Genomic DNA, 71,678 nt, shown 5'->3' with positions numbered 1-71,678 from the left:
TATATACATTATTTACACAATGGGCCGCACATGATTGGCTAATTCCGGGATTCTCCTGTAGGCCAATCAGGTTGCAGGAGCTGGATTGGGTGGCTCCTGTGGACCAATCATACTGCTGTATTGTTCTAGGACCAATCAGACTGCTGAATTCTGAATCCTATTGTTCTAGGACCAATCAGACTGCTGCATTTGATCCTATTCAACTCAGTACATAACACAGGCTCTTTCTTTTCTTGGGGGATAGGACCATAGGTCAGAGGGTTGAGCACTTTCTTTGCATGCACAAAGTTCCAGATTCAACCCCTGGCATCTCTAGGTATGGCTGGGAGAGACTCCCGCCTGACACCCTAGAGAGCTGCTGTCAGTCGATGTCTACAGTACCAATCTAGATGGACCAGGGGTCTGTGTAAGGACACCTCTACGCTATACATTTACAGCAGTAGTATACCACTTCAAACAATCACAGTTTCCCGCAGAGAATCCTGGGAACTGTAGTTTGTTACGGGTGCTGACAGTTGCTAGGAGATTCCTATTCACGTCACAAATCTACAATTCCTAGAGTTATTGTTTTTATTTATTATATTTATTAGTCACTTTTCTCAAAATAAATAAAGTGAGTTCCCTGGGAAGAATAATTGATTGTTAAACCACACTGAGAATTGTATCTCTGTGATGGGAATAAATCTAACAACTTTCAACACCCTAAGAAACTGCAGTTCCCAGGATGCTTTGGGGGAACCCATGATTGTTTATAGTGGTATGATACTGATTTAAATATATAGTGCAAACAGAGCATACGACAGCTCCTTTTCTCCTTAACGTCCACTGTCCTTTTGGTTCATGCAGATAAAATGTGGGGCAGGGGGGCGGTATTATCTCCTCTTCCTTTGCAGCGGTAACTGTGATGGGCACTCTCTCTTAGGGTTTCTTCCTTGTCTGGACTTACATTAACGGAAGTCTTTTTGGAGTGCCTTGTAATCTAATTAGGGAGTGAAATATTTGATCAATTTGAAAGCTCTCTATTAACTTTCCAACCCATTTTTCCAGTCCCCATAACTGTAAGTGGTTCTCTGGTGTGTCGCTCTCTGAGAGAGCAGACCCTTTACTGCTACTGATTCCCAGCATGAAGTCCAGTCTGGTGACATAATTTGTGACACAGGAAGGTGGTGGTCAGCAGTGAATGCATGAAAGGAGCTGGAGACTTCACCCTTTGGCCTTATTGAGGTAAGTTCTATTATGTGCCAAGAGGTTTTGAATAAAAATAAATAAATATTGTTCCTGTGAAATTAATACTAAATGAGGCTGAGTACACGTCATACTTTTTTTAAAAAAAACAAAACATTAAAACTCCCCCCAAAAGAAACCTGGGAACTGTAGTTTGTTGTAGGTGCTTGAAATTGTAGCTCCTGGATTCTTTTTCTTTTTTCCCCAGAGAAGGGTGTGCTTTAAATGTATAATATGTACATAGCCTCAGTCAAAGGAACTTACTCTTTTTAAAGCAGAAAACACCTACCAACTGGTGAATGTCTCCAGCAGGAAAGGGGAGGAAGATCATATCTTGTTTAGTGTAATGTTCCTGCTGATCAGAACCTTAAATCTTTCCTTTTTCTCATTTTACTTAGTTGTACAAATTGAAACAAAGCTAAGAGCTAGTCAAGTTTGAAGGACCAGCTTTCATTCTGGTGAATAATTGGGATGGTGATTGCTGGCAAATAATTCTTCATATGTGTGTTTTGGGGATTGGGTTGGGGATAGTTTTTTTCAAGGTATTGTGCTTCCTCTACCCATTGGGGTAATAGTGCCTCTTTGTATTGGATGATGCTTTGGAGAAACGTTTTGCATTGGGTAACAGATTGTTGTGTATTGAGTCAAAGGATTTTATATCTGTATTATTATTGTCTGTATTTGCATTAGGGTAAAGTAACTGCCTTTTGGTTCCAGAGGGTACAGCTACTATTGGTTCATTTAAGCTGCTGTATTTGGATCCTCTGTCTTATTGGTTTCCTCCAAAAGGCAGGACTGTGCTTGCCTGATATTGTTCCCTCCAAAATGTATCCTTTCTAGCTAGTTCCCTGTCCCTATAAATGTAGCTCTCCCCTCCTCAGGTCCCAGTCTTGTTGCTTTAATAAAGAAGTGTTACTAGAGAACTGTCTCCAGCATATTATGTCAAGAGAGCTGAAATCACAAACCCCACGTCACAACACAGATAATCAAATAATATAGCTATCAGTGGGTACATCATAATTAGGAAACACTCCTTGATCGCCACAGCCAGGGTGTCTGCAGTGCTCAGTAGGATAGAATAGAAACTCCCCCCGTCCGTCGGAGATAAATTTGCTTAGGCCGCAAATATTATCTCCGCACTTAACTACAGTTCAGACATAGACATATTTCCCACCCCCCTTTGGTCCTGTATGTTATATAGATATGCACTAAATAATAACATGGTATCCACCCTTCCAGATGTGTGGGTTTATGTAAACCTGAAAGGGACTTGCAAGTCATGCCTCTTAAGGTCATTTGCAAGTATAGCAGTGCACATAGTTGGATATAGGATATCACATAAAAAGAACACATGTTGCATTTTGTTACTAAATTCCTTGCGGCATTCTAACACTTTGGGAGAAACATTTTCTCAATCGTGGTCTATGCTTTACACTTAGCATGAAGGTCCACTAATGACTGAAAAATGCAGTTTGTTTTGTTTCTTTTTTGTGTTCTCAGGTGTCAAAGTTAGTTCTCTGGTCTCACACCTCCAACATACGCACAGCAACACATCCTGGTGAATCCCCTCAGGGCTTTCATTTGACCATGTGGCCTTGCCCCTGGCATAGGTTTGGACATGTTGTGAGAGAGATATCTTTGCCTTTTGCCTTTCTATGGGATTGCATTATTATTATTGGCCTTGGTCTTGCACTCTAGGAAAGTTGCTCAGTTCTTCTAAGGGGACCAGAGAAAGTTCAGTGCACCTGGGATACATGCCCAATCAGAACTGAGCCCAATTAGAATTTATTTAGCCCCATGGTTAAAACATTCTAAACCAATCTGTTAAAACAAAACCATTCTTAAAAAGGGCACTTGTCCAAATTAGTTAATTTAACTCTATAAGGGATCATTCCTGCTAAATCAAGGCATATACACTTTTCCTGTTATCTGGGCTTTCATGGATCCTGAAGCTTCTCCTTGGTAAAATTAAAATTGGGTAGAGAAGAGTTAGGCACACAATTTGGTTGTCCAATTGAGATGGAAAAATGAGAGCAATTATGGGGAAAAACCTTAAGATTCATTGTGTGCCATCTGAGGGGGGGGAAACTATGAGAATGATATGCAGATGTTAGCAAATATATATATATATATATATATATATATATATATATATATATATATATAATATGTGTTGGACATGTAAACAAAGTGAAGGAACCTTATTCCACGTGTGGTGGATGTGCCCTCAAATAAATAAAATTTGGGACATGATCTACACACATTTCTCTTTGGCATTCTAACCAAAACATCCCAAACAATAAAAAAGAGTGTTGCTTCAAAACTACCTGATAAAATATGGTTCCAAAAATAATACTTGGTTGTGCTTAGATTAATTTAACAGCTGTACAAGAAAACTGAGATTAATAAATAAATACAGAACAATTGCTACTTAAGGACAGTATTGAAACTGGAAGAGATACAGAGAAGTCATAGAATGGATTTAAATAGTTTTCTGGAACAGAAAGAAAGTGACTGCAAAGAAAGAAATAGTACAAAAGTATTTTTTTCTGGGAACTTCATGTATAGAAAAAACAAATCACTGTTTGTGTACTTTGAATAATGTGTGTGTGTGACAAAATTAAATAAATAAATAAAATAAAATGGGTAGAGAAGGTTGGCACACTGCAGAGTGCCAGGTGGGACAAGCAAATATGATCATCTGTTGACTTAATCTAAATATAGCCTGCTCTATCGGAAAGCATGTAGTATATGAGAATCCTCCATGGAAAAACTTGGGGTGTAAGCCAAACCCTTCTGTTGTTCATAGTTATGCACCCTACATTATACATAGTTATGCACCCTACATTATACAGAAACAATTACACACAGAAATTGGGTCCCCCCTTTGTGGAAGTAACACACTATCAGACACATTTCAGCATTCCTACATAATAACACATAATACACAAAACATACAAATTTTTAATTCTACACCATATCTTGAGGCAATCATGTGATCTTGAGACAATTCTAGCTGCTTTTACATGTATCTCCAAAGTTGGGCACAAGGGCATTTCTTGCCTGCCTTTGAGTCACTGGGAGGAAGTTAACAGCCCTTCCAAATGTTGCTGAAATGTTATAGCTTTCTAGGTTCTTTCCTTCTTAGGTTGTGGTCAAAGAGATAAAATGTCATTCAAAATTCAATTAGTCAGTTTCTCAAGTCTTTTATGGGAAGAAATTGTTGTGGCCACCGTGATGCATTGGCAGGCTGCTTAGCTGGTGAGGAGATGGTCTTAATATTTGGTCTCCCGCAAAGCATCCTTTGAAAATAGGCCTGCAGGGGGGTTTGGGGTCTGAAGACATAATTAATTTTTTTGTTGTTTTTTTTAAGGAGGAAGATAATAGTCAAGAAAGGAGAGAATATTCTAAAAGTCTCTTCTTGGGAAGCTGTAAATAATACAAACTCATAGTTAAGCATTTTATTCATTTAAATATTATTATCATTTACATTTAATTTCCTTCACTTAGTTTGGCTGTGAAAGAAACCAAGGGACAAAACCTTTGTTAATTTGAACACAATTGGCAAGTTATTAAACATTTTGCCTATGTGGGTCTGAATTCTCTTAGAGGTTCACGTATCCTGTTTGAAAGGGAAAAAAAAGAAAAAAAAATTTATCCAGCGAATAAGGTACCACCCCCTGAAAAATAACCAGATTTATTCAGGATGTCTCTGCAACTTTTGAGTTGGAACATTAATGGTTGTAACATCCTGGAAAAAAGGAGGAAAATTTTTCATATATTAAAAAAAGAACAATTGGACATTATTTGCTTACAAGAAACACATGTGACTAGGCTCCACAGAAAGGTGTTAATAAATAAAAGACTTGGTCAAGAATTTATATCTTCGGACAGAGTAAAGAAGCGAGGGGTGGTGATATATGCAAAAGAGAGCCTGTCACCTAAATTTTTATTTAAAGATGAACATGGAAGAATTCTAGCAATTGAGATACAGCATCAAGGAGAAAAGATTTTGATACTAGGAATTTATGCACCAAATGACGGGAAATCAGAATTTTACAAGAAGTTGCATGAGATTATGCTGGATTATCTGGACTACAACAACATCATTATGATGGGAGATATGAATGGGGTCGTATCGACTAACATGGATAAGTCACAAAGCCAAAATGTTACAAAAGACGGCAGACTACCAAAGACTTTTTTTGAAATGACAGACAATATGGACTGGATTGGCATTTGGAGAACCAAGAACCCCCTAGGAAGAGAGGGAACATTCTTCTCTGAAGCCCAGCTGACTTGGACAAGAATCGACCAAATATGGATAACTAGAGGTCTGGCACCCAAGGTCAGAAAAGTGGAAATCTGCCCAAAGACCTGCTCCGACCATAATGCACTGAAGATGGACATGACACTACTGCCAACCGGTTCCTTTAGATGGAAGATGAATGACAACTTGTTTACAGATCAGGAGATTATTAAGAAGGCCCAAAAAGCTTTGAAGGATTACTTTGAGATAAATATGAACACTACGGTGGAAAAAAGAACTATCTGGGACGCAAGCAAAGCTGTGATGAGGGGGTTCTTGATACAACAGAACGCTGTAAAGAGAAGGACACAAAATGAAAGGAAAGACAAGATCCTGCAGAAAATTAAAGAATTGGAGAAGAAGTTAAGATCAAACCCGAAGTCACAGCCGATTCTGAGAGAAATTAAACTTTACCAAGCACAATATTCGAAACTGATAAATCAGGAAATAGAGTGGAAGATTAAATTAATGAAACAAAAAACTTTTGAATCGGCGAATAAATGTGGGAAACTGCTTGCGTGGCAGTTGAAGAAGAGACAAAAATTAAATACAGTTACAAATCTAGAAACTGAAGGAAGAAATATTCAGAACCCCATGGAAATCAGAAAGTGTTTCCAGAGATATTTCAAAAAATTATATACTCAAGGGCCGCAAGACGAGGTTGAGATTAAACAATTTTTGGAAAGAAATGGACTAACAAAGTTGTCACAAAAAAAACAGATCAATCCTGAATAACAAAATAACACGACAAGAGATTGAACAAGCCATTCAGAACATGCAACTGGGCAAATCTCCAGGGCCAGACGGCCTGACCTCCAAGTATTATAAGACATTAAAAGACTACTTGATCCAACCAATGATGGAGGTCTGCAACGAAATTATGGAGGGGAAGAGGGCGCCGGAATCGTGGAAGGAAGCTTTCATCACATTGATACCAAAATTGGAAACTGAAAAGACACAACTCAAGAACTATCGTCCCATTTCCCTTTTAAATGTGGATTACAAAATATTTGCAGACGTCTTGGCAAGCAGATTTAAAAGAGTTTTAAACGAGGTAATCCATAAAGACCAAGCAGGCTTTCTCCCAAGTAGACACATGTTTGCTAATACAAGGAACATTATTGACATTTTGGAACTTTTGCAAACAGACATAAATACAAAAGCAGTGTTAATTTTTACCTTCTGGGTATTGTCGGCCAGAAGGTGCTAAAGAAGGACCGAACATTTTTTATGTATGCAACAACGGCAGCAAGGATACTCATGGCTAAAAACTGGAAAACTCAAGATCTACCCACACTGGAAGAGTGGCAGATGCAGCTGATGGACTATATGCAACTGGCCGAGATGACTGGCAGAATCCGAGACCTGGGATTGAGGAAGACTGGAAGAAATTTAAGACGTATTTACAAAAACATTGTAATTTGGTTGAATGTTAAGAAGGATGCTAGATTATAAAAAATTGGCCACCACTAAATTAGATTTGAATTTGATGATAAGTGAGATTAAAGAAAACATAAACCTTTTGGAGAATTGCTAGATTATATTTAAATGAGTGGATATAAGATCGTAAACAAGTTGATAATTTGCTTGGAAAAACTTTTTAACGATGTAAATGGGAGCGGGAGACGTGAGGGAGTCCAAAGAAGTGATGAAACCATGATATGATATAAGTAAGGTTGTTTATTATTTGTGCATTTGTATCCAAAATTTTTAATAAATATTTATATAAAAAAAAAATGAAAGGAAAAAAAATTATTTCCTGTGAAAATCTCTGTCAGGGATGCTGTTCCTATAATGCATAGGTATATAGTGCTCACAAAACAAAACCAGATAAAAGACAAACTCAGTGGGAAAGCTGTGAAAAGAATTTTGCATGTGAGATTGGAACTTGGCAGCCTCTTAATAGTTGATGGTTCTTAATGGTTCTGTACTAGGGCAAGGATTTTGGGCAACATAAGGAGAAGGGGTAATTCTCATTGCGTTTCCCTTTTACAGAAAGAAATTTGAATTTAAGTTTCATATGCCGAGCATAACTTTTGTCACATCTTAGTTAAAACCTCCCTTTTCTTCTCTCTCCCTCACCCCCCCCCCCGCTTTTCTTTTCTTTCTTTCTTTCTTTTCTTTTCTTTTCTTTTTTTTTTTTTTTGGTGCTGTGGGAGAAAAGATGGGAAAAACACTTCTTTGTTAGTGGGGTTCATGTATCCTGTTGAAAGGGAAAACTATTTCATGTGAAAAATCTGTCAGGAAATGCTGTTCCTAAAATGCATAGGCATATACACACAAACAAAACCTGTTATAAAATTAATTTAAATCGCTTTGGGGAGGGGACTACTCAAGAGAGGAAATTACAGTGGGAGTGCTCTGATATTTACCTGTGAAAAGAATTTGGCATGTTAGATTTGGAACTTGGCAACCTATCGACTTTTAATGGTCCAGTACTTAGCCCTTTTGTCCTCCTTAAGTAGCCTCTGGAGCGAAGGACACATAAGGGTGATTTCCCTCAATGGTTGCAAGTTTTTTGCATAAAGAAATTTGAATTAATTTCTCCCTGCAGTCCGCTCTCTCTCCAAACCTCCTCTCCCCCACCTTTCTTCCCCACCTCTTTTTTTTTAGCTGATCTAGCCTCTGTGCATGTGCAGAGTTCATGTCTCAGCAAATCTTTTATACCATTAAAAGTGTTGCATCTTTTGGCTAAATTACCATTTGAATAAACAATAGACAAAATGGTAAAAACTGTTAGATAATCACTCAAATGCTTGTTATCACCAGTTCTGCTTCAAAAATATCATGGCTTTCACCTCTCATCTTTTAAAACCAAAGAGCAAAGCTGGGCTGAATTTCAACTCATCACCACACCAGAATTTAAAAATTACCCTCCAATGCTTTGCAGGCTCATTGCCTTCCACATAGCCATAAATTGGGAGAGTTGAAAGGGACCCTGGGATCATCTAGTCCAACCCCAAAATACAGGGATCATAGTAACAGTCATAGATTTGATTTAAAAGGAATACAAAAGTGAACAATTTTTCCTGAACTTGCATAGGAATAGTAAGCTTAATTTAGATTTTAAAATAACCACACATAGGAAAGTGAGATGCAGGGTACCTTTAGCAAAGATTGCCCCCCTCCTTTGTAGTTTCCTTGTTAAAGGAAGCTTACTCAGGAGTAAATTTACCTGGCACAGAAGTAAGAAGGGGGAAAACTGAAAGAGACTGAAATGAGGGGGGGGGGCATTTTCCAATAAAAGATGCCAGGAAATCCTGGCTGATCTTAGAGACTGATATCAGGACTGGACTCAGATAGACAATTGCTGGCTATGGAAGCTTCTACCTTTAATAACAATTTTCTTAGAAGGAACACCATATTTTCACAGGCATATGCTTAATGAAATACAGACACTGCATTTTAGCTTGAGAGAGCAGTTGTGCTCAACTAGGCTTTTGTAGCAGAAACATTAGGTTAACTTCACAGCATATTCCAAAGTAGACTGGAACACGTCTGTAGACTCACAAACTCAAAAGTTGCAACAAAACATCATTTACCGTCAGACTTAAAATCACCCTCCTCACTTAAGCTATAGAGGGAAGAGGTGGGGTAATCCTCCTTTCAAAACACAAGCAAGCACATATACAGGATTTTTTCTTTTCTTTCTACCACTTGGAGGAAGACTCTCTTGGAGCCTCTCTTGAATAATAAACATTTGCACACACCTCAGTTTCATATTTAATAATAATAACAACAATAATTTATTATTTATATCCCGCCCATCTGGCTGAGTTTCCCCAGCCACTCTGGGAGGCTCCCAGTGTTAAAACATGCCATGTTTAAATTGATCAAGTCCAACATGGTTTCTTTAAACTAAAATTTGAAGCAAGTTTGCAGTTTAAACTATGCACACTTAAGAAAGGCAGTCTGTGGATGTTGTGGCCAATTTTAAACACAAACCCCTTAAACATTTCTAAAATGACAGAGACAGAAGGAACAGACTCACATACACTTAACAGACAACACACATAACAGACAACGTGTAATATATAAACATATATTTCCATCCTTTAGTTGGTTATTGTAAGGAGTTGGCTCTCTTCCTGTTTGTTTCATTAAGCGAAGTTAGTAGGAAGGTCCCACATGAAGTGGTTTTATGAGCCTCCTTGCCTCTTCAAACACCACCAGTTAATCAAACTGGCAGGGCTCACAACGCTTGGTTGACTGGGTACCCATTTATATATGCATGCTTTTTTGTTTTTGTTTTTCATTTTCTTTAAAAAAGAACTAAAGGGAAAGGACCCCTTCAAAGGATCTACCCTGAGTGTGGCTGAGGGGACGTGTGCCCCTTCCTTGCTTTTCGGGGCCCATTTTTGGCAGCTGCCTAGGATAATGAAAACGTAGAGGAAAAGCAAATTACAACGATCCTGAAAACTATCCACAAGTCCCAACCACTCGTCTGGTGCCTTCTCCATGGACTGACCTTTCACAGGGTTGGCCCCAAGTCCTGAGCTATCTGGTTTCCTCCCCAGACCTTCAGCACTCACCCTTCCCTATTCTGTATTCTGTGGGTGCTTCCTTTCCACTCTGCCGTATCCCCCTAGCTCCTGCTAGGCAATCCCTCCTGGCAACCTCCTACCTATCGTTGCAAACTTATGAACGGGACCCTAATGGATGCCCACGCAGTGCGGTGCCAGCTCAGGTGACCCTTGGATAGAGTAGCAAGACAGTCCTTCTAGCCCCTTGTTTTCAATAGGACACCCGTTTGCAGAGAGGTGGGTTTTTTAAGCCGGTCCTCTCCGTCTTATTTTCAGGCTCCTAATTGGGGTGGCTGGCTCAAAGTTCAGAAAAAGAGCTCCAACCCCTTGCTTTCAGTAGGACACCCGTTTGCAGAGAGGTGGGTTTTTAAGCCGGTCCTCTCCGTCTTATTTCAGGCTCCTAATGGGGCAGCTGGCTTGAGGTTTTAAGATAAAGAGATAGAGCTCAGAACTCCCCTCTCGAGTTGAGCACTGGTCCAAGGTCTCTCTCACAAACTGGACCAAGAGAAAGGTAAGGAAGAACGATAGATGAGAGGGCAGAGAAACACCTGACCTTAATAGACATAAAAGAGAGAGGAGGCTTTTCCCTACCCGACCTAAAACTTTATTATGAGGCAGCCTGTTTCACCTGGTTAAAAGATTGGTGCACGTTGCAGGATCTGGACCTCCTGGACCTGGAAGGTTTTGACAACCGTTGGGGATGGCACGCCTACCTAATATATGGAAAAGCGAAAATTCATAAAAATTTTACCAACCATATAATAAGAAAGTCACTCTTTGCTGTATGGGAAAAATATAAAAACCTGATGGAGCCTAAAGTCCCGTGGTGGACTTCTCCAGTAGAAGCCATAGCAGTAAAACGGAAAAATACTCAGGAAAGCTGGCCAACATATAAAATACTTCTAAAAAATGAAGATAACCAAATAAAATTAAAAAAATTTGAGGAAATAAGAGAACACATTTCAGACTGGTTCCAATACCATCAGTTATTTGAAAAATTTAAATCTGACAAACAAAAGGGGTTCTCAGTAGAAACTTCCCGATTCGAATCTGATCTTGTAAATTCTAAAAGAAAGACTCTTTCCAAAACTTACCGACTCCTCCTTGACTGGACAGTCAAGGAGGAGGAGGTAACAGTGGCAATGGTGAGGTGGTCTCAGGATTTTGGCCATTCAATAACCATGGCCCAATGGGAAAATTTATGGAAGATCAATTGGAAATTCACAAATTGTTACACGATTAGAGAGAACTTTCAAAAAATGCAACATCAATGGTATCTAACACCATGGAAACTCTCAAAAATGTATAAAAATGTGTCAAGCAATTGTTGGAGATGCGGAGACTCAGCAACATTCTACCATATGTGGTGGACATGTAGGAAAATACAGGTATTCTGGGAGAGTATACATGCAGAACTGCAAAAAATGCTAAAGATCTCATTCAATAAAAAACCAGAGGCCTACCTCCTGGGAATAACAGCTTTGGATATTCCACAAAAGAGGAAGGGTATCTTTTTATATACGACGGCGGCAGCAAGAGTTTTGATCGCAGCAAAATGGAAGAGTAATGAAATCCCCTCTATACAAGATTGGATCCAAAGGCTGACAGAATATGCCGAATTAGATCGTTTATCAGAAAAAAATAAAGAATAAATCCAAACAGGAATTTGTTTCTAAATGGGAGGTTTTCAAAGAATATCTGAAAAATAAATATAGTAGTTTAAATTCTGTTGCAGCATTCGAGGAACTTCAGTAATAGTTGCTAGGTAGAGAGAAGAAATTAGATTTATTGAGAATAAGTTTAATTATGGAAAAAATGTGCATTGGCAGTAAGTAACATGAATTTGAAATATGGAATAGACGGGAAGTTGGGTCTTTAGTGTTAAGACCAATAGATGTTTTATTGTTTGTCAAGAAAATTATGTGGCTATGGTTATTTTTGTAATTTGTGTGTAATTTGGTACTTGTGTTTTGTGTGTGTGTGTGTGTGTGTGTTTTCTTGTTTTTTCTTGTTGTATAAATAAATATTTTTTAAAAATAATAATAATAATAAAAATTAAAAAAAAAAAGAGAGAGGGCAGAGAATTCAGTTGCCAGGAGATCACCACCCCTTTCCCACCAGTGCATTGGATTTCAACCTATATTCACGCGTCTTCTGTTGCGATCCTGGGATCGATGAATAAGCCGGCTGGATCTTGCCTTTGCTCCCTGGCTGGGTTCCTCGAGGCTAGCAGATTACCACCCCTGAAGATGCCCGGGGGTCGAAAGGATCTTCCCAGGCAAAGGGGCCCGGTGCTGGCTGAAGATTTCAGGGCCCCCGATTAGCAGCACGGGAGAACCGCAAGCACCACGTTTGGGCTCCAAATGTTACGGAAAAATCTAGGTGTGAGGCTGCTCAGTCACTCAGCTGGTCGGGCAGAGCCCGCGGGTCCCTGCAGAATAAAGGAAGGATTCCAGCCAACCAGAGCAAATAGCTGTAGACCAGTTTATTGCGGAATAGGTTCAAAGAGCAAATTTGAAACCCGAGGATGGGGTGAAAAAGACTTTTAAAACTTTCCCACCATATCCCAGAATACAGTTTGTACAACGTCATTGCTACATCACTGACATGTCACAAAAGGGGAGGGGTTAACCTTGGCAAACATGTCCAGACAAGTCCTTGGTACAAGATTAGCATAGACAAATATGTCTTAAGTACCCACCACCCAAAAGTACAATAGACGTTCCTTTGCATGTCTGGGGCCTGAGGTGAGTCAGGTGATGAGATTTGGCTTCCCTTGGGTAACAATGAGCCCAGCAATTGTCACCTCTGGGAACTTCCTGGAGTCCTTTTTTAAGGGGGAAATAGATTTGGAATGGAGGAAACTGGCAAAGGAGATGATTTTATATATTTTTTAAAGCTAGGCAAAACCACTTCCGAGCTGGAGAGGAGGTGGGGTTGCGGGCCCACCCCTCCCACTCACGCGGGGGCTGGCTCTTAGCCCCCGCGAGAAGAGGAAATCCCCAGGCGTGCCTACGACCCGGCCCGTCAATCGGCGGGCTGGGGAGGTGTGGCCTAGCACATTTAAGGCCGGTGCGCCCGGGGACCGCCCTCTTTGCCCCATTCCAGCTGCCCGGTTTTTTGACCCGTTTTTTTGTCTGTCGGCTTTTTGTCTGTCGGCTTTTTGTCTGTCGGCTTTTCTACCCTCTGTTCCTTTTACAGGACCAGCTTTTGGGAGCGTCTCTGCATTGGTGTTTTGCTCCCAAGCTACATTGGAGTTGCTGGGACGTCCAGACAGTCTCCCCTGATCGTCCGGCAGCTGGCTAAGTACTGTTAGGATATTTCCGTTCCACCTTAAAAGGGAGCAGGATGTTTGTGTCACAGCCTGCGTATTTCCTGTTCACAGGATGTTTCTGTTGTGTCTATGCTTTCGTTTTCTCTCTGTGCCTGAGACATTGAAGCAGGCAGTCATGTTTTCTCTTTGTTCTGACCAACGCTGAATAAAGTTGTAAATAATGCTCTCCTGCGTGCATCTTTCGCTGTGCAAATTCTGCTGATAGGGCGTGCATCAGCTCTGGAATGTGGCAAGCTATTTCTGGAGCTCATGTCGCTAATTGATTGATACTGCGTTTCTACGGGAGGTCAATGGACGTCCGGAGACAGTGTGGGGGCATGATGGACTTTGTCTCCCTGGCAGTATCCCAACAACAGGTTTCGGGCCCAGATTCACGGCACTTACAGGAGAGTAAGACTGCGACAGACTGCTGAGGTATGTGTGGAAAAGTCAAGGCTTTTCGTTGCCGCAGCAAAGTCTCTTTGAACTCCGGCCGGCTAATTGGCCTGGGAGTCGAGCCAAGCAGGCTTCAAGATTTATGAGCTGCCAAGATAAGAAGTTTTTGAAGGCATATAGGCTCACGGCTCAAGTAAAGAGCTGGAATGGAGTTTTTCCAAGCCTCAGATGATGGCACTGAGTGCCCAAAGTTAAATCGGCACAATTATGAGACTTGGGCAAAATGGTGTGAAAGTCTACTACGACAGTTTGGAGTGTGGTATACTGTGTGTGAAGCCCCTCCAGTTCCTCTGACAGATAGATGGAGAGCCCAAGATTCAAGGGCCATAGACGTAATAGTCTTGTCCGTCTCTCTGGAGGAAATTACTATGCTAGCTGGCAACACGACTGCACGTCAGATGTGGAATGCTTTGAAGATAGCCCATCTGCCAGTCATCCCAGCCCAGAGTTTGACTGCATCGGAGGTCCTGGCTGTTTCCCAGAATGCGAGTGAATGCAGGGATGCTGAGGGCACCGGTTGCAAGCTGCAGGGGGAGCTGACTGTGATGTCATCCCAGGCAGCATTCCAGCCTCTGGGGGAGCCAAGGAGTCGGCAGCTGAGAGCTCTCTTTCCCATGAGAGCCAAGGTCATCTTTGCAGAGACCGGAAGGCCAGAAGTAAACAGAGACAGATGCCTGCAGATGGCCCGAAGCAGAAGGGGGGTGTAAAGCCCAAGCCAGGGAAAAACAAGGCTTTGTTTGCTGGCACTGCTTCTCCAAAAGCCAAAGGCAAGGTTGATGGCCAGGAGCAGGGGGGCAAGCAGCAAAAGCCCACGCCGGTGGAGAACAAGGTTTTGCTTGCTGGAAAAGCTGCTCCAAAGGCCAAGGCCAGATTTATTGTAGATTCTGGATGCACCCGCCATCTGGCAAAAGATAAGCATCTGTTTATCTCCTTCACACCTCAAGACGGAGAGATCCACCAGGCTGATGGAAAGACGTTGCGAATCGCAGGAGAAGGGACTGTGAGACTGGCAAGTCTGCACACAACTATCAAAGATGTACTTTATGTTCCAAGTGCTGCAGACAATTTGCTCAGTGTCCCACAGCTGACTGGGCGTGGCTTTGAGATTTCCTTCAAGAGGAGCGTCTGTGTCATCAGGAAAGGCAAAGAGGACATTTTGCATGCAAAGTTTATAGATGGTTTGTTCTGTATTACTTATGAGGACAATGGTGCTGTTGCTGTGTCTAATGTTGATTCTTGTTGTGTTGCACAAACTAACAAAGTTCTTCATGCAGGATGCATTCACGAGGCACATCGAAGATTTTGTCACATGTCTTGGCAAGCGCTGGCCAAGATGCCTGGATTGGTTCAGGGTTTGAACATCAAACTCTGTAAGTTTCACATGAAATGTGTATCTTGTGCAGAGAACAAGGTGAAGGTTGCTCCAAAAGGCAAGGAGTCTAGCAGGCAGGCTTCCAAACCCTACCAGCTAGTCCACGCAGACCTGGTTGGTCCACTTGCGCCCTCTTTGGGTGGAGCAAGGTACTTCATGGTTCTAATTGATTCTTTTTCCAGGTACATTCATGTGTTTATGCTCGAGCAGAAATCGCAAGTGTTTCCTAGGTTCAAGGCATTCTGTGCTTGGTTGGAGAATGTTCACAGTAAACGTATCGGCTGTCTCTTTACTGATCGAGGCGGGGAATTCACTTCTCAGCAGTTTGAAGCTTTCCTGACTGAGAAGGGAATCCAGCATGACTTGTCAACACCTAGATCGCCATGGATGAATGGACTTGCTGAGCAAGCAAACCAAACTTTGCTTCAAGGCCTAAAAACCTTGTTGCATGATGCCAATCTCCCTGAGAAGTATTGGGGGGAGGCTCTGTCCACGTTTGTTTACACTTATAATCACAGACTGTCATCACCTATTGGTTGTACTCCCTATGAGAAGATGTTTGGTAAGAAACCTTACGTCAAGCACATGAGAATCTTTGGTTCTGACATGTGGGTACACACCCCACAGAGCAACAAGCTTGGGAAGCGTGGGGCACATGGTTTGTTCATGGGGTATGAAAAAGGTGCATACAGGGTATGGATGACTGATTCTAAGTCCATTAAGTTCACAAAGAGTGTTGAATACAATCCTAAGTGGGGGGGGGGATGTGGGAATTTTCCAGTTACCCAGAGGAAGATGAAGGTGATGTGAAAAAAGCAGTTGGTGCTGGGGTAGAAGAGGAAGCTGAGGATAAGGATGATGATGATGATCAGAGTTCGGATTCCAGTTCAGTGGGCGGCGCTGCTGCTGGTGTCAGCGACAGTAATGACACAGCAGACTACAAGAGCGCAAAGGCCTCAGTCAGACCATCTGATGCGTCTGACAATGAACTGGAAGAACCACTGTTCACCATTGGTCACTTTTCTCCTAAGAAGGAGGAGATGAGTCCAGAAGACTTGCGTCTAGTACGCAGATCTGAAAGAGCGACGAAGGGCAAACCTCCAAAGAGATTTGCTGATGAGTTTGCTAAGACGGCAACTGCTGTTCTTAGTAGCTCAGAGAAGGTGTGGGAACCTTCAAGCTTCAAAGAGGTTCAGGAGTTAACCTCTAAAGATGCTGAGCCATGGCTTAATGCCATGAAGGCTGAAGTTGATTCCTTGAACAGGAACCAAACTTGGGAACTGGTACCGGTAGTCCCAGGAATGAGACTGGTTGGCAGCAAATGGGTCTTCAAGGCCAAGACAGACCAGAATGGCAAGGTAGTCAGACACAAAGCCAGATTGGTTGCCAGAGGTTTTTCACAGGTACCAGGACAGGATTACCACGAGACCTACTCACCCACCGTCAAGTATGAGAGCATTCGGCTGATGCTCAAGATTGCTGCAGAGGAGAAGCTGCATGTTTCCCATCATGACATTAATACAGCTTTTTTGTACGGGGTTTTGGGGGAGGAGCTGTATATGCTTCCACATGACGGGATGCAGATACAGAAGGGAATGGTCTGTAAACTTCGGAAATCCTTATATGGTCTCAAGCAGAGTGCTAGGTGTTGGAACACAAAACTCACTGAGACATTGCTTTCTCTAGGTTTTCAGCAGGGCAAAGCTGATCCGTGTGTGTTTGTCAAGGAGGAGGGGCAAAACAAACTGTATTGTTTATGTTTTGTTGGTGATCTTCTGATGTTTGGGAAGAATCAGGCTTTGTACCAAAGCACCCTAGCTCAGCTGAAGGAGCACTTTGAAATGAAGGATCTTGGTGAGGTATCCAACTATCTTTCTCTGCAGGTGGAGAGGGACCAAGCAGGTAATTTTCTGGTACACCTAACACAGAAAATTGCTGATGTATTAACCAGGTTGAATTTGGTTGATGCAAACCCAGCAGACACACCGATGGTGACAGGTTACCAGGTAGATAGTACTGCTGAAGCGTTTTCTGACACTACACTGTACAGATGCATTCTAGGCAAGCTGAATTTCATTGCTAGATGTTCAAGGCCTGACATAGCTGTAAGCACTAACCTGCTTAGCAGACATGCTAACAATCCTACTGTTCAGGATTGGAAAGCTCTGAAGCGCATAGCCCGCTATTTGAAAGGGACTTTGCACTACAGGCTGAAGTTCACCAGTCAGAAGACTGGAGGTCTTGAAATCTTTGCAGATGCTAGTTTTGGAAGTGACACCACGGATGGTACAAGCACTTCTGGAGTATGCTACATGTACAACCACTGTCTGTTTGACTGGCTGTGCAAAAAGCAGACGACAGTAAGCCTAAGTTCCTGTGAAGCAGAACTCAATGCTCTGTCATTTTCACTCATGGATTGTGAATGGTTGATGCAACTGTTTAAGGACATCAGAGTTTCTGTGAAATGTCCTATACAAGTGTATCAAGACAATAGATCCTGTTTGGCTTTGCTGAACTCAGAGAGTTGCAAGCAAAGAACCAAGTACTTGCAGATTAAGCTACATCGTGCAAGAGAGTGTATTCAAAAAGGACTCATTCAGGTGTCCTACATGCCAGGAAATGAAATTCCTGTTGATCTGTTGTCTAAGGTTGTTAACAGAGAACAACTTAAGGTTTATGTACAGAGGTTGCAATTGGGTTGAACCACGGGTACTACAGGTTACACGGAAAGGGGGAGGATGTTAGGATATTTCCGTTCCACCTTAGAAGGGAGCAGGATGTTTGTGTCACAGCCTGCGTATTTCCTGTTCACAGGATGTTTCTGTTGTGTCTATGCTTTCGTTTTCTCTCTGTGCCTGAGACATTGAAGCAGGCAGTCATGTTTTCTCTTTGTTCTGACCAATGCTGAATAAAGTTGTAAATAATGCTCTCCTGCGTGCATCTTTCGCTGTGCAAATTCTGCTGATAGGGCGTGCATCAGCTCTGGAATGTGGCAAGCTATTTCTGGAGCTCATGTCGCTAATTGATTGATACTGCGTTTCTACGGGAGGTCAATGGACGTCCGGAGACAGTGTGGGGGCATGATGGACTTTGTCTCCCTGGCAGTATCCCAACAAGTACTTGGGTGTGGAGGGTGGTTTTTGTAATTTAATCAGGCAATCCCCTTTTTGGCGGTATCTGTGGGGCTGTGGATCTTTCTAGACTAATTTTCCAGGCAGGGAGGTTTAAATCGGTCCCTGCTTTAAGCTGTGCGCGCAGCTTCCCTGCTCACTACGCATCTGCTAGGACCTTGTCCGGGTGTGGGGAAGGTCCTCAATAAGGGTGAATTCGTCAGTGGGGAGGCTGCCTTTGTGATCGCGTAGCTCAGAGTATCCCCCCCCCCCCAGCCTCTTTATTTCTCCAGCCTCTTTATTTCTCCTCTTTCGTGGTGGGGAGGCTGCATTTGTTGTTGCATAGCTTAGAACATTCCTCCCCCTCTTGCCTCTTTATTTTCACCTCGTTTGTGGCGTCGCTGCAGCTAGGCAACCAGCAGCATTTACAGGCCCACGTGGTGAAGCTTGGGCACCCATCTTTTGTAAGGGCGAGGTACTGGCAAACAGCCGTCGCCATTTTGCAGAGCCCACGTGGCGAAGCGTGGGCAGCCATTTTAAGTAAGGGAAGGGTACTGGCAAGCATATTCTTTATGGTTCAGGCTTGACAGTGATACAGGTGCTTGACAGCTGCTCCGATCTTTGGGGGAGGGAATAATAAGCGATATTAACCTTATTCCTGAGGACTTTGGCAACCCCTGCTGCCTGGTGTTTTGAATAATCGCCCCCTTCACACTGGATATTTTATCTGGTTTTGTCCTCAATACAATTTCCCTAGGGAGGCTTGTATTTGCAACTTTGTTTTACCCTTCCTTCTCAGCAGCAGCTCTGATGCTTCTTATAAATTGCCAGCACAGGCTAAGCTGCTCCGTGCTGGGGCTGCTACATTGTTGCGATCCCTCCCGCTGCTGGCTCCCGGGTCTGCAGCATTACAGGGGAGAATCTATTACTGTAGCAAGTTGCTGAATGACAGGCTTTTAAAGTGTGGTTTATTGGGGGAAATACTTTTAAAAATAATAATATAATAAAAGAGTCTTTGGAAGTGCTGAGTACTGGTTTCAAAGTCCTGACTGCTGACTGCTTTTGAAATTAATTGGTGCATTTAGCAAACGCTGTGGCTTATATGTTATTTCAGCTCTGCTTTTTAAAGCCTCAACTCACAGAGGCAATTAAAGGACTTGCTTACACTGTGGTTGGTTCTGGCAATTGAGGACTGCCTCTTTAAGCTTTTATTCACAGAGGCGGTTAAGGGGCTTCTTAATTAAACCTTCTTGGATATTCCCTCAATCCTACACGCAGGCTGATAGTGGCTCACTTGCTTCTTGTATATTACATAGAGTGTAGGACTGCAGGTTTATAGGTAGTGTGTTTAGTGCGGAATTGCTGCATTTTACCATTGTAATCAAACACCTGGCAAAGGGTATATTCATACACAGCCCATTATATTCATAGTATATGCTCATTGCATAGTCATCTCATACAACTCAATCCATCCCATTTAGCATGATTCATTGCACATATTGAGTGCATATAATGCAGTAAGATTGTGGGATACCCTTTGTCCAAACTGGGTTTCCTGCTGCTGGTGTAGTTAATAATGAACAGGGCGACGCTGGTCTAACCATACTTTTGGTCAGTCAGCCTAGGAAATACTGAACTAAGCTTAGGGGTCTAGTGACATGTGCATTATATAAATAAATTCTTAAATTACACAATTCGGAGCAGCTTCTAGCGGGTACGCATTTCCACCAGTGTGGACAATACTGAGCTATTAGTTTGCAGATAATTAGAAGGTTTCTTAGGTGTCTTTCGTATTGCGGAATGGCTTCTGGGGGTAATCAGCAGGCATCCTCCACTGGTAATCAGCTGGGATCTTCCACGGGTAATGGGGGGTGCCCAATTGCCGACCATGCCCTGTGATCCTCAAGCCTTTGCTCAATTCTTTTTTTTTTAAATGATATTTATTAAAAGTTTAAAGATTACAGAAAGAAGAAGAAAGAAAGAAAATTTAAAAAATTAAGCAAAACAAATCAATACATTACAATACACAAAAAAATACATCCAAAACAAAAATCAAGTCAAGTCAAGTCAAGTTTTATTGCGGCAAAAGCCAGTGACACAGAACACCACAAGATCATACAAAAGGAAATCAACAACAGCATCAAGAAGAAAAAAAAGAAAAAAAGAAAGAAAATTATTACACAAGGGAGCTTCGTAGTGTGCCGTTCAACAAAAGAGATTTACGCTTCCTGATTGCTAAAGTGCAAAATTTGGCCACCTCATATGATATTGAGCTTGAGGAATCTTCCAGAAGGTATTTTCGTAGAATTTCGGGGGAGGATTCCAAATAATGTTGAAGGGGTATAAATTTTGATAAAAGCGGCAAAATAAGTTGAGCTCGTTCTTCACTATAGAATTCGCAAAATAGAAGGATGTGAGTGACAGATTCTACCTTATTAGACATACAGGGGCAGAGACGCGCATGCATTGGTACCCGCGTAAATTTGCCGTACAGCACTGCTGAGGGCATTGTCTCAAAGCGGGCTCTGGAGAAAGCCCATCTATAAGCTTCGTTAGTGATGCTAGTTAAGTAAGGGGCAGCTGAAAAATTAGACCAAGCTTTTAAAGATCTATACGTCTCCGGGAGTAGGGCGTCTTCTTGTTGTAATTCGACATCGTAGAGTCTCTGAGTGATAATTACTTTAGCCTTGTTCAGAGTTCCAATAAGAAGATTTTCAGGGTTTAGGCCAATTTGTTTGATCTTGTTAGTTATTTGCATAAGCCAAGGAGGATAGGGAACTGCAGCCAGGAAGTAAGGTAACAGTCCCTTAGGGTTGTAATGGATTTTCAACCAGAGGGATATTGCTTGCTCCCAGACTTTTAATTCCACTCTGGGCAGTCCTGCCTCTTGCCTTAAGACTGCATTAGGTGTACACTTTGGGGTAGCAAATAATGATCTTAAGAATTTTGATTGTACTGTTTCAAGGGTCTTAAGGTTGGTAGAAGGGCTAATTTGAGAGCCATACAGGAGTTGGGCTAACGATTTTGCCTGAAAAACTTTAAGGGCCATCGGGAGGAAGCCAGCTCCTTTCCTTCTGAATAATCTAAGGATGGCATTTGCACTTCTTCCTGCTGATATAGCTGATGTGGTCAGGTGTGTTGACAATTTGGCATTATAAGAGAAAGTAATGCCTAGGTATTGGAAGATCTTAGTCTGTTCAATGGCGTTTCCCTTTACGCTCCAATTATCTTTCCTGAAGGAGCGGTTAAAATGTACAATTTTGGTTTTGGCAAAGTTAATTGTTAACAGCTCAGTGTTACATTGGTCACTAAACTTTCCTAAGGCACGTTTCAAGCCCACTTTGGTTTGAGAGAGAAGAACAGCGTCATCCGCATACATTAAAACTGGTACTTTTCTGCCGTTAGAGAACACCCAAAACAAAAATAAAAGCAAAAACAGTTAAAAACACATCCAATTTTTCCATTTCTTTGTCTTTCATTTACTTGTTTCATCGACCTCCTCACATCTCCCTTTTTTGTATTCTAGTTATTAATTATTTCAGCAAATCCATTCTTATCTTAATTTATTTTAACCTTATCTTACCATTAATACCATAAAACTTATTTGTACTTAACTCCTTATATCATTTATACTAAAGCCATGTAATTTCATTCCAACATTTTTCTAACACTCATTAATTTTACAATATTTCTATAAATAACTTTTAAACTTTTTTCCCAATCTTCTTCCACCGTCTCTTCTCCCTGGTCTCGGATTCTCCCAGTCCTTTCTGTCAATTCCATATGGTCCATCAACCTGGTGATCTTCTGTCCGAGGCTCTTAACTCTTTTCCATGTCCCTTCTGCGGATCTTCTTCATATTTATACATACGCTTTACTTTATCTTCTGCTGATCTTGTTCTTAATTTCCTTCCTTTGGCGCTGAGGAGTAGATCTCGGGGAAGCTCCAACCTAACAATGCTCAATTCTTCATGGCTTTTGAAACGTTTTATAGGCAGTGTAGGCCAAGGGCTCTGGCACTTCCAGCGCCGGAATCTTCACAGGAGGTTATACCCGATACTCCCCTTATCAGTCAAGAGCAACAGGGCACATCAGCCACTGCCTCGGTCAGCGGTCAGATAGAAACCACGGCAATCGGACGCCCCAACACTCGCGCCCAATCAGCCATTGCTAAGAAACCAACCTCAGGCGCTGGTAAAGGTAAGGCACCCGCAAAGAGTGCCACTAAGGGAAAGGCGCCTGCAAAGGGGGCCAGCAGTAATCCCATGTCACAGGGTGTAGGTACCCCCAGTGTCTTTCAGGAACAGCAGCCCCAGCACAGTTCAACGGAGGGTAGCTCAGGTTCCGACTCTGATACGGAGCAGCTGGAACCCCAAGTCGCCCAGCCAGCGGCCAATGAGAACTCGGCCAACAGTGAGGTACAAGGGGGCAAAAGAAAATCCAAGAAGAAGCATACGTCGGCTAAGAAGAAAAGAAGTAAGCAGTCGGAGACAGAGGATGAGTCAGGTACGTCCTCCTCTGATTCTGATAGCGAGGGACCTATGGATGGATACTGGGGTTTTGGGAAAGATAATCATGGGATCCCACTTTGGGCACATGAGAGAAGAGCTAATTCGCACCGTAAGATGTTCAATGGAACACTGGAATGGAAGGATGGGGCGTTGGTGGAAGATGTAAAGATTTCCACCAATCAGTCTACTGATTTTATATTAGGGAACCATTTGTCCCAGAGGAAGAGGAATAAGATCCTCAATGGCAACTATGTAGATATGTTTACCCTTCTCCCTCCTACCAAGCTAACTGGGAAAGGGGAAAAGAAGCACTCTTTCGGTAAGTGGAAGTATAGGACACCTAGGGCTGAACGCACCTTTGAAAACTGGTTGGATGGGTACCAGGTCTTCATGGGAGTAATTTGCGCAGCTTACCCCAAACGTTTGATTGATCTGGTTGCTTATTTGGCTCACGTGAGGCGGGCTCACACGCTGGCGGGTGAGACCGCGGCACTAACCTATGATGAGAATTTTTGTAGAAACGCTTCTCTCCTGCCCTCCACCCGGTGGGACCTAAGGGATACTAATTACTGGGTCGAGGACGTTGGCCCTTACATCGAAAAGAAGAACCAGGAATCGGCCAAGTTGGGTAAGACAGAGGCAAAACGGCGCCGCCAGTGCTGGGAGTACAACAGGGGTGTGTGTTCGCGACCTTCCTGTAAGTATCTTCACGAATGTGAGCAGTGCCTGGGAAACCACGCCGCCTCTGCGTGCTTTAAGAATAAGCAACAGCCCTTTCGGGGGGCAGGGGGTACTTCAACAACAATGCTAGAGGTGCCCCTGGATCCTCTCACCAGGGACCCAGTAACCGCCAGTAACTTGTATCTTGGGCTTGCCTTCTCCCCCATCCGCCTACAGCCCCTCAAAACCCTCCTAGACCAATACCCTGATAGAAAAGCCACTAAATACCTTTGGGATGGGTTCTCCATGGGGTTTAGAATCCCCGTGGCATTTCCCCCCAACACCGGGGACCCCCAAAACCACGACCTGATTGGCCTACAGGATAATCCTGGAATTAGCCAATCACGTGGGGCCCATTGTGTAAATAATGTATATAAAGCAGACATCCTGGGGGAACTTCCATTTTCCTCCTCACCACTATGAGCTGAATAAAGAGCATGAAATCCACTCTCGACTCTGAGTATATTTCATATTAATAAAAGTATTATTACTTTATTATTATTGCCAGTGTCTAACCAAAAGGCTACTGCATTACTGGTGGTGGGGGAGGTGTAGGTGGGATGCTGAGGCCCACTGGCAGTCCCTTGACCGTTTGCAAAGCTATTGCTGGTAGCAAAATCTCTACAATGAAGGATGAGGCTAAGTGCTCTGGAAACCCAAACTGGACCAGTGACTTGTGACCACAGCATGCAATCAACTTAAGTGCTTATTGCTGTTGGTGTTGCTGAATACGCTGGTGGTTCAGGAACTTCAAGATACAGCTCATTTAACTCTAATCAATTTTAAATCTACCACTTGCTGATCGTCTTATCTATCAGACAATGTTACCTTTCAGCCTTGCCTTGTGATCTTCTGGAATACAAATCTCTAGACTTCCTGTGTTAAAGAGAATCCTGAACGAATGCTTTGAGAATAAGGCTGACTTTCATTCACTCTTTCTGCTCTGCTGTGCTAGCACCCAATGATATGTAAATATAATGAACTAAGGTACCTATTTAATCTTATTTGTGTAAGATTTTGACCAGCTTCGGCCCATCTGAAGCTGATACAGGCTTGTCTTATCTTGAGCCCAAGCAGAGTAGTCCACACAGCAGAAGGATAAGCAGTATGTGCCTACATTCTTAACTTTATTTACACTCTATGCTGAGAGAATACAAACATGCATCCTGCCTCTGTGAGAGCAGAGAAGCAACTCATCTCGGAAACAAAGAACACCGAGAGAACAGTGAAAAACAGGAAACCAGTGTTCGTCACATCCAGTCTCCCATTTCCCGTGGGAACCCAACAGTAACTCTGACCGTGGAATGTAAACAATTGTCTTGTGGCAAGCATTTTGCTGCACAGTGAAGAAAGCAGAAACCAACAATTTGTTAGAATAGTTCTTGCATTTAAAGTGGGTCTTCTTTGTTTTCTTACAAGGGTAACCTAGCCAGCACTTCATTCTGAAGTTTCAGAAACAAAGTTTGTTCTGGAATCTGAGTGGTTTCTCATTTAGAATCTACTTTGTATTTAGCCAAGCCTAAAGTTGCAGTCTATGCTTCCTTGGAAGCAAATTCCAATGAAACAGTAGAGCATATGCGAGAAGTAAATGTGAGATATACAATAAGTAGAAAATATGCATCTGCTGCCAAGTGAGAACCTCCCAGCATTCAAAGTACAGGCTTCTTTAGCCCTTTTATCATTGTTGTTAAAGCCATGCTTAAGCTGGGCAGCTGAAGCAGAACATGGACTAACCTTCCTTAGATAGAATTGTTCATATCTAGGCCAGGATCAGCTAAGCTGTGTTCCTTCACATATTGCCGGACTCCTATCTTCCATCACTGCTGACCATTGGCTATGCTGCCTGTGGCTGATGGGAGTTTGAGCCCAACAAGATCTGGAGGGCCACAAGAAGTCCCCCCCCCCCCGACTATGCCATAGCCTAAAGCACAACAACCAACTCTCCTTCCTCCACCATCTTGTCCTGTTGTGCAGCCAAATGAGGATGAGTAAAGGGATAAGGCGATAATTAAAAACAATAATCATTCTACTGCTTCCTCTAAGAATAGAGCACATTTTTGCATTTCTCTGGAAAAACTGAAAGATTACTTAGGAGGAAGTGTGCCTTTTAGGTAAATGCATCTGTAATCAGCAGGCTGGTTTTAGGCTAGGAACTGCTTACTATTTCAGTTTTTTCTGGCTGAGCTGACAGTGATGAGCAAGCAAAAGTTGGACATCTTGTAATGATGCTACAAGCTACGATTCCTTGAACAATGCATTGAAATTAGATGTCAGATTCTATATTTTTTTTAACTGTTGGCTTTTGAATTTTAAATACCACTAAGGCCTGATTACTGATTCTATTGTGGATCTTTAAGCCTCCGATTTCTGTGTCATTTTTGCATGTTGATGCATCTTTCATTTGCTTATGTGTGCCTTGTAAGCTTCTAGATCTGCAGATGCTCGGTTTGACTATAGAAAAATGGTAGTATGTTCTCTGCTATGGTGATTCTGCTCATCTTTTGCTCATGCAGGCATGTTTTGGATAATGCAGCAGGAAGCATATGTAAATAGATTAAGAATAGCACTGAAGGAAGGAAAGGATTAAACTATTATGCATCAGCAAGCTTTTTAAAAAATAAAATAAAATATTCGACAACACCAACAGCTTTTAAATTGGGAAGGGCTATGAATACACAGAAATCAAGTTTCAGACTCCAGTGCTAGTCTTAGTGAGATGGGATCCCTGCTGAAATTCTAGCAAACATTAAATTGAAGTCAAGCAATGGTGGTGTAACATTTTACTTAGAATGGCACATTCCCCACATTGCTAACAAACTTGCAATTAAAAAACACACCAAATAAATAAGCCTGTACTAGACACATCACCTTGCCAACAAAGGTCCGTATAGTAAAAGCTATGGTTTTCCCAGTAGTGATGTATGGAAGTGAGAGCTAGACCATAAAGAAGGCTGATCGCCGAAGAATTGATGCTTTTGAATTATGGTGCTGGAGGAGACTCTTGAGAGTCCCATGGACTGCAAGAAGATCAAACCGATCCATTCTGAAGGAAATCAGCCGAGTGCTCCCTGGAAGGACAGATCCTGAAGCTGAGACGCCAATACTTTGGCCACCTCATGAGAAGAGAAGACTCCCTGGAAAAGACCCTGATGTTGGGAAAGATGGAGGGCACAAGGAGAAGGGGACGACAGAGGACGAGATGGTTGGACAGCGTTCTCGAAGCTACCAGCATGAGTTTGACCAAACTGCGGGAGGCAGTGGAAGACAGGAGTGCCTGACGTGCTCTGGTCCAGGGGGTCACAAAGAGTCGGACACGACTAAACGACTAAACAACAACAACAACAGAAAATAACATGTCTACTTTTTTAAACTTTTTTTTTTAAACCACTTCATTTGGAAACTAACAACATGCCTTCTTAGTGGTAAAAACAAGATAAATTTTTAATCTGTGGCAAATGCTTGTCTGTGGTTGAAATGTTTATTGAACTGTGATGCCAGTTGTAGGGAATATACAGCTGTATCTCTTAGAATCTCTTTCTCAAAGGGATTGAAGCACAAGCGTTTTACATGTACCTAACCTGTTCTCAGTGCTGCTACTCCATAGTGCATGTGATGCTGCTGTAGGGGAACCCCTGTAACGGTTCACAAAGCCACTGTTACATTTATTACATAACCAAGTCTTTGGTGCCAGTCTATCTATGTTATGACTTGAGATTTTTACAACATTCCTGATCTGACCAGTGTGATGTGATGCTTTTGTTTTCTGATGCTGAGAAGATCAGGGGTCATTCTTGTTTACAAGGTTCTAAATGGCTCCCCCACCCCACCCCGCTTTGCCAAGAGTTAACACACCATTACACACACCCCATCAGTGTGGAAACCCAATCTTTTTCTCTTTCTTTCTTTCTTTCTTTCTTTCTTTCTTTCTTTCTTTCTTTCTCCTTTCTTTCTCTCTCCCTTTTCTCGTACAAAGCTTGTGTGTCCAGGCCCAGACCGGGGGGGGGGGAGGGGGGCATATGGGCCACTTGGCCCGGGCCTTTGATTCCAACAGTTCAAGCCTTGAAATAAATTTATTTGTCAGCGTAACTTGTGTGAAAATTATTTATATACTTACTTATTTATAAGACTTCAGTTATCCCCAGGGTAAAAAAAAAGGGGGGGCACATTATCTACCTGGCCCGGGCCTCTGCCTGGCTCTGCAAGGCCCTGTGTGTGTCTAATGCATCTGAATTACCAAGCCATACACCCAGCCATGGATGTTTTCCTTTCTCGTCCCATCTGACATTTCTTTGTTGCCTGATATTTATAATCCGTGCTGTGGTTTTGTACAAGGGTTCAATGGGGGAAGACAATTCCACTAAATAAAAATTGCAATCTAAAACTGTGACTCTCTACAGACCTAACATAGCATCAAGGGAACAAAATGCTGTAAAAAATGCTTTTTATGTTGTGTTTAAGTAACAAGGATATGACATTTCTGGGGTTTTGCTGTCAGTGTATTTTACGGCTTTCACGTTGGTTAATGTTTGCTTGAAATGTGAATACACTCTTCTATGTGATTTACAAGAACCCCTCCTCATTAGAATCGCCGGTTGAACTGAACCAAGCAGGATGATTAAGGTCTGTGTGGAGATAAACTTTAACCAAAAGTATGCTTTATGGAGATCGAGAAGCAATAAGAGCCTTTGGAATGGCGCAGCAATTAATTTGGAGCCGCCATCTTGCCAAAGGATTTATAGCCGGGAGGAGGAACGGACTTGTTAGACTGCATTTGTGGTGAATCTCCTCAGAGGTTCTGAGAAAGGAGGCAGATTGGTGAAGATTAATGACGCTAAGACTGTTTTGATGTATGGAAGTGATGTTATATGGAAAACATCTGGATATGGCTACTGGATAAAAAAATATATATCCACGCAGGATTACAAACTGTTCTAACCAGCTTGTGGAAACTTTCAGAGGTCACAAAGAGAAAGGAAAAATATATGAAAATAACAACAAGAGATGTGGAAAAACAATAAGAAAGGACTGGATAGTACTGTGAACATCATAAGGTTAGATTTGTGGACATTAAAACAGCAGCAAGAAGCAAGAAGTTGATTGGATCCCCTTCGGAAATTGAAATATGGGTACCCCCAACAAAAATTTAAAATTCGGCTGTGTAATTTGGAATTTATGTAATTTGGTTTGATTTGATGTGATTGGTCGGTTAATAAAAAAATATTCTTAAAATAAGAAATGTGAATACACTCATCGGTTGTGAATTATTGTACATGAATTTTGTATCTGAGACCCACTCAAATTATATGTACTACCAATATACAATAAACATATTTGCTTAAAAGTGTGCATTTCATCCTTCAGGAATAGGTGGGCTACACATTTAAATGAATGAAACTCAATCCTTACTGTTTATCATTATAATTCTCAACCACAGTGATGAATAATAATGTTATTTTCAATCATCTTTAAGAGCAGGAAGGCTCTCTTACACAGTCACTCTTCCCGCTTTCAGTTTTCATGAAAATCTCATATTTTCTTTCTTTAAAGCCAGAATGTAGTAAGAACCCTGCTGGATCAAACTCAAAGCCTACATATAGTCTAGCATTCTGTTCTCACAGTGGCTAACAATATGCCTATGGAACATCCATAAACAGAACATATGAACTAAAACTCTCTCCTCCTGTTCCCCAGAAACTGGTTTTGGGGGGGGCATACTACCAATATATAGTAATTATGGCTATTGAAAATCAAGGCAATTCTTGTGAAAAATAGGAAATCACAGGCTTGGTGGATTTTTTAAAAGTCTTGGATTAGAGACCGAAGAACCCACCTGCATTAGCAGTACATTGTGCTGTTTTTTCTTCCTGTGATGTCACATACTGGTCAATGACAGCAGATACCTTAAATTTAGTTCTGGAAATGAAAATAGCCTGGAAATTTCTACCGAAAAGTGGGCTAAACATGAAACTATATGAGGGAAGCAATCAAAAAGGCTTTGGGGGGGGGGAATCAACACCGCCCCACCCACTACCAGCAGAAATGCTTTTTCTTCTTGCATGGCCATCTTGGGACCAGAGTCACATTTCATTCTCTCTTTCTCCAGGCAGTTTTCAGATCGGTTCACAACCTTGACTATCGGCCCTGCCGGCTGGGGCTGATGGGCGTTGGAGTTGAGCAACATTTGGAGGGCCCAGTGTTCCTGCCATCCCGGGGTAGACAACAGCCGACCCCTCAAGTGCCTCAATGTCCCAGGACATCACGAATTCACAGATCCGGGAATGTCCCGCTTTCGCTTAGCTGGCAAGGAGACGAAGAGCCGCCGCCGCTTTCCAAAGTGCGCGGGCAAATGCCGCCGCCCTGCCCTTGCCTAGAGCGGCGGAAGGGCTTCAATGCTGCAGTTTCCGCGAGCGGCGGGCGGGGGGAACCTTTCAACAAGGGGCCGGGCTCGAAGCTGCGCTCTTGGCCGGCGATGAGCAGCGCCCCGTTGCGGGCGGAGTCCGGCATCCTCAGCTCCATGCCGTTCATGTCTACCATCCTGCTGTGGGGAGGCGGGGGGGTCTTGCAGGGGCTGCCTTGGCTGGGGGGCGGGCGACGAGGAAGGAGGGCGGCCGAGGCGGAGACCGCTGCACTAGAGCAGATGAGGGAGATGGTGGTGGGTGGAGCAGGGGTGGGGAACAGCGGGGCAGAAGTACCATTGCATCCCGGCGGGGCGCCCTTGCCCGGCAGCAGGAGGGGAGGAAGGAGCCGAACGGTGGGGGGCAGCTGCATCCACACCGCCTTCTTCACCTGCTGTTTCCCGGCGGCCTGATCTAACCGTGGGATCCAGCCGAGGGTGGCAAGCGGCTTTGCGGGGAAGCGATGATCTGCAGGGGCGTCTCCTGCTCCCGAGTTGCGAGCGAGCTTTCTCTGCGGGCTTCAGCCTTGTGCTCAGCTTGCCTGCCTGCTTGGAAGTCAGCGCCTTTCAGCCTGGGGCACATCGACATCAAGGCTTCAGCTCCCACTTACTCAGGCGGGGTGGGGGATAACAAAGGAGGGGCCGATTGTGACATAAGGCACCATAATGATGCTACAGGGACGTTTTTCCCCTGCACGTGGAGACAGGCTCCCAGCACAATGACAGCGCTGCCTAGCGGTGCTTTGAAATGAAAGTAAAACATCAAGATTCAGTATTGTCTCCCGAAGCAGACGGATTCCAACACCAACTTTTGGAAGAATATTTAGCAGCTTTGCAGAGAGACTGGGTCTAAAAAGGTTATGTATGGATTGGACCCTGGCTGGGACCTTCTGCCTGTGTAACTGTCCCATTAAACTTTAATTAGTTTAATGCAAAGTAAATGTCCAGTGCGCTTCCATCGTCTCAAGTCCCATTACAGCAGAGCATTTCGCGCAGCAGTTTAAGAAGGGCAGGAGAGGCAGTATTTTTTCAAAGAGGAGTCTTGGAGCAAGCGGTTTTGGAACTCAAAGAAAGGTTTATTTACAAAAGAAAAGAAACCCCGGCGACGAACCACACATATCAGCAAACACGCCCGAAAGGGGAGAAAGGGGGGGAGAACAAACACACGGGAGACTATTTATACAAACTCATGTTCCTGGAAGCCTAATGACCTCCAGCTGCTCAGTGATTAGAGCGTTTCTGCTACCTTTTAACCCTTTGATAGCAACACCCCCTCTCGCTCGTAACACAGAGCTGTACCAACCTTAATTCAAATTTAAACCTGAACAGAAACATTTATGAGATTGCGGACTCAAAGCTTTCGTAAAACCGTCTGCAAGATTTTCTTGGCTTGGACAATACTTTAGTTCAATTAAACCTTGTTTTACACTTTGGCATACATTTTGATAACGGATATCCAAGTGTTTTGTGTGTGCCTTGAATTGGCCTGATTTAGCTAGTTTAATACAAGGTTGATTGTCTTCCCACACTCTGATAGGTAGGGAACATTCTCCAAACAATTCTTGTACCAGTTGCTTATAAAATTCCAGTTCTCTACATACATCTGATAATGCATTAAACTCAGATTCAGTTGAACTTAAAGCTATAAGTGACTGCTTTCTTGATCTCCAACCAATTAGTGCATTTCCAAATTTTATCGCCATTCCTGACACTGATTTTCTATCTGGTCCAGCATCTGCCCAACTACTGTCGGCCCAACATTCAAGGTGTGTGCTGCCCTCTGCTGATAGTTTTAAGCGAAACCTTTTGGTAGTTTGGGGATACCTTAAAACTCTTTTTACTCCTTGCCAAGCATGCATTGATGGTTTTTCAGCTTGTCTACACAGCATGTTGACAGCATATGTTATATCGGGCCGAGTCCACTGTGCAATGTGGAGTAGACTGCCTAACGCTGACTGGTAAACCCCGGGATTAGAGAACTCTGCCTGTTGCTCGGCTTGAGCATCCTTTATGTAACTTAACTCCATTGGGGTTTTAACACCAGCACAGTTGTCCATTTTAAACCTTTCCAGCAACTGCTGGATCTTAGCTTCTTGGCTGAGCCAATAGTTCCCATTTTCATCTTGCTGAATTTTAACTCCTAGATAAACAGATACATTGCCTAGTGATTTTATCTGAAACCTTTCTCCAAGCTTTGTGGCAAATTGTTGTGCAGGTTTATCATCCTTTCCACTGTATAATAAATCGTCAACAAATATCAAGACTGCTTCTTGTTCACATCCCGAGCCTTTTAGATAAAGACACGCATCTGCTGCGCTCTTTCTGAACCCCATGCTCTCTAGAGCATCGTTTAAGCAGGAATTCCAATTACGGGCAGACTGTTTCAACCCATAAATGGATTTGTGTAGGCGCCAGACCTGGTTTGGCTTGTCTCCTTCAAAACCTGGTGGTGGTGTCATATAGACTTCCTCCTGTAAGTCTGCATTTAAATAAGCCACATTGACATCAAAATGAAACAGCTTATTTCCCTTCTTAGCTGAAGAGGCTAAAATCATTCTTAGTGACTCCGATCTTGAAGTAGAGGCATAGATTTGAGAATAGTGAACACCTTTGCGCTGCGAAAACCCTTTTGCAACTAGTCGGGCTTTATATTGCAACTCTTCAGTAGTTGTGGGCTTTAAACGATATACCCATCGACAACCTACAGCTTGTTGCCCTTTCGGAAGCTCTGTACTTGTAAACACACCGAGAGACTTCATTGAAGCCATCTCTTTTTCCATTGCTTCCTGCCACTTTACGGCTTCTGAGCTTGGAAGCTGTTGTACTTCCATATAGCTATCTGGCTCACACTGTGCCATATTTACGTACACACTTGTCACCTTAAACCGCTCTGGTGGCTTGCCCTTTGTGGCACGGTTTGACCTGCGCAATTGTTCCTCTGATCGTTGGCTGTCAGAATCTGTCTCAGACTTTATATCTGGATGCGCCCCTAGGGATAAAGACCTTCGTTTAGATACCTCCCTTGGGCTTGGTGTTGCAGGTGACCTGCTTCGCTTTTGCTGTCTGCTAGGCCTACTGACTGGCGATGTTGGAACACTCCTAGATTCTGGCTTTTCTACCTTAGGAGAAGAACCTTGTGCCTGGTCAGAATTTGCATCTGAACCATGTGCACCATCCCCTTCTGGCTCACTACTCTCGGGACTTTCATTCTCAGCATAAATGCCTAAATCATCTCTCAAAATGTCAGGGTTAGCATGTAAGTGAGTCCATCCGGACTGCTCACAAAATTCAGCGCTCCTACTGAGGACCACTCTTGTAGTATCCCCATTTGGGTTCACGAATCTCCAAGATTTGGCGTGTGGTTCGTACCCACAAAAGATGAGTTTCCTAGCCCTTGGACTTCCCTTTTTCCTTAACGCTTTTGGGATAAGTACATAGGCTTGACATCCAAACACCCGAAAGTAATTAATTTTGGGCTTCTTCCCATATAAAGCAAAATATGGGGTAGTGTCAATTACCGAATTATATACTCGGTTCAGAATATGAGTAGCCGTCTGCCAGGCTTCCGCCCAGTAACTTTGAGGGAGTTTAGCATCAAACAACATAGAGTTTGCCAACTCTTGCAGAACCCTGTTTTTACGTTCGGCCACGCCTCCTTCTTGGGGGGAATAAGGTGTAGACAGACGATGCTTAATTCCCTTTTTGTTAAAGAAACTCTGCAACACAGACCCGGTAAATTCTGACCCTCTGTCTGTCTGAAAAGCAAGTACTCTAGTACCGAATTCAAGTTCTACTGCATGAACCCAATTTTTGACTGCTTCTGCAGTATCTGCTTTGGTTTTGAGAGGAAAAAACCATGTAACCTTCGTTTTGTCATCCGAGAGACACAGTGCATACCTCGAACCTCCCATGCTAGCAACAGGCATTGGGCCACATAGGTCCATATGCACAAGTTGGAATACTTTGTCAGATTTCCTGTCTGAACTGGGATAGCTGCATCTATGAACCTTCGCCCTTTTGCATGCAGTACAATCCAAATACTTAGTACATTTGTTCATTTTGCACCCTTCTGATAATTCAGGTTGCCTTTTAATATACTGAAAATTAATATGTCCCAGACGGCGGTGCCATAAATGAACACAAGAATTATGGGTAGGCGTGTTCACACAACCAGCATGAACCTGTTCAACTTCATCTGGACTTGTCTCAAAATAATATAACCCATTTCTGCATTCCACCTGCAAAAGAGATACGTTATTCTTTGAAATAGTGCAAACCCCATTTTCAAACACAGTTTTAAACCCAACTCTATCAAGTTCCGACACAGACAAAATACACCCCTTCAATCCCTTTAGCACGTAGGCATCAATTTCTGTTTGCAAACAATTCAAGAACACTGTGCCTACGGTCTCTAAGGAACGTTTAGTTGAATCTGCCATTGTCACAACTTTAGGGATTTGCAAATGTCTGCAATTCTGCAAACGGACACTAGATGGCGCCACCAGGTGGTGAGATGCACCACTGTCGATCAACCAGCGTAGATTGCTGCCTTGGCCACGCCCTTGCATCAACGCCATTGCTGAAGCCATGTGCTGTGTGCTGTGGGAGTAGCCACGACCTCCTCCTCTTCTTCGACGTCCCCTGGAACTCCTTGTCTGGTAACTAGGGGTAACGGCCTTGGTGCTGTCTTGACCAGGTTCACGTGTGCAATTCCTGATTAGATGGGAGGGGGAACTACAGCAAAAACAGTGTCTAGCTGCAAAAGCATCCACTGTGTTCTCAAACTCAGCATCCCCACTCTTAGGCACAGCATAACTCCCCTTTAAAGACAAACCTCTTTCTCTTTGCCTTTTATCTTGTTCATCTGCAAGCCGAGATGAAATGTATTCAAGGGTTAATTCAGTTGAAGGCATAGCTTCCAAAGTTAGAGCTAGAGTCTCATAGCTTTTATCAAGAGAAGACAACAATATGTATGACTGCTGCTCCACAGAGAAAGGAATGCCCAGCTGTCTTAGTTGATTAAAGGCAGACACCATTTTGGCAATATGTTCTTTCACACACGCTCCCGGTTGAAGACGTAAATCAAACAAACATCTTGTAGCATGGATCTTGGCCCCCGCAGTGTTTCTGGAATTTAACTGCTGCAGAACCGTCCAGACCTCATGCGTGTTCTTTAACTCAGAAACGTAAGGCATTTGCTCTGGTCCCACTGCCAAAACTAGTAGACCTTGGGCTTTCCTGTCGCATTTCTGTGAAGCTGCTGCTGCTGCTTTGTCTTCTGCAGATGCGTCTGCAGCTGCCTGTAAAGGCGGTGCTTCAGTGCAACTCCACAACTCTTTTGCTTGCAACCAAACCCTTACTCTAGCCTTCCAATCTTGCCAATTTTTCCCATTAAGTCGCGTAAACGGGACAGCAAAACTTTCCTGGGACTCTGCCATCCTCCCTGGGGCTTAGGAACGATACTCACACACCTGTAGACCGTCTCCCAGCTGCTGAGGTGGCTCCTTGAGGAATAAGACGTCTTCCAGCGAGTACAAACTGCTCAGTGCCTGTTTAAAACTTTTCTAGGCACGTTGCAGGACTCAAGCTGCTTTGAAGGCTTTCGTTGTCGGCAACCGCTTCTGACTTCGCTCCAGTCCTTGCATAAATCACTCTGAACTGCACCCCTTATCTCCTTCTTGACGTACAAACAACCATAACCTGTCCCATTAAACTTTAATTAGTTTAATGCAAAGTAAATGTCCAGTGCGCTTCCATCGTCTCAAGTCCCATTACAGCAGAGCATTTCGCGCAGCAGTTTAAGAAGGGCAGGAGAGGCAGTATTTTTTCAAAGAGGAGTCTTGGAGCAAGCGGTTTTGGAACTCAAAGAAAGGTTTATTTACAAAAGAAAAGAAACCCCGGAGAAAGGGGGGGAGAACAAACACACGGGAGACTATTTATACAAACTCATGTTCCTGGAAGCCTAATGACCTCCAGCTGCTCAGTGATTAGAGCGTTTCTGCTACCTTTTAACCCTTTGATAGCAACAGTAACTGCCCCTGAGCCCTTAGTTGGCGGGACCTCTGCCCCAGCCCTTCTTGATTTGGAAGGGATGCTAACTCATAAGAGAAAGAGAGAGTTACCCCTGTTACATCATATGTTAGACTTGGGGTGGGGAGGGAGGTGATTTTCTTTCTTTGTACAGATCAGCACTTTTTAAAAGTATTAACAGTGGATTACAAATTTTAAAAAAGCTAATGAGTTTGACAAACTGTACTACTGTGTACATTTCTCTTTTATTTTAGTTAGTTGTACTGTATTTATATTGTAAATAGACATAAAATAATCAAAACATTAATAAAATCAGCAGTTAAAATATACATATTTAAGAAACACATACAGTATTGAATACATTGAGGCTTGCATTGCAGGGGGTTGGACTAGATGACACTCGGTCGCTTCCAACCAAAATGCAAAACTCCGTGTATTTGAAGAAAGAGCAAAGCTTGATGGCAGAACACCTGCTTTGCATGCAGAAAGTCCCAAGTTTGATCCATGGCACTATATTCATCTCCTTTTTGTGCTGCTTTCATGTTTGCTGCAAACACTGCAGAACACTGCAAATTCCTGTTCTCCTCCTTGAACTCCAAGGAACTCAGGGGGCCCTCTACTTCCTCCTGCCCTGTTATCCTTCCAGCAAGCCTGTGAAGGAGGTTCGTCTGAGAGTGAGTGAGTGGCCCAAGATCTCTTAGTGACCACTATGGCTGAGTGGGGATTTGGTTTCTGGTTTCCCTGCTTGCTGCAGAACTGCAGCTCTTTGTGCATTTCAGGGGGTTGGACTAGATGACTCCCAGGGCACCTTCCAACTCTACGTTTCTATGATTCTACATTTTGTGGGTCTTTAAAAGACTGGCCATTGCATAATCTCTGTTGGGCTGGTGTTGCGAATAAGTGTCTTGAGCTTTTTAATTAACCCCATTTGAAGTTGCAAATGTTTGTTAGTCTTTTGAAGTGCTAACACAAGGCTTTGAGCATGAGGGTGCTGCAACAGACTCAGGAGCCAGTTAGGCTGAGAGGGAGTAGCTAGCCCAACATCACCCAGTGCGTCTCATGGCTGAGCGGGAAATTGAGCCCTGCTCTCCCAGGTCCAAGCCCAGCACTCTAACCACTAGGCCACATGGATTTTCCTGGAATCTTGGCATCATGGCCATGCGTTCCATGTCACCAAGCAACAGCTGTTTGAACTGAGGTTCTGGCATCCTCAGTGTGGAGAGGTTGGCAGAGGTTTGCTGTAGTGACCCTTGCTTATTTGGATTAGAATATGGCATCTCAAAGACTCCTGGAGGTAAGTGAAAGTTGGCATTTCCAGGGGACTTAGCTTTAGGACGTAGAATAATGGTATCACCAAGTTTGGCAAAGAGCTATCAAAGGTCAAAGTAAGCTTCTGTTTGTGTTCGTTGGTTTGTTTATTCGAATGTAAGCCTGTGACTAGGGAGTGTCTTGTTTTTGATTTTGTATAAGCCTCTCTGGGAGCCTTTTTGGCTGAGAAGAGGAGTACAAATGCTCTGAATGAATGAACGAAACGAACAAACAAACGAGTTCTCCCTGTGGGGATCTCTGACTTTCATCTCTTGTTTCAGGTCACCTTCCTTCCTGCGGAGCAGCTTTTGGAGGCCAAGTGCTTCCTGGCCAGTGACCTTGCTGTTGAGAGCACCTTCGAGCACTTGGACATCTCCCACTTGCTGCAAGAGTTCAGCAGCAAAGCAGTGGAGGTAGGATGCTGCCAGCGTAGGAGAGAAGAATCTCCGCCTTGAAGTAGGGGAGTCCACCTCATGCCATTGAGTGGCCATGACACGTGTTTGTTGGGAAGGGCCTCAAAATGTAAGAATAAGAACCTCAGCCCAAGGGTCCTGAGACAGCCCCACTTCCTGGTACTATCTGAGTGACTGTTATGTACTGAATTGAATAGGATCCAAACTGCAGCAGTCTGATTGGTCCTAGAACAATAGGATCCAAAAGGCAGCAGTCTGATTGGTCCTAGAACAATAGGATTCAGAATGCAGCAGTCTGATTGGTCTTAGAACAATGCAGCAGTATGATTGGTTGGCAGGAACCACCCAATCATGCTCCAGATAGAAGTGAATCCACAACCTGATTGGCTTACAGTAGAATTCCAGAATTAGCCAATCATGTGCAGCCCATTGTGTAAATAATGTATATAAAGCAGATACTTTGAGGGGACTCTCATTCATTCATTCATTCCTCCTCACCACTATGAGCTGAATAAAGAGCATGAAATCACTTTGCGACTCTGAGTATATTTCACTGGCGATGAGGATGGGATCCCGCTGAGCTGACTGCCACACACAGCACCGCAGCACCGCCACCTGCCGCACCGCTGCCTCGCACCGTGTATCCAGGCTTCAGCTCCAGGACACAAGGAACTCAGAAGGGCAACCGACAGCAGCTTCTCGCCGTTCAACCCAGCATCTGGAGACTGAGAAGCGTACGCCTCCCATTTCACCTTCCTCCTAGAAGCCAAAGGGGTCACCGATGCAGAAGACGCCAAGAGGAGGGCAATATTCTTCAGCGTCTGCGGAGAGGAGACGTTTGAAATCGCCCGGGCTCTCCTTGCACCTGAAGATGTCGCTACTGTTCCATACAAAACAATAATGGAACAGCTGAAGGGGCACTTTTCGCCACAGCCCTCAGTGGTGGCTTGTCGAAATGCCTTCTACGCAAAGCGGCAAGCCCCTGGGGAAACCATAACTGGGTTTGTGACCTCTCTCCGCCAAGCTGCCCAGTTCTGCAACTTCTCAGAGCTGGAGAACATGCTTCGGGATCGCCTCGTCGGTGGCCTGAAGGATGAGAAGCTGCAACGACGCCTCTACGCTAAGAAGGACCTAACATTCCAGGTCGCTCTGGAGGAGGCCCTGGCAACGGAAGCTGCTGAGAGGTCGACGCAAGAGGCACGGCCGAGCCAGCTGTCCCAACCGAGGGTCCACCACGAAGACCTCACCGACAACTCAGGATCCGACAGGGAGGAGGTGCACCGAGTACAGCAGCGCACTCAAGCAGCCCACATACCACAGCTGCCTCGACGAGAAGGAGAGAACTGTGCAAGCTGTGGAGAAAGTCACGAGAGGAGGACCTGCCGTTTCCGCAACGCAGAGTGCAGGCAGTGCAGAAAATTGGGACACATTGCCCGGGTGTGTCGGGCTCGGCCCACCCGACGCCAGGCATCAGATGACCAATCCAAGAGCCCCAGGTCCCGGGGCCCAACGCACCAAGGCAACTCGACGGAGCTCACGGACTTCCAGGTATACCAGTTGCCCCACCCCAACGTTGAGAAAATTTATGTAGAGGTACAGATAGAGGGGGCCCCATGCCGCATGGAGCTTGACACGGGTTCAACTCTATCCATAATCTCGGCAAGGACCTTAAGGAAACTGTGTCCTACTGGGGGTCCCAAACTCAGGCCAGCCCCATTCACCCTCCGGGACTTCCAGAAACGTAAGGTCCCCACATTGGGGGTGGGGACCTTCAGGGTGCAATACCGAGGGCGGACGCGGCAACTGGACTTACTTGTGGTCAAGGGCCCCTACATTAGCTTACTGGGATTGGCATGGTTTGGACCACTGGGGCTAGCCATCACCGGGGTGAACCACATGAGCTTACAAGTGGACGTGGACGCCATATTCAAGGAATTTCCGGGGGTTTTCGATGGGAAATTGGGACAGTATATGCCCCCCCCCCCATTGCTCTACAGCTTGACCCCGCAGTACGACCGGTCAGGCTAAAGGCCCGCCGGGTCCCGTTCGCCCTGAAACCCCGTATAGATGAGGAATTTAACCGACTCGTGGAGCAAGGAGTGCTGGAGCCGGTGCCTAATGCCCCCTGGGAAACCCCAATCGTCACACCCGTCAAGCCTAATGGTTCGGTCCGCATCTGCGCAGACTACAAATGTACCATAAACAAGGCCCTCACGGCCCATGCATACCCAGTGCCAGTGGTCAGCCATGTCCTTGCCACCCTGGCTGGGTCGAAAATTTTTGGCAAGCTGGACTTGGCCCAAGCATATCAACAGCTTCCAGTAGATGAGGCTACAGCAGAGGCACAGACGATTGTGACGCACAGAGGAGCGTTCAGGGTAAAGCGGCTGCAATTCGGTGTGGAGGGAATGGCCCAGCAGCAGCCCCGGGCCAGAATTCGCCGGCTACACAACCCGCAAACATGAACTGTCAGCCCACAAGGGGTGCCTGTTATGGGGAAGCAGGGTCGTTGTTCCCCAGCCCCTCCGCAAAAGGGTCCTCACAGCCCTACACGAGACACACCCAGGGGTAGTAAGAATGAAAGCCCTTGCCAGGAGTTATGTGTGGTGGCCGGGAATCGACGGAGAGATAGAGGCCTGGGTCAAACAATGCCAGGCCTGCCAAGAATCCCGCCCAGATCCCCCAAGGGCCCCAGTCCGGTCCTGGGAGTCCGCCCGAGCACCATGGTCACGCCTGCATGTGGACTTCGCTGGCCCCTTTCAGGGGAAAACATTCTTCATAGTGGTGGACTCCTACACCAAATGGCTGGAAGTCGCACTGGTACCGTCCACTTCTACATCCGCAGCCATCCGGGTACTACGCAGGCTGTTTGCAACCCACGGGCTCCCTGACACTCTCGTCTCAGACAACGGGACGGCATTTACGTCAGGAGAATTCCAAACCTTCACAGCGCAGAACGCCATCCGCCACATCCGTTCGGCGCCATTCCACCCAGCCACCAATGGCCAAGCAGAACGCATGGTGCGGACCACCAAGGACACCCTTCGCCGCATGACGCAAGGGGATTGGGAGTACCGCCTTGCCACATTCCTTCTAGCACAGCACAGCACCCCCAGCTCAACGACTGGCCGGAGCCCCGCTGAACTACTAATGGGTCGGCGCCTTGCAATCAGATTGGACCGCCTTCACCCCGATAGAGCTCAGGATGAGGTAGGGGTGGGGGAAGGCAGGAACCCCTGGACCTTCGAGGCCCAGGACCCAGTGTACGCAAAGAATTTTGGGGCAGGCCCAGCATGGGTACCCGCCACAGTCACCAGGGTCACTGGCCCTGTGTCGTACGAGGTGCTAACAGATGGGGGGCAGTGCTGGCGCCGCCACTGCGACCAGATACGGCGACGATTCCCGGGAGAAAACCAGGAGGAGGAGGACAGGTCAAAGGAGTCCCAAGGGAACAGTGGGGCAGTGAGGCCCATAGAGCAGCAGGGGCAAGCAGGAGAGGCAGAATCAGTAAATACAGAGAGGACCCGTGAGGCCGAAAGGACACCGGAACCAGAACTACGACTGAGCGAGCAGGTTGCACCAGACCAAACAGCCCCATCACAGCCAGCATCCTTGGAACACGAGCCAGAACCTGAACCCCGGACCAGGGAACACCCCAGGCCGCAACGCACACGTAGGCCGCCGGCATACCTTGAGGACTATGAATGCAACCTCCCAGGCAGGACTGGAACCTAGAGGGGAGGGGTGTTATGTACTGAATTGAATAGGATCCAAACTGCAGCAGTCTGATTGGTCCTAGAACAATAGGATCCAAAAGGCAGCAGTCTGATTGGTCCTAGAACAATAGGATTCAGAATGCAGCAGTCTGATTGGTCTTAGAACAATGCAGCAGTATGATTGGTTGGCAGGAACCACCCAATCATGCTCCAGATAGAAGTGAATCCACAACCTGATTGGCTTACAGTAGAATTCCAGAATTAGCCAATCATGTGCAGCCCATTGTGTAAATAATGTATATAAAGCAGATACTTTGAGGGGACATTCATTCATTCCTCCTCACCACTATGAGCTGAATAAAGAGCATGAAATCACTTTGCGACTCTGAGTATATTTCAGTGACCCTCTCCTTGATCTCTGACAGGTGGAGGTGCTGCTGGAGGCCTCCCATAAGATCACTCCGGGGTCTACAATGGAGAGCAGAGACGTGGCCGTCTTAGTTTATCATCACCTGGAGAAAGTGGTTGAATACCTCCTCCAATTTCCTTTCGTGTATGGGGCACTGAAGCTTCTACCGGCCTAAGGGAGATGTTGGGAATCTGCAGGGCTTGCTCAGAAAGTAACTCTCTCCCCGAGGGGGGAGGCCAGGCAGCTGGAGAACCCGGTCCCCACAGTGTCAGCAACCAGACTCCAAATCTCTTCCTCCATCTGGATTCCCAGCTGATTTGCTGCCTCATGGCAACAGACAGAGGATTTGGAGGGCTCCCACCGTGGTACCATAGCCAGGTTAGGTCCTTTAACAGGAAGAGCAACAGAGCAGAAGCCGAGAAGGCAGGGACAGGCCTCTGTCCTCTAGGGGAGGCAGCAAGGGGTGAGATTGGTGCAGGTTTCCCCTCTCTTTTTGCCATCTGCAGAGATGCAGCAGCACAGAGGGGCTGATCCAGATCACTGAGGGATCCTTCTGGAGTGCAGGAGACCAGGGAAGACCAAGCCATTTTCTCTCTCTGTGGCTCACAAAGGGACAAATGGAGTCCATTTTCCTTCAGCCTCTGGGGTTTTCTGGTCCAGCTTGGTTTTCCAAGGGAGACTATCCTTCAGGCGGCTACTAGGGAGAAAGGATGAGGAAGGAATTCAATTCTATTTGCATGTCAAGGCAGATCTGCATAATTCATAGTTTCTGGAAATATCAACTTCTGGGGGAGCCTTGTAAATGTGGTTTTCCAGTTTGGTTCTTGGTGTTTTGGCCATTGTCAGACACGATGGTGTCTGGCAAGTCGTGTGTGGTGAAGATCTGCCACAGGGCCCAGATGATGTCCCTGGAGGTCATTGTTGAGACTGGCACCACCTCGAGTCACTTTGAGAAAGAGTCCACAATGATCAGGAACGTCTGGCCTTGGAATGGGCAGCGAAATCAATGTGGAGTCTTGACCACAGTGTATGTGTCATCTCCCACTGTTGAATCAGGACCTTGGGCATGGCCGGTTGGGACTCTTGGCAGGTCTGGCAGTGCTGGACCCACTCTTCTACTGCTGCATCAATGCCTGGCCACCAGACGTAGCTCCTGGCCAAAGCTTTCATGCAGACAGTGCCTGAATGACTCACATGGAAAGCCTCCGGCACTCTGGTCCGCAGCTTAGCAGGGATCATGACCCAGTTTCCCCATAGCAGGCATCCCTTGTGGACTGACAGTTCATGTTGCTGGGGACGAATGGGGAGAACTCTGCATCAAGGCGACTTGCTGGCCACCCCCTCCACACCCAGTTGAAGATGTGGGAGATGGTGCAATCCTTTGCCAAAGTGCTTGGCGACATCTGTGGCATGGAGCAGTGGCTGGAGCAGAATCTCCAGTAGCATCACACCATAGGCTGGGGGTGGGTCGGTGTCAATGTCTGCCAATGACAGGCGGCTTAGGGCATCTGTGTGGCCCAGTTTCCTACCAGGATGGTGGTGCAGCACGTAGTCATATGCATTGAGAAAGATGGACCACCTTAGCATCCTTGGGGACTGGATCTGGGATGTCTGCCGATCAGGAGCAAAAATGCCCAGCAGAGGTTTATAGTCAGTCACGATCGTGAAGTGGCGGCTGTAGATGTAGTCAATCTGGGCAAAATTGTGTTCCATAGATGACAAGGTCCTGGAGTAAAATGCAATGGGGGCCTCCCGCCCATCCAGCAACTGGTGGCTGAGGACCATGCTGATTCCATACGGGGAAGTAATAGAGGCAAGCACAACGGGCTTGGTCTCATCGGAATGGGTAAGGATGCTGTCAGAGGAGAGCAGGTGTTTGACAGCATTGAAAGCAGCATCCTGAGCATGGCCCCAGTTCCAAGGGGCTTTCTTGTCCAATAGCCGGTGCAGGGACTCCGCTATTGCTGCCTTATGGGGAAGAAAGGAGTGGTAGTAGATCAGCAGGCCCAGGAAAGACTGCAGCTCTTGTTTCAAGCATGGTGGTGCAGCACTTTGGATGGCCTTGACCTTTGCCAGTGTGGGGTGGATGCTGTCAGCATCAATCAGGAACCCAAGGAACTCAAGAAGAAGAAGAAGAAGAAGAGTTTGGATTTGATATCCCGCCTTTCACTCCCTTTAAGGAGTCTCAAAGCGGCTAACATTCTCCTTTCCCTTCCTCCCCCACAACAAACACTCTGTGAGATGAGTGGGGCTGAGAGACTTCAAAGAAGTGTGACTGGCCCAAGGTCACCCAGCAGCTGCATGTGGAGGAGCGGAGACGCGAACCCGGTTCCCCAGATTATGAGACTACCACTCTTAACCACTACACCACACTGGCTCTCAACCTTGGGCACCCCCAGCTGGCATTTTTCTTTCTTCACCTTAAGGCTGGCATCTTGGAAATGGTGCAGGACTTCTCGAAGACGGGCCGCAAGTTCTGCCTCGGACTCCCCTGTGATGAGGACGGCATCAAAATAAGGAATGACGCCCAGGAGGTCTTTCAGGACGTCTTCCATGAGGTTTTGGAAGAGGTCTGGGGCCACACTGACACCAAACTGTAGTGTCTTGACACGGAAAGCCCTGCGGTGGGTCACGATTGTCTGTGCCTCAGAGGTAGCCTCAACGACCAGAAGTTGTTGCTATGCCTGGGCCAAGTCGAGCTTTGCAAAGACTTTTCCGCCGGCCAGCGATACAAGGAGATGACTCACAACTGGAGCAGGATACGCATGCTGCTGCAGAGCCTTGTTGAGGTTGCACTTGTAGTCAGTGCAGATCCTCACATCCCCGTTTGCCTTAAGGGGAGTGACAATTGGGGTCTCCCACTGAACATACAGGACTGGGTCAATACCTCTTGTTTGATGAGGTGACCTAGCTCTGCATCAACCTTGGGTTTCAGGGCGAATGGCAGTCGCTGAAGTTGCAGTGGCAGGCAGTCTGCCACAAAGCCGCAACAAAGGCAGCAATGGATTCACCTGAGGCCTGGTCTTATTTGTAGAAGGCATGCTGGCAGGCAATCTCTGCTTTTTTTTTCTTTTTTTTTTTTAGTATTACTATTATTTTTATTTTATTTTTTTAAAAGATATTTATTTTGATTTTATATAATAAAACAAGTATCACAATCAAACAAAACAGAAAAGAAATACAATAAAAAACAACATAATCCAACAGAACTAAAAAACACAGTAAAGAACATATGACAGAAAAGATAAGAAAAAACAGAGAATAAAGAAAATTAGTTTTTTGATTCTTATCTTTATAACCCTCTTTCCTGACTTCCTCACGTCTCCCTTTCCTGTGTTCCCCTTTACACAATCAAATTCAGCAGATCCTTACCCTCTTTCAAATCTTAATCAGTATTATACATTTCAACCTATTATGTCTTCGATTTTCCCTTTCTTTTTAAATCCATTTTTAAATGTTCTTTATAACTTAATCCCTTATATCATTTTGTTTAATTTCGACATAATATTACTCTGGCCTTTACACCCTTTTCTTTTAAAACATTTTTGCATTTTTCTTTTTACCATGTCACTAATGCCATATTATCTTTATATCCAACATCATTTTAACATTCAAACATTTTACAATGTTTTTGTAGGTATTCTTTGAACTTCTTCCAGTCCTCTTCCACCGACTCTTCTCCCAGGTCTCGGATTCTGCCAGTCATTTCTGCCAATTCCATATAGTCTATCACTTGCATCCGCCATTCTTCCAGGGTGGGCAAATCTTGTGTCTTCCAATACTTTGCGATGAGTATTCTTGCTGCGGTTGTTGCATACATAAAGAATGTTCTATCTTTCTTTGGCACCAATTGGCCGACAATGCCCAGAAGGAAGGCCTCTGGTTTCTTAGGAACAGTATATTTAAATACCTTCTTTAGTTCGTTATAGATCATTTCCCAAAAAGCCTTAACCTTTGGGCATGTCCACCAAAGGTGAAAGAATGTTCCCTCAGTTTCTTTACATTTCCAACATTTATTGTCAGGCAGGTGATAAATTTTTGCAAGCTTGACTGGGGTCATGTACCACCTATAAATCATTTTCATAACATTTTCTCTTAAGGCATTACATGCCGTAAACTTCATATCAGTGGTCCACAACTTTTCCCAGTCAGCAAACATAATGTTATGACCAATGTCCTGTGCCCATTTAATCATAGCTGATTTAACTGTTTCATCCTGTGTATTCCATTTTAGCAGCAAGTTGTACATTCTCGAAAGTATCTTAGTTTTAGGTTCTAACAATTCTGTTTCTAATTTCGATTTTTCCACCTGGAAGCCGATTTTTTTATCCAAGTTAAAGGCCTCTCTAATTTGATGGTAATGTAACCAATCTCGCACTTTATCTTTTAGCTTCTCAAAACTCTGCAATCTCAATGTGTCTCGATCTTGTTCTAGTATCTCCCAATATTTCGGCCACTTGGCCTCCATATTGAGTTTTTTCAAAGCCTTAGCCTCCATAGGTGATAGCCACCTTGGGGTCTTGTTTTCCAATAGATCCTTATATCTTGTCCAGACATTAAACACAGCTTTCCTGACAATATGGTTTTTGAATGCTCTATTAGCTTTTACCTTGTCGTACCACAAATATGCATGCCACCCAAAAGCATTATTGAACCCTTCCAAGTCCAAAATGTCAGTGTTCTCAAGAAGTAGCCAATCTTTCAACCAGCAGAATGCTGCTGATTCATAGTACAACTTCATGTCTGGCAGGGCAAACCCCCCTCTTTCTTTAGCATCAGTCAATATTTTAAATTTTATTCTGGGCTTCTTGCCCTGCCAGACAAATTTAGAAATATCTCTTTGCCACCTCTTGAAACAATCCATCTTGTCCACAATCTGTAAAGTTTGAAACAAAAACAACATTTTTGGCAATACATTCATCTTTATAGCAGCGATCCGACCCAACAAGGAAAGCTTCAATTTTGACCAAATTTTTAGATCTTTCTTAACTTCTATCCAGCATTTCTCATAGTTATCTTTAAATAAATTCAAATTTTTAGCCGTCATATTAATCCCTAGGTATTTCACTTTCTTAACCACAGTTAAGTCTGTCTCCTTCTGAAACCTTTCTTTTTCCATTATTGTCAAATTTTTCTCTAAAACCTTAGTTTTTTGTTTGTTCAATTTAAATCCTGCCACATGACCAAATTCTTGAATCAATTCTAACACCCTTTTCTTACTAGATTCTGGCTCCTGTAATGTCACCACCAAGTCATCTGCGAAAGCTTTAAGTTTATATTGTTTAGCTCCGACCTTAATTCCTTGGATCAGCTGGTCCCTTCTAATCATGTTCAAAAGCACCTCCAGGACCGAAATAAATAACAATGGAGAGATAGGGCATCCCTGTTGTGTTCCTTTTTCTATTCTAAACTCTTCTGACACCACATTATTAACTATCAATTTTGCTTTTTGTTCTGAATAAATTGCTTCTATACCATTTTCAAACCCCCGTCCCACTCCCATTGCCTTAAGATTTTTCTTCATAAAATTCCAAGAAATATTGTCAAAGGCCTTCTCCACATCAATAAAAATTAAAACTGCTTTTGTATAAATATTCGTTTGCAGTAACTCCAAAGTGTCAATAATGTTCCTTGTATTATCAGAAAGATGTCTGCCTGGAAGAAAGCCTGCCTGATCTTTATGTATCACTTCATTTAAAACTCTTTTTAATCTGTTGGCTAAAATATCTGCAAAAATTTTGTAATCCACATTTAAAAGGGATATGGGACGGTAGTTCTTAAGTTGTGTCTTTTCAAGTTCAGATTTTGGTATTAGTGTGATGAAAGCTTCTTTCCACGACTCCGGCGCCTTCTTTCCCTCCAGAATCTCGTTGCACACCTCCTTTAATGGTTTAATTAAATAGTCTTTCAAAGTCTTGTAATACTTGGAGGTTAATCCGTCCGGTCCTGGAGATTTGCCTAATTGCATATTTTGAATGGCACCTTCAATCTCCTGTTCTGTTATTTTATAGTTCAATATTGTCTTATTTTCTTGAGATATTTTTTGTAATCCATTAATTCTTAAGAATTGGTCTATCTCAGTCTCATTCTGTGGCCCCTGGGTATAGAGTTGTTTGAAGTATCTCTGGAAGCACTTTCTAATCTCCACAGGATTCTGAATGTTTTTTCCTTCAACCTCAAGATTTGTAACCGTGTTCAGCTTCTGTCTTTTTTTCAACTGCCACGCTAGCAGTTTCCCACATTTATTTGCTGATTCAAAAGTCTTTTGTCTCATTTGTTTAATTTTCCACTCAATTTCCTGATTTATCAATTTCAAATATTGTACTTGGTATAATTTAATTTCTCTCAGAATCTCCTGTGACTTTGGTTTCGATCTTAATTTTTTCTCTCCTTCTTTTATTTTCTCCAAAATTTTATCTTTTTTCTCATTTTGGGTTCTCTTTTTTATAGCATTCTGTTGTATCAGAAACCCCCTCATGACCGCTTTACTTGCATCCCAGATTACTCTTTTTTCAACTGTAGTTTTCAGATTTACTTCAAAGTAGTCTCTCAAAGTCTTTTGGGCCTTCTTAACAATCTCTTGATCTCTTAATAAGGTGTCATTCATCTTCCATCTGAAGGAACCAGTTAATGTTAGTTTCATTTCCATCTTCACGGCGTTATGGTCGGAGCAAGTTTTGGGGCAGATTTCCACCTTTCTAGTCTTTGGTGCCAGTCCTCTAGTTATCCATATTTGGTCAATTCTAGTCCAGGTCATTTTGGCTTCAGAGAAGAAAGTCCCTTCTCTCCCTAAGGGATTTTTTGTTCTCCAAATGTCAATCAGGTCCATATTGTCAGTTAGGTCAAAAAAGGTTTTAGGTAGTCTGCCATCTTTTGTCATGTTTTGTCTTTGTGCCTTGTCCATATTTGTGGATACCACCCCATTCATATCGCCCATCATAATAATGTTATTGTAGTCCATATAATCCAACATTGTCTCATGCAACTTCTTGTAAAATTCCGACTTCCCCTCGTTTGGTGCATAAATTCCTAAAATCAAAAAATTTTCTCCTTGTATTTGAATTTCAATTGCCACAATTCTTCCTTGCTCATCTTTGAAAAGAAATTTTGGTGATAGGCTCTCTTTTGCATAGATAACAACTCCTCTCTTCTTCATTCTGTCAGATGAAATAAATTCTTGGCCTAACCTCTTATTGATTAAAACCTTCCGATGGAGCCTGATCACGTGCGTTTCCTGTAGACAAATTAAGTCCAATTGTTCCTTTTTTAATATATGAAAGATCTTCTTCCTCTTCTGAGGGGAGTTACAGCCATGAATATTCCAACTTAATAGTTGCAGAGTCATGTTGCAGTATATCTATTTTCCTCCTACGGCTCCCAAGAGTTCTTCTCCTTTTGGTGGTGGTGTCACTTTCTCCTGCACGTCAAGACCCAAAGGTGTAAGTAATGAACTCAAAGGTTCAAATCCTGAGGCTCCTGGTTCTTTTTCAGTCCCTTTCTGAAGGTCTTTTCCGTAGTCACTCAAAATTTTTTCCTTGTCTTCAACTGTTCTGATTTTAATTTTTTTTCCTCTGAAGTTAAAAGATAGTCCCTGGGGGAACTCCCATCTGAAGATGATTCCATTGCTTCTCAGTAGTTTCACCAAGTCTCCGTAGTTAGATCTAAGCTCCAGAAGGTGTTTCGGGATGTCCTTGTAAATATCCACTCTAAAGTCCTGAATCTCAAGAGTCTTTTGAAAGTGCGCACCCAGAATCTTATCTCTTTCTTCTTTCGTTCTGAGGGAGATCAGGCAGTCTCTTGACCTGACCTTCCTCCCTCCCTTTCCAAGTCTGAATGCACTTATAATTTTAAAGTCTTTATCCTCTTCCAAAGGCCAAAATTCTGCAAACTCTTTTGTCAGAAACTCAATTAAGTCCTCCTTTTCAAGCTCTGGAACTGACCTCAATCTCAAGTTATTTTCCCTAGTTTTTAGTTCAATCATAGACAGATATGCCTGGTGTTCGCCAATCTGTTTGCGCATAGGTTTGATTTCCTCTTGCATGGCCTCTACTTTCTGTTTGGCCTCCTCAGCTGTTTTACGGTTTACTGTAGTAGCTTCCAATAGCTTCCCAATAGATTCTGCATTTGACCTAACTTGCTGGGTCAAATTGTTGACACTGGCTGTGTTTTGGTCAAGTTTAGATGATTGTTCCGCCACTTGCTTGCTTAGGCCATCTAATTTTTCAAAAATTTTATCTAGCACTGTAGTAAAGTCTCCTCCTGTGGCCATTCCTTCAGGCCTTATTTGTTCTAAATCTTCCTCTTGTGCCACAGGGATAGTAGGAACAGATGACCTGCGCAGCTGTGAGATTATGCTGGGCTGTTGTGTTTTGGCTTTGCTTGATCTTGTCCTCCCTCTCATTCCACTGCTGTCTATGTGTCAAGGTCAGTCACACGGTTTGCAGTTCCCATGGAAATCCCCAAGTCCAAAGATGGAAAAAAAAACCCAGTCGTTACACCACTTCAATCTTCCACTAGAGGGACACAATGTTTATCTCAAAAGTCACAATTTATACAGTCTCGAATTACAAAGTGTCCCTTCAAGTTTATAACAGTTGCAAATGTCCAGCAAACCTTACAGATCCTCTACTTTGCAGAGTTAATCATAGAAAGTTACAATGTCTCCAAAAAGCGTGAGTTGCAGTTTGACAGTTCCACTGGCAGGCAATCTCTGATGACTGGGGAGCGAAGTGGGTCCTCAGCTTCAGCATTATTGCATCGAACATTGTATCGCTCAGTTTGGCTGGGGCCACTGGAGCCTGGGCAATTTTGAACGTAGCAGGCCCCCACACACTGAACAGCGTAGCCCGTGTTATTGTCACGTTATTGGTTGCGAGGAAGAACTCAAGCCGGGTGGCACAGGAGTCCCGTTTCCCTGGAACCGTGGTGTCAAATTCCTCAATGTGGCCCTGGGTGACCATGACATCCACTCTGTGTGATCTGCCTTGTGGCTGCAGTCAGTGATTTCAGCTCAGCTGAGGCAACAGTTTTCCAGCAGTGGTTTCAGCTTGTGGAAGCTAGCCAGGGATGCATACCTAGCCTTACATCCCACCTTCATCACCAGTGAAGTGTAGGTGAGTTCCCACGAGGCAAGACATGGTGATACCAGCAAGAACCTTTATTGAACTACATAACAGCGAAACAGGGGCAAAGCAACTGCTTATATACATTTCTGAAAGCTTGGGTCATTCCCACTCCCAACATGATTGGCTGTTTAAACTTCCAAACTGTGACTCACAACTCAGAGTTCAAGGGCCAATGGCAGAGGCCCAAATCCTGAAATGTTCTGTGATTGGACATCATGTATCGAATCAGAACACAGGAGCTCAGAATCCTTAGTCCAGACTCAAGCTCAGGCAAACACAGACCACTGAATACATAGCATCCGCCCTCCCCAATTTAGACAGCAACCCCAGTGGGGGTTCCCCAACATGCATCCTTTGGAATTTGGACCTCACCGCTACTATGTACTCTGAGTAATAATTTACCTTAAATATTCTGTGGCTCATGTCAAGGCTTCGGATTGTCTCCAGTTTTAGTTCTCTTCAGAGTAGACCAATTGGATTTGATGTACATGATAAACTTAGTTCCATTCATTTCAGTGGGTTTGCTCAGCACAGAACATAGTTGGATCCAACTCTCCATCTGTAAGTAAGACTACAGATGGTGGATAAAATGAGAACCCATCTAAACCTCCGTCAGAAAAGTGCTTTGTGGGGACAAGGAAAGTATCCCATCTCATCACCAAAGAGTTTCTTTCTCTTTGGGTCTCTTGAGCTGCTTATCTACAATATGCGGGTCTATCCCTATAAGGAAGCACTGGACCACCTGCTTACCTAGCTGCAACATGAACACCTACAAATCCGGAAGCTCAGACTCAGAGGGATATCCCTGCTTTTGGACTCTGACATGGCAAGTGATGCTTAGAGGGAGGGCGCGAGAAGGATTTAGATTCGAATCACAGCCAAGCACAAGTCTGTGCTAAAAGAAAAACTGTTGGGCCTTTCAGATCTTTGAAAAGAGTATTTCTTTCGTGTAGTACCCTGAAGATGCTGGCTGTAAGCTACTGCGGTCTGGCTGCCCATGTGAGTATTATGGAACAAGTGCTTTCTGGATTGCACATTACATAATACACTGTTAAGGAGAAATGGTCCTCGGCATTCTTTATTCAGAATAAGATCTTTAAACCACAAAATAACTTGGCTGAAAGATGAACAGTCCCTCTGTTCATGGGGTTCTCCATGACAATGTCTCAAGACACTGTTTACTGCTCTGAGAGCTGGGTTGGCTTTAGCATCAGGCAGTATATGAATTCTGTGAAACCATTAAAACCATTCTGCTAAAACAATTAAAAAGCCCTTTCCAGCCTCAACAGAAGGCCTTCTGCAATTCCGTCCTGACCTGGTGAATCTGGCTTGCCAGACTCCTCAGGGTCCATTTATTGTTTTGGAAAAGGAAGGGTGGTGTTGTGACTGGCATGCAAGGAAGATGTTCTGGCATGTGGGGTGTTCCTCTGGAGCACCTTCTCTTGGAAGCCTGCATGAAAAACAGATCCCCAGGCACCGCCTTGGAGGAGAGTCATGTTTGTCCCCAATGCTGCACCAGGGGGAGAATAGGGGGCTGGCCAGCCTCAAAAGACCCCAGTGGGCAGGGGCCCTGATCTCACCTTTTCTGCTGGGGAAATTAAACAGCTCTGATGAGAGACACAATCTCTTTTGCTTTTTGCCTGTGTGAGGAAAACTTCATCCAGGCAGGCAGCAGCCACTGAACATCTGGGGCTGTTTCGGGGCAGGGCTAGAGACCAATTGCTTCCCAGAACAACTACAGGAGCCATTCAAGAACTGGTCATTGTCATTTACTTCAAAGATGAGGACGAGGTGGCCAAGGTGAGGGCCAACAAGGTTAACTTACTCAATAGGAGGGAGAGATTGTTCTCAGGAGCTTCAGAGATTGTCTAGCTTTTGGAGGACAACTAATTTGTACAGTGGTACCTTGAGTTAAGAACTTAATTTGTTCTGGAGGTCCGTTCTTAACCTGAAACTGTTCTTAACCTGAGGTACCACTTTAGCTAATGGGGCCTCCCACTGCCACCACATCGCCAGAGCATGATTTCTGTTCTCATCCTGAAGCAAAGTTCTTTACCCAAGGTACTATTTCTGGGTTAGCGGAGTCTGTAACTTGAAGCATCTGTAACCTGAAGCGTCTGTAACCCAAGGTACCACTGTACTGCATTCCTCCTCCATCATCCCATTTTCCATTTCCGTCTTGCAGCCAAACCATTTTGGATTGTTGTGTCGGAATCTCCGCTCGGCCAAGCTGATAAAGGCCTCTGATAAGGCCTCAGGCACATTCCCATCCAGCAGAGAATCAAAGCAGCACACGGAAGTGATGAGATTTATGGCTACATGGCTAAAGAGTTTTATTTCTCACTACGCAGACAGCAAAGAAAAATACATCCTCTCTCTATGAAAGCAGAGAGCAACTGCAAAGCAAAGGAACAGGAAACCACTAACGTCACATCCGTCTCCTGTCTCCCGTGAGACTTCCAACAGTATGGAATCCCAGGAATGTAAACAGAGTCTTGTGACTCCAAAGCACTGCTCAGTGGCAAACAGAAACTAACATCCTCCCCCTTTCTGTAAACACCACTGGGCAATGTGTCATGTACAATCTCAGTACAAACCCAATTTCTGTACATAGGTACAGTGTTGATCCTTCAGAACAACCTTGGACAATAAATCAGCAGGAATTTCATTACCTGTCATGTAGGACACCGTTACAAGTCCTTTCTGAACACATTCTCTAGCATGTTGCAGCTTCAATTGCAAGTGCTTCGCGCTTTGCTTACAACCTTCAGAAGTCAGGAAAGCCAAACATGCTTTGTTGTCCTGATAAACCTGGATTGGACACTTTACAGGAATTCTCATGTCTTTACGCAATTGTAACAACCATTCACAATCCACAAGTGAATAAGACAGTGCATTCAGTTCAGCTTCACAAGAACTTAAGCTTACTGTTGTTTGCTTCTTGCACGACCAATCAAATAGGCCCTGATTGTACATGTAGCAAACTCCAGACGTGCTTTTCCTATCTGTAGTGTCACTTCCAAAACTCGCATCAGTAAATATCTCAAGACCGCAAGACTTCTGATTGTTAAATCTCAGTCTGTAATGCATAGTGCCTTTCAAATAGTGTGCTATGTGTTTCAGAGCTTTCCAATCCTTAACGGTAGGATTGTTGACATGCCCGCTTAGCAAGTTACAGCTAACTGCAATGTCAGGTCTTGAACATCTGGCAATGAAGTTTAGTTTGCCTAGCACACTTCTGTACAGTGTCGTGTCAGAAAATGCTTCTTCAGTATCATCTACCTGATAATCTGTTGTCATCGGTGTGTCTACAGGGTTAGCATCCATCAGGTTTAGTTTGGTTAATACATCAGCGATTTTCTGTGACTGGTGTACTAAAATATTACCATCTTGGTCTCTCTCTATTTCCAGAGATAGGTAGTTGGTTACCTCACCAAGATCTTTCATGTCAAAGTGCTCTTTCAGTTGAGCTAGGGCGCTATTGTACATTTTGACATCCTTCCAAAAATAAAGTATATCATCAACATAAAATAAGCAATACAGCTTCTTTTGCCCTTCCTCTTTGACAAATACACATGGATCAACTTTACCTTGCTGAAAACCTAGAGAAAACAACACTTCAGTGAGTTTCGAGTGCCAGCATCGTGCACTTTGCTTGAGACCATATAGGGACTTTTTCAGAGAAGAAACAAATCCCTGTTTTACCTGTACACCATCAGGTGGAAGCATATAAAGTGATTCACCTAAGGTTCCGTACAAAAATGCTGTATTCATATTGTGATGAGAAAAGTGCAGATTCTCTTCTGCAGCAAGTTTGAGCATAAGCCTAATGCTCTCATATCTCATGGTGGGTGAGTAGGTCTCATGATAGTTGTCTCCTGGTACCTGTGAAAAACCTCTGGCTACCAATCTGGCTTTGTGTCTGACTACCTTGCCATTTTGATCTGTCTTTGCTTGAATACCCATTTGCTGTCAAGCAATTTCATCCCTGGAACTGTCGGAACTAGCTCCCATGTTTTGTTCCTCTCTAAGGAATCAAGCTCAGCCTTCATGGCAGTTAACAATGGCTCAGCATCCTTCGAATCCAAAGCCTGGATCTCTTGGAAGCTTGAAGGTTCAAATACCTTCTTGGAGCTATTAACAGCAGTTACAGCTTTTGCTGCTTTAGCAAATTCATCAGCAAATCTCTTTGGAGGTCTTCCTTTCATGGCTCTTTCAGACCTGTGAATTAGACGTAAGTCTTCAATGCTCTCCTCTTCTTTCTTAGGAGAAAAGTGGTCTATAGTGAACAGTGGTTCCTCCAATTCTTGATCAGAGCATTCAGAGGGTCGCAGAGAGGCCTTAGCACTCTTGAAATCCTCTGAATCATCTGATTCAGTTTCAGATTCAGAATCAGAACCTTCATCAGTGGGTGTGGGGTTTTGCTGCTGTTTATCCTCAGACTCTTCACTGTCATCAGGACTACATTGGTAAATTCCCACATTCTCCCCCCACTTGGCATTGTACTCAACACTTCTAGTGAGCCTAACTGTGTTAGTGTCAGTCATCATTACTCTGTAAGAACCTTTCTGATATCCTAGAAAGATACCATTCAAACCACGTTTGCCTAACTTGGAGCTTTGTGGTGTGTGAACCCACATGTCAGAACCAAAAATTCTCATGTGTTTGATGAATGGTTTCTTGCCAAACATCTTTTCACAGGGGGTACAACCAATCGGCGATGATAATCTGTGATTATAAGTATAAACAAAACAGCCGGATGCTTTTGAGAGCCAGTGTGGTGTAGTGGTTAAGAGCGGTAGTCTCGTAATCCTGGGGAACCGGGTTCGCGTCTCCGCTCCTCCACCTGCAGCTGCTGGGTGACCTTGGGCCAGTCACACTTCTCTGAAGTCTCTCAGCCCCACTCACCTCACAGAGTGTTTGTTGTGGGGGAGGAAGGGAAAGGAGAATGTTAGCCGCTTTGAGACTCCTTAAAGGGAGTGAAAGGCGGGATATCAAATCCAAACTCTTCTTCTTCTTCTTCTTCTTTTGCCCAATAACTCTGATAGATTTGCATCATGCAGCAAGGTTTTCAACTAACATGTTGGTCCAGCTCCGGCTCTCAGGCATGGCTCACTGAGCTTCTCACAAGCATTTGCAATCCAAATTAATGGCTTACTGGCTGTCTAACAGAGGTGAAACCAAAGGAAAAAGGAACAGGAGAAGAGGATAAGGAGCAAACTGAGAGAATTGCAGAAACATGAAGGGGCTGGTCACTTTCACCCTAGGGTTTCCAATGGAAGGTGAAATCTGTTGAAGAGCTCATTTCTGAGTTCTTCTTGACTTCTAACCCTCTTCTCTTCTGGAGGCCACAAGGAGGGCTCTTTGCCATCTAGCCCCACAAGTCAAGAGGCGGGCACATCCCAAAAGCTTTGGCCTCCACTTTGTACTCCACCTGGCAGCTAAGCATCTGGTAAGGTCACTTTGCTTTGTTTGCAGCTTTGCACAGGGTTATCCCATTTCATCTTCCCAACAATCCAGTAGAGGTTAGTTATGTATGCCTAGCTGGGGCAGCAGGTGTCCCCAATGCTGCCCAGGGTCCTGGTCCTTGCAGGACTCTCTGCAATCCTCTTGAGTGGGGGGAGCAGGCAACCCCCCAGCAGCAGTTTGGTTCCATTCCTCCATTATAAAAAGCCTCCTTTTTATTATTTATTTACCAACAGTGGTGATAATTTCTGGGGGCAAGAGGGTCTAATGTTACTGATACTCAGTACCCTTCTAACAGAACATCCTTTCTGTCTTTCCTGCATGAAACAATGAATCCACACTGGAAAATGGCGGCCTATCGACTGGAGCATGGGAGGAGGCCTCTGGAAACAAGAAGACCCACACAAGAATGTCATCTGCCAGGAAAGGAGGCTCAGCAAAGACACCGTCTGCAACCTCAATCCATACCCTTATGGTGACATTGGGTATTAGAGACTTTTTGCTGATTATTTAAAGAGTTACAACAGTGAGGTGAAAACGCAAGCAGGACTTGGAAGTATGAGCAACAGCTTCCTCAACCGTGTTCTACAGAAGAACTTATATAGTTTAGGGAAGTTTTTAATGTCTGACATTTTAATGTATTTTTAATCTTTTGTTGGAAGCCGCCCAGAGTGGCTGGGGAAACCCAGCCAGATGGGCGGGGTACAAATAATAATAAATTATTATTGTTGTTGTTTTTGTCAGGGGACTGCCATCGAAAGGTGGGAGGGGGGCAGAAGAGTACTGGGAGCCTCCAACATTGCTGAGAAGTAGCACTTCGTCAGGCAGTGGAGAGAGTCACGCCTCCAGCGAAGCAGAGGGGGAAAGGAGGGGCGAGGCGAGGCAAAGGCTCACAGACATTACTGTGAGCCCAAGCACCTCGCTCAGCCAGGCTGGTCAGGAAACGGACCTGCCACTTCCGTCACCCAGTTTTTGCAAGAGGGTCAAACATAAGGAGGGGAGGCGGAGATTTGGGGTGGCCAAGTATTTATGTTGGGGGGGAAACCGGAAGGGGCCACTCCCGGAACCTGCAAGTGACTGAGACAGACATGAACTTTGGATCTCTGAACTGTACATAGTTTGCACTTAAGAAAACCTGTAAAAGACAGGTCGGAGTCCTGGCTGTTTACTCGCGAGCAATCACCTGCAAACCTGACAATTATTGTTGTTGTTGTAGTGTTTGGGCAAGACTGAAAAATGTCCTAGAAAGAAAGTCCTCATGATCCCCCATTGAAGCAGGGCTAGTCAAGAAATTAAATGTGAACAAGAACTGGGGCACATACAAGGAACTCCTTGATCTTAGAGAGGGTACTATCAGGCTTTAAAAAGAGAGGTTAAAATGGATATATTGAATAGTATTGGTGAAATATGCCGCATTCAGGGATAAATAACACTTTATCAATTTATGTAAGAATGTATGAGAGTATATTATATTGCATTTTTAAATATCGTTTTATTTCTTTTTTATATGCATCACTGTTCTTCCCCCCCTCACTCCCACCGTTTTCCTTGGTATCACTTAATTTTTCTATGGTGTGTAACGCCAGGTCTATAGGCAACAAAACTGCCACCCTGCAAGATTTCTTTACTTCGCAGGGGGTTGACCTGGCTTGTGTGATGGAGACCTGGGTGCGCGAAGGGGAAACAGTTACCTTACGAGAGATGGTGCCCCCGGGTTTCTCCATCCTCCACTAGTCGCAGACCGTGGGCCGGGGGGGAGGGGTGGCATTATTAATCCGGGAAGATTGTTTTTTCAGGGCTCTGCCATTTCCATTGATCCCCGGCATTGGATGTGTTGGCCTAGTGTGGGGCTCCGAGGAGAGCTTGGCTGTCTGGCTGGTGTACAGGTCACCTAGCGCACCAGCAGCCGCCCTGTCAGGCCTACTGGAGGCAGTGGCCAGCTGGGCCTTGGAGTTCCCTAACCTATTGGTATTGAGGGACTTCAACATCCATGCTGATGCCACTCCCTCCTCACAGGCTCTGGACCTGGTGTCTTCCACAGCGACATTAGAGTTCTCCCAGTTTGTTTCGGGCCCCACACATCAAGCAGGCCACACACTAGATTTGATCTTTGGCGCAGGCATAGATGTGATCATGTTCCCTTCGATGAAGGTGCCATGGTCTGATCACTACGCTCTGAAAGCCAGGATTGACTTTCCACCCCCACCCTGCTTAGGTGGCGAGCCAATTTGGGCTCGCCCGCAGAGGCTGATGGACCCTGATAGATTCCGTCAAGCCTTGCGGGACCTTGCTCCCCCTGACAACTCATTGACTGAGCTTGTTGAGGGCTGGAATACTCGGCTCTTGGTGACCATCAATAATAATAATAATAATAATAATAATAATAATAATAATAATAATAAAATTTTATTTATATCCCGCCCTCCCCAGCCAAAGCCGGGCTCAGAGCGGCTAACATCAAATGTATAATACATTAACATAAAATCAGACAATCAATTAAAATACATCCTCAAATCAGATCAGGATCAGAATAAAATCCAATCGGATGGCAACCTGCAGATTAGGGTTGGGGACCTTAAATGCTCACCAGGCCCAACTGTTTGTGCTGAACTTATATGGGCCTGTGAGAAAAATTGGGAGGCCACTTTCATGCAAGTTCTTATGAAAGGGGAGAGGGAGTCAGACTGAACCCCGACCAAAGGCCTGGCAGAACAGCTTCGTCTTGCAGGCCCTGCGGAAAGATGCCAAGTCCCGCAGGGCCCTAGTTTCTTGTGACAGAGCGTTCCACCAGATTGGAGCCACAGCCGAAAAAGCCCTGGCTCTAGTTGAGGCCAGCCTAACCTCTCTGTGGCCTGGGACCTTCAAGAGATGTTTTTATTTGAAGACCGTAAGTTCCTCTGTGGGACATACCAGGAGAGGCGGTCCCGTAGGTACGAGGGTCCTAGGCCGTATAGGGCTTTAAAGGTTAAAACCAGCACCTTAAACCTGATCCTGTACCCCACCGGGAGCCAGTGCAGCTGGTATAGCACTGGGTGAATGTGATCTTGCAGTGAGGACCCCGTAAGGAGTCTCGCCGTGGCGTTCTGCACCCGCTGGAGTTTCTGGGTCAGTCTCAAGGGCAGCCCCAAGTAGAGCGAGTTACAATAATCCAGTCTGGAGGTGACCGTCACGTGGATCACAGTGGCTAGGTCAGGGCGAGAGAGGTAAGGAGCCAACTGCTTAGCTTGGCGGAGATGCCGCCTTTGTTATAGCTGCAACCAGAGCGGAAGCCGGATTGGAATGGATCCAGAGCCGATGTTTCATCCAGAAACCCACCAAGCTGTTCAGCAACCGCTCTCTCAATCACCCAAGATTCAAAACCAGGCAGTAATTGGATAGATCTAAAGGATCTAATGATGTTTTCTTTAAGAGCGGGTGCACCACTGCCTCCTTCAGTTCCCCTGGGAATGTCCCGGTACCAAGGGACAAATTGATGATATCCCCTAGGGGGGCCCACACCTCGTCTGGACACGCTCTTATCAGCCAGAACGGGCACGGATCAAGAGGACAAGTGGTGGGCTTTCCAGCTTGGAGGAGTCTGTCCACATCGGCTGGGGATATCCAGTCAATGTGGTCCAATACTGGACCAGAGGACAGTCGAGGGGCCTCCAGTTCCGTTATTGTTGCAGCTATAACAAACATCATTAGATCCTTTAGATCTATCCAATTACCGCCCGGTTTCGAACCTTCCATTCCTGGGTAAGGTGATTGAGAGAGCGGTTGCTGAACAGCTTGGTGGGTTTCTGGATGAAACATCGGCCCTGGATCCATTCCAGTCCGGCTTCCACGCTGGTCATGGGACCGAGACGGCTCTGGTCGCCCTAACAGATGATCTCCGTAGGCAGCTGGATCGAGGCGGGTCGGGGCTGCTGATTCTTCTAGATCTGTCAGCAGCTTTTGACATGGTCGACCACGAACTCCTGGACCACCGCCTTGCCGACGTGGGGATCCAGAGCACAGTCCTTCAATGGCTGCGCTCATTTCTCTCTGGTCGGGGACAGAGGGTGGTGCTTGGGGGGGAACTGTCATCGCGCCACTCCTTGGTGTGTGGAGTGCCTCAGGGTGCCATACTCTCCCTGATGCTTTTCAACATCTTTATGCGCCCCCTTGCCCAGCTTGTCTGGAGTTTTGGTTTGGGCTGTCATCAGCATGCCGATGACACCCAACTCTATCTGTTGATGGATGGCCATCCTGACTCGGCCGCAGACACACTGATCAGATGTTTGCAAGCTGTGGCTCGATGGTTACGTGGGAGCCGGTTGAAGTTAAATCCTTCGAAGACAGAGGTCCTTTGGCTGGGAAGGGACGATATGGGATTGGGGGGGCAACTCCTATCTCTTGTGGGGGCACAATTTGTCCCAGCACCGTCCGTTAAGAGTTTGGGTGTAATCTTCGACACCTCCCTTTCCATGGAGGTGCAGATTGCAGCTATAACAAAGGCGGCATTTTTCCATCTCCGCCAAGCTAAGCAGTTGGCTCCTTACCTCTCTTGCCCTGACCTAGCCACTGTGATCCATGCGACGGTCACCTTCAGACTTGATTATTGTAACTCACTCTATGTGGGGCTGCCCTTGAGACTGACCCAGAAACTCCAGCGGGTGCAGAATGCTGCGGCGAGACTCCTTACATTCACCTGGTGCTATACCGGCTGCAGTGGCTCCTGGTGGAGTACAGGATCAGGTTCAAGGTACTGGTTTTAACCTTTAAAGTCCTATACAGCCTAGGACCCTCATACCTATGGGACCGCCTCTCCTGGTATGTCCTACGGAGGACCTTACGGTCTTCAAATAAAAACATCTCAGAGATCCCAGGCCACAGGGAGGTTAGGCTGGCCTCAACCAGAGCCAGGGCTTTTTCGACCGTGGCCCCGATCTGGTGGAACGCTGTGTCACAAGTGACCAGGGCCCTGCGGGACTTGACATCTTTCCGCAGGGCCTGCAAGACAGAGCTGTTCCACCAGGCCTTTGGCCAAAGCACAGTCTGACCCCCTCCTTCGGTAATCCTCACAGAACTCTAGCCCAATGGTTGCCATTAATTTGATTTTGAATTGATTTTAGAATGAATTGATTTTAGAATGCATTTCAATGAATTGTGATTTTATGTAAACTGAGTTACTTTTATTGTTGTTAGCTGCTCTGAGCCCGGCTTCAGCTGGGGAGGGCGGGATATAAATAAATTATTATTATTATTATTATTATTATTATTATTTATAATTGGAATTCTTTCATCAATTTTTTTTATTGAAAAGGGGTAAATATGGAAACCATGGAAGGGGAGGACAGGAAGAAAATGCATAAAGTACCGTAACTTACACTTTATGTTAACATTTAAAAAGTTTTTTTGTAAAAAAATCAATAAATAAGATTTTTTAAAAAAAAATAAATAAAAGAAAAAGAGATGCTTGGTTGAGAACTCTTCCTTGAGACTCCTCCCCAGCACATTGTCTCTGACATAGTCCTGGGGTCCCCACCTTCTTCTTTGGCGATCACTCGGAGCCAAGTAAGATTCTTCCATGAATACGGTCTTAACAGTGAGTCCGTAAGTGACTATGGAGGCCAATTCTGGACCCACATGTCCTTCCACAGTGGGGACATAGTTTTCCGGGCGGGAGTTTATCACGGTGAGGATTTGCCAAATGTTCCTTCCTCTTAGCACGTTTCTCCCTTTCGTGCTGAGTTTGAGCATCTTCAAAGACTATGACACCTTTGGTAAAGGCTGTTCCCCAACTGGAGTGCTCGCAGGCCAGTGTTTCCCAGTTGTTGGTGTTTATACGACTTTTTTTAGATTTGCCTTGAGAGAGTCTTTAAACCTCTTTTGTTGAGCACCAGTATTATGCTTTCTATTTTTAAATTCAGAATAGAGTAGTTGCTTTGGAAGACAATAATCAGGCATCCACACAACATGACCATTCCAACGAAGTTGATGTTGAAGAATCATTGCTTCGGCACTGGTGATCTTTGCTTCTTCCAGTACACTGGAATTAATTTGCCTGTCTTCCCAAGTGAGATGTAATTTTTTTCAGACACACTGTTGATGGAATCTTTCAAGGAGTTGGAGATTGCATTTATAAGTGGTCCATGTTTCACAAGCATACAGTAAGGTTGGTAGTACAACAGCTTTATACACCAGCATTTGTGTTTCCCTGCAAATGTCCTGGTCCTCAAACTCTCTGCACTTCAATCAGGAGAAGTTGGAAGCTCTCCAAGTTGGTGGCCATCACTGCCTCCTGTGGCAGTGAGCTCCACAGGTTTAACTATGTGCTGCATGAGTAAGAGTTCTGGTGTTATGAGAGAAATGTTTTGTTATTTATTTTATTTTATTTTATTTTATTTTATTTTATTTTATTTTATTTTATTTATATTCCACCCTATCCCCAGAGGTTTCAGGGCAGCTCACAGAACAAAACTAGAACACAAAATCACAAAATATATAATTATCCATCTGCAAGGATCTTCTGGTGAGCAATTGTAACAAGTATGGCTATGGATCTTTGCCAATGGTTTCATAAGAAACGCCCCTTCTGGTTTTTTTTAAAAGCAGGCAAATTGACTCTGCCACTGAATAGAAGATTAATATGTAAGGCAAAACATCCCATGAACCAGCACAAAAGAGGCATTTTAGAAAGCTTGGAGGTGGTGGTGGGAGAGGGGAAGGAGAAACGACACTTTTGCAACTGCTGATCTATAAAAAGCAGCTCAGCCAGCAAAAGGAGCTGGAAATCAAGTTGATGAGTGCCTGAGATCCTGATGAGGTTGCTAAAACCCAGCTCTGGAGCTTGCATTTCTGCAACTGAACAGCTGAAGGCAGATGCATAAAGCATCAGATTATAAAACACACCCTGTTTATCTGAAATGTGGACATTTAAAGAGCACCTTTGACTGAAGAAAATATCCTTTATAAAAATACAAGGCCAGTGGAAGTGATGATATTCCAGCTGAACTATTTAAAAGTTTAAAAGATGATGCTGTTAAGGTGCTACACTCAATATGCTAGCAAATTTGGAAAACTCAGCAGTGGCCAGAGGATTGGAGAAGATCAGTCTACATCCCAATCCCAAAGAAGGGCAGTTCCAAAGAATGCTCCAACTACCGCACAATTGCACTCATTTCACACGCTAGCAAGGTTATGCTTAAAATTCTACAAGGAAGGCTTAAGCAGTATGTGGACCGAGAACCCCCAGAAGTGCAAGCTGGATTTTGAAGGGGCAGAGGAACCAGAGACCAAATTGCAAACATGTGCTGGATTATGGAGAAAGCTAGAGAGTTCCAGAAAGACATCTACTTCTGCTTCATTGACTATGCAAAAGCCTTTGACTGTGTCGACCACAGCAAACTATGGCAAGTTCTTAAACAAATGGGAGTGCCTGATCACCTCATCTGTCTCCTGAGAAATCTCTACATGGGACAAGAAGCTACAGTTAGAACTGTATATGGAACAACTGACTGGTTCAAAATTGGGAAAGGAGTATATTGTCTCCCTGCTTATTTAACTTATATGCAGAATTCATCATGCAAAAGGCTGGGCTGGATGAATCCCAAGCCGGAATTAAGATCGCCGGAAGAAATATCAACAACCTCAGATATGCAGATGACACAACCTTGATGGCAGAAAGTGAGGAGGAATTAAAGAACCTTTTAATGAGGGTGAAAGAGGAGAGCGCAAAATATGGTCTGAAGCTCAACATCAAAAAAACGAAGACCATGCCCACTGGGCCCATCACCTCCTGGCAAATAGAAGGGGAAGAAATCAAGGCAGTGAGAGATTTTACTTTCTTGGGCTCCATGATCAGTGCAGATGGTGACAGCAGTCATGAAATTAAAAGACGCCTGCTCCTTGGGAGAAAGGCGATGGCAAACCTAGACAGCATCTTAAAAAGCAGAGACATCACCTTGCCAACAAAGGTCCGTATAGTTAAAGCTATGGTTTTCCCAGTAGTGATGTATGGAAGTGAGAGCTGGACCATAAAGAAGGCTGATCGCCGAAGAATTGATGCTTTTGAATTATGGTGCTGGAGGAGACTCTTGAGAGTCCCATGGACTGCAAGAAGATCAAACCGATCCATTCTGAAGGAAATCAGCCCTGAGTGCTCTCTGGAAGGACAGACCGTGAAGCTGAGGCTCCAATACTTTGGCCACCTCATGAGAAGAGAAGACTCCCTGGAAAAGACCCTGATGTTGGGAAAGATGGAGGGCACAAGGAGAAGGGGACGACAGAGGATGAGATGGTTGGATAGTGTTCTCGAAGCTACCAGCATGTGTTTGACCAAACTGCGGGAGGCAGAGGAAGACAGGAGTACCTGGCGTGCTCTGGTCCATGGGGGTCACGAAAGTCGGACACGACTAAACAACAACAACAACAAGGGATTTCATTTCTGTCACAATTGGCAAAGCAACAAAACAAACAAAAATGGTGGGTCCCCGTCCCCCCCCCTCCCGATTTCCTAGAATTCCCTCTGCAACTGAGTTCTTAAAGAGACAGTAACTCTTTTACCAGTCCCAATAAATTCCTCCAAAAGAAAAGAAAAGGAACCTGACAGAAGCAGGGCAGGATTGGAGGGTGAGATGGTCTTGGAGCTATCCTATTAACTGAATGCCCTCCACTCCTCTCTGGACTATTGTTGGGATTTTGAATACGTGCAGCTTCACACAGAGTCAATTAGGAGTTGGCCGACAGCCAAGGCAATGTAAAGAAGTAAAATCTGCCTGGTGATCTGCTGAGGAGATTTCACCCCTCCCATATCCAAGAATCTCCTGACGAGTCTGCTGATTCTCCAGAGAGGAGGAGCAATGTTCTGCTTTCAATATACAATATCCTTATGACAGAAGTGCCTGGCGTGCTCTGATCCATGGGGTCACGAAGAGTCGGACACGACTAAACGACTAAACAACAAAACAAAAGCACCTCTCTTTGCGCATGCGTCCCTAGTCCCTTTCTGTGACGTCACTTCTGCCAGCCGGTGGTGACTGTGTTTCTGGGTCCGACTGAGTGGTTGACGCGTCCGTTCTGTCAGAAACCGGCCGGTGAGTTAAGAGAAAGGGTTTTATGTTCCGCATTTTCTTTTCCTTTGAGTTTAAAGGGTGCGTGAAATGTCTGTGTGTTGCGGTCGTTGGGGGTGGGTTTTTGTTTTGTTTTCTGGAGGGTGCAAAGCAGCCTTCAGTACTGCCTACGGAAACATTGTGGCAGCCATAGTCACAGCAACCTATTCCTTCTTCTGCCACCGCCTATAACAGGCAGCTAGGCCTCGTAACCATAGAAACTTTCAGAAAGTGCCAACACTCCCTGCCTATAGATTTTTCAACATGACGCCCAATTCCAGCTAATGAGCTCGTTCCGCTTGGCTCATGCAGCAGCCCTTGATTGGACCGCGACACCGGTAGGACGGCCCAATGAGGCTCGAGGACGGCCGAGAGGAAAGAGAAGGGGAGGGAAAGGAAAGCGACACAACCAAGGCCGACGGAGCGGTGCGCAACGGGGCCTAACGTCAGGGACGGAGCGGACCTATCGGCTCCGGCCAGCTTAGTGGCAAGCGACCAATCGGGAGGCTCCAGCGAGAGAAAATGGGTCAATAGTGCACGCAAGGCCACGGGAAGGTATATAAGAGCCGAGGGGGACATATGGGCCAAACCGGTGAGCTTTGAGTTCGAAAATCACAATTCGGATTGTTGCGTTTGTCGGATAGTGCGTGAGGTGACCGCGAGGTCCTGTTACCTAATACAGGTAAGGCTTGGGGTGGCCTAGTGCTTGAGCGGAGGAAGAGGCGGGGGCCGGGGCCTAACAAGAAGGGGAGGGCGGCTTCTCCAAATCTATCGGGCCTTACGGGGTCCCCCTTGCCCTCATAATGCCACTTCGTTCTCATTTACCCAGGTTCCCACTGAGAAAAATCCTATTGCGGCTCTCGGTCCAAAGCGCGCGCCATTTTTATTCGCATTTCCTGCCAGATCCATATTCTCCCTTGGTGGTGGTGGTGGTTGGGTGGCGATTGCAGTGATTACAGTATTTGGTATGCATGCATGAATAAAAGGGGTTTATATCGCAGAATAGGAACAGATGTTTGTGTGGGGTATTCTTTTTCGTTCCCCCTTGCTCCTTACCTGGGAGAGGGGATTTTTTTGCAAAAAGCAGAACTTGCTAGATATTTCTATATGGTGTTGGTTTTGTATATTGATAACCTTTACCGGTTTGGGGTAAATGGTAATAGCTGGGTTTCTGGTGATGGGGACAGCGACTATTCCCTTCTCCCACTTCACCTTATGAGAATGGTGAAGGCAAAACAGCTGTGGTTGCAGTGAACAACGTTAATTATTTGATTTGAGGCTACTCGTTTTACAGTGACTCCATATACCCCCAAAAATGGGAGGGGGGAGCAGCCTATCTCTGGCACTGGATTACATACTTACTCTTTGCCTTTAATGTTGAGGTTGTCTGAACTAAAGTTAAGAGGTTGGTGGCCTTTTTTTGATGTTAGGTTTTGCAGCTTTTACATACCGCCTTTCCACATTATTTTTCTCAATGGATGCCTGTAGAATTTAGCAGTGTGTGTGGGTTCACATTCATGTTTAAGTATCAGGAGAGCTACATATTTTCTTAACCCCTTTGCTGCCTTTTCCTTGAACCGAAAAGTTTCCTGGGCCTCCTTTGTATAGGATTTGGGGTGGGGTGTTTTCTTTGAGCTGCCTGCATGTTTGCAGGCTGTGGGTCTTGGTAGCCTCTAGTCCTGATTGGCCCTCCCAGCCTTTGCTAAGGATGTGTGGGACCAGTAATACTTACTCTGTAAATCTGCCCCCATTTCTGTTAAATGGGCATCATGGTATTGTCTTTTTGCTCATAGTATTGCCACTGATGGTTGATTTTACTTATTACAGGGTTTTTTCTCTCTCTGATTGTGAATATTTGGTACAAGGGCAGAATGAAGTATGCCCTTGTCTGCCTGTTGCTCATTGGCAGTGTATTTGCTGCTGATGACGACGACAAAAAGGAGGATGTGGGGTCTGTGGTTGGCATTGATCTGGGAACCACATATTCCTGGTAAGTAAAAGGGTGCCTATTTGATTGACTGGCTTCTGGGTGTCTTGAATAGCTTATGGCCACTGCACCAAAATATGGCCAAGATTCTGCACTAGTGTATGCAAACAAATTGTACTGTATTACTATTTTAATGCACTTGGTACAAGTCAAGGGAGTAATAATACAATATCTATTCAACTCAAACTATTTTGTTTTAGTGTAGTCTTACAACTAAAAGCTTGAGTACTGGCCAGAAACATTAGTATTAGGCTGCCCAGAGGATACAACTAGCTTGCTTGCTGCACCTCATCATAGATCAGATTTTTTGCTTGATGTGCTTGATTTTCTCCTGTTTGCTGTTGGTTTTGTGTGAATTCTGTTTTTGTTGGTGGTGGTCATTTTTCCTTGGTTGTGTTAATGTACTGTATTTTAGGTGTATTATATTTTGTGAACCACCCAGAATAATAATACAATAATGAGCGGCTTCCAACAGAATATTAAAATACAATAATCTATTAAACATTAAAAGCTTCCCTAAACAGGGCTGCCTTCAGATGTCTTCTAAAAGTCTGGTAATTGTTTTTCTCTTTGACATCTGGTGGGTGAGCGTTTCACAGGGCGGGTGCCACTACTGAGAAGGCCCTATGCCTGGTTCCCTGTAACTTGGCTTCTCACAGTGAGGGAACCGCCAGAAGGCCCTTGGTGCTAGACTTCAGCGTCCGGGCAGAATGATGGGGGTGGAGACGTTCCTTCAGGTATACTGGGCCGAGTCCATTTAGATGTTTAAAGGTCAGCACCAACACTTTGAATTGTGCTCGGAAATGTAATGGGAGCCAATGTAGGTCTTTCAAGGTCGGTGTTATGTGGTCTTGGCCGCTCCCAGTCACCAGTCTAGCTGCCACATTCTGGATTAGTTGTAGTTTCTGGGTCACCTTCAAAAGTAGCCCCACGTAGAGCACATTGCAGTAGTCCAAGCGAGAGATAACTAGAGCATGTACCACTCTGGCGAGACAGTCTGCGGGCAGGTGGGGTCTCAGCCTGTGTACCAGATGGAGCTGGTAGACAGTTGCCCTGGACACAGAATTGACCTGCACCTCCATGGACAGCTGTGAGTCTACCTCTTCCCAAATCTGAGCGACTTTATCTGCAAAAAACTTTGCAAAATCATTGCAGGAGATCATGTGGCCCGTACTGGTCCCCGATGTAGCAGGTGGTTCTGCTAAATTGCGAACCGCCTTAAAGAGCCTCCTGCTGCTGTTTTCTGCAGATGCAATAGAGGTGGTGAAGAAAGTCTTCTTCGCCATTGCTACCACCACTTGGTAGACTCGACATTGAGCTCTAACCCATGTCCGGTCAGCTTCAGAATGAGTTATACGCCACCGGCGCTCTAGCCGTCTCAGCAATTGTTTCATTTAGATCCGTGGAAAACCACGGGGTTGTCCAGGCTCCATGCAGTCGGAGAGTGCGCTTCGGAGCCAGACAGTTGATAGCCCTGGTTAACGCCACATTCCAGCGGGCCACCAGGGAATCGGCTGAAAGGCCATCAGCATGGGATAAAGCATCCCCTACCACTCTCTGGAAACCATTTTGATCTATTAAGTGGTGGGGGCAGACCATCCAAATCGGTCCCACCTCCCTGCAGAGGGGAAGGGTCGCGGAGAAGTCCAGTTTCACCAGGAAGTGATCTGACCATGGCATTTCTTTAGTTTTGCTTTTACTATTTAAAGAAGCCTTTAAATAATACATATATTTTAAAAAGTAACTTCCATTCTCTTTTACAGTGTTGGTGTTTTCAAGAATGGGCGTGTGGAGATAATTGCTAATGACCAGGGTAACAGAATCACACCCTCCTATGTGGCCTTCACACCAGAGGGGGAACGTCTTATAGGTGATGCAGCAAAGAACCAGCTGACTTCAAACCCTGAGAATACTGTATTTGATGCCAAGCGCCTCATTGGTAGAACATGGAATGATCCTTCTGTGCAGCAGGATATAAAATACCTACCTTTCAAGGTACTCATTTTGTGCCTTTTATGTTATGGTACAGTGGTACCTCGGGTTACATACTCTTCAGGTTACAGACTCTGCTAACCCAGAAATAGTGCTTCAGGTTAAGAACTTTGCTTCAGGATGAGAACAGAAATCATGCTCTGGCGGCAGCAGGAGGCCCCATTAGCTAAAGTGGTGTTTCAGGTTAAGTACAGACCTCAGGAATGAATTAAGTACTTAACCTGAGGTACCACTGTATATATAAAGTACATTGAACACCTTTTGGTGTGAAATTTGAACCCAGCCTGTCCCCAGCCCTAGCACTTTCCTAGAGACACTAGGTTACTAAGCTATGTATGAAGTGTTTTTCCAGTCCACACAACTTATGGCTCTGCTTTCACTCTGCTCAAGATACCAGCATCAAAGCATGGGTTATTCTGCATCTGGCAACCTGATGGGCAGGTTGTTTGGTCCTGCCGCATCCTCAATGGAACCTCTTTAAGTCCACCACAAGATTAATATTGTAGATGTGGTGCTTTTGGTTTTTAACCATGTCCACTTGTACCTGTCTTTACAGGTCATTGAAAAGAAGTCCAAGCCCCATATTCAGGTTGATATTGGAGGTGGCCAAATGAAGACCTTTGCCCCAGAAGAAATTTCAGCAATGGTTCTGACTAAAATGAAGGAGACTGCAGAGGCCTACTTGGGAAAGAAGGTAAGATGTTGTTTCAGCTGAAGCACACAAGCAAAAAGAATAGGCACTGAGGGGAGCCTTTGTGAATCTACCATGTATGGAGACTGGCCAGTGGTTGGTCTAATCCTTTACTGCTTACTCTAGTTAGCAGCAGGTCTCAGATGCCTTTCTGATCTAGAGATAATTCTAAACTGGATTGAACATGTACTATTCTGCATGCAGTTTAAGTGTTCTACCACTGAGCTTTAATGCCTCCTAACAGGCCTGGCTGCTTGTACATGAGGAGTCCATGCCTTCTGGGTTCCCTGGGACATAAAATGGATGGGGGTGGTAGAACTGTTCTCCAAGCTGAGGCAGCCAATCTGTAGCCTTCTGGATCTGTTTGAATTCCAATTTCCAATATCCCTGACAGTTGACAATGCTGGATGGGGCTGATGAGAGCCCAGCAGCATCTAGAGGGCAACAGGCAATCCACTCTACGTAGTCTTGAAAGGTGCATTCTAGACAATCGGGCTCCCTCCCCCTCCCCCCAAAAAACTGTATTAGATGTTAATTTGGAAACAGCAATCCAAATTATTCTCATTCTTCTCCAGGTCACCCATGCTGTTGTCACTGTGCCAGCTTACTTCAACGATGCCCAGCGTCAGGCTACAAAGGATGCTGGTACTATTGCAGGGCTGAATGTCATGAGAATAATCAATGAGCCGTAAGTAGGGTTTTAATAGTCTTCTGCCAGTATTTGGCATTTATGTGGGCTTTTCTCACATTTACCAAACTAACGAGTTGCTCTTACAGGACTGCTGCTGCTATTGCTTATGGCCTAGACAAGAGGGAGGGCGAGAAGAACATCCTTGTCTTTGACTTGGGTGGTGGAACTTTTGATGTCTCCCTCCTCACAATTGATAATGGTGTCTTTGAAGTTGTGGCAACCAATGGAGACACTCACCTGGGTGGGGAAGACTTTGACCAGCGTGTAATGGAACATTTCATCAAGCTCTACAAGAAGAAAACTGGAAAGGATGTTCGGAAGGACAACAGAGCTGTTCAGAAGCTTCGTCGAGAAGTTGAAAAAGCCAAAAGAGCGCTTTCTTCTCAACACCAATCTAGAATTGAGATTGAATCTTTCTTTGAAGGAGAAGACTTCTCTGAAACCTTGACAAGAGCAAAATTTGAAGAACTGAACATGGTAGGTATCTTGAATTTTAAAATGGGTAATTGCAGTAATTGCTGTACACAAAAAATAAAAGTGGGAGACTAATAATAATAATAATAATAATAATAATAATAATAATAATAATAAATTTATCATTTGTACCCCGCCCATCTGGCTGGGTTTCCCCAGCCACTCTGGGCGGCTTCCAACAAAGATTAAAAATACATTCAAATGTCGCACATAAAAATGTCTTTTTATGTCTTTTAGATGTCTTCTAAATGTTAGGTAGTTGTTTATCTCTTTGACATCTGATGGGAGGGTGTCCCACAGAGTGGGCGCCACTACCGAGAAGGCCCTCTGCCTGGTTCCCTGTAGCTTTGCTTCTCGCAATGAGGGAACC

At 44.6% G+C, this 71,678-nt stretch overlaps 2 protein-coding genes across 3 annotated transcripts in view; both read left to right on the top strand.

Annotated features, from left to right (window-relative positions):
* Nucleotides 1-30,213: 30,213 nt before the first annotated feature.
* Nucleotides 30,214-42,401, top strand: LOC309333246 (uncharacterized protein). Of its 2 annotated transcripts, none has more exons than XR_014152417.1 (3): nt 30,214-30,789; nt 37,552-37,683; nt 41,825-42,401. XR_014152417.1 is itself a non-coding variant. In XM_081846667.1 (3 exons), exons 1-3 carry the CDS (start codon nt 37,233-37,235, stop codon nt 41,981-41,983), a joined length of 315 nt encoding a protein of 104 aa, XP_081702793.1. In that variant the 5' UTR covers nt 37,147-37,232; the 3' UTR covers nt 41,984-42,401. The 2 variants fall into 2 exon arrangements, 1 of the variants encoding a protein (XP_081702793.1); XM_081846667.1 differs by lacking the exon at nt 30,214-30,789 and adding an exon at nt 37,147-37,256.
* Nucleotides 42,402-66,046: 23,645 nt separating this feature from the next.
* Nucleotides 66,047-71,678, top strand: part of LOC309333206 (endoplasmic reticulum chaperone BiP-like) — a 7,814-nt gene continuing 2,182 nt past the window's right edge. The window contains exons 1-6 of the mRNA XM_081846610.1: nt 66,047-66,155; nt 67,301-67,463; nt 69,224-69,455; nt 70,009-70,146; nt 70,719-70,831; nt 70,921-71,311. Coding sequence (XP_081702736.1) covers nt 67,345-67,463; nt 69,224-69,455; nt 70,009-70,146; nt 70,719-70,831; nt 70,921-71,311 — 993 coding nt within the window. The 5' untranslated portion in view covers nt 66,047-66,155; nt 67,301-67,344. The remainder of the gene's footprint in view (nt 66,156-67,300; nt 67,464-69,223; nt 69,456-70,008; nt 70,147-70,718; nt 70,832-70,920; nt 71,312-71,678) is intronic.

Source organism: Podarcis erhardii (assembly GCF_964252035.2).
Source record: "Podarcis erhardii genome assembly, chromosome: W".
Taxonomy (NCBI): domain Eukaryota; kingdom Metazoa; phylum Chordata; class Lepidosauria; order Squamata; family Lacertidae; genus Podarcis; species Podarcis erhardii.
The sequence above is the reverse complement of the archived record's forward strand: the minus strand, read 5'-3'. Positions and strand labels throughout refer to the sequence as shown.

Excerpts from the sequence above, each read along its gene's own strand:
- LOC309333246 (XM_081846667.1), top strand. The coding sequence starts at position 37,233 with ATGGCATCTCAAAGACTCCTGGAG. Across the intron at positions 37,257-37,551 it reads CATCTCAAAGACTCCTGGAG|GTCACCTTCCTTCCTGCGGA; the intron begins GTAAGTGAAAGT and ends CTCTTGTTTCAG. Across the intron at positions 37,684-41,824 it reads TCAGCAGCAAAGCAGTGGAG|GTGGAGGTGCTGCTGGAGGC; the intron begins GTAGGATGCTGC and ends GATCTCTGACAG.